This window comes from Typopeltis vanoorti, chromosome 5, assembly GCF_054136105.1.
Source record: "Typopeltis vanoorti isolate ZY-2024b chromosome 5, IOZ_Tvanoo_1.0, whole genome shotgun sequence".
Taxonomy (NCBI): Eukaryota; Metazoa; Arthropoda; class Arachnida; order Uropygi; family Thelyphonidae; genus Typopeltis; species Typopeltis vanoorti.
The window spans coordinates 156,022,519-156,094,607 of record NC_143553.1 but is presented as its reverse complement, the minus strand read 5'-3'; the positions used below and the strand labels follow the sequence as shown (position 1 = coordinate 156,094,607).

The window sequence follows — 72,089 nt, the reverse complement described above, 5'->3', positions numbered from 1 at the left end:
CGGAAGCAGCCTTTTGTCTACACCATCTATTGCACTTCCTCCTTTTAACATAAATCTGCGGTTCTTGATTCCCACGTAACAGACACGTGATCTAGATTGAGGGAAGAGTTTTTCTCTCCTTTCTGTGGTGTTCTTACTCAAGATTGCGACGCACACTATTTTGATACAAAACCTGCGTAATATACACTATCGAGCAAGTTTACCTGTGTATTTCATTCAGTTTCAGATTTCTCAAAGGAAAACGTCACGTCCGTCTACATCTAGCGTTCTAAAATTAGACATTTGATGTAGAAACATAAGACACTTTCACGATTTCTACATGACCTGGTGAAGTGCGATATTTGGTGATATAATCAAGCACAAGGAAGTAAGCTTTTGACTTCAGTAAAAGGAAAAAAAAAACAGGGGGGGGAGGATTTAGGGTAATGGTGGATAAGATATTTATACATAGAAGTAGGCGTGATTAACGATTGAGAATCATGGCGAGGAAGAAAGAAGAAAAGAGAATGTTTTCGTTTGGTTTAAATAGAAATTGTTGTAATTAGAATTGTAGTCTACGTGATCCAAACTACGAAGCAAATATATTACGAATATTAATTTAACGTGTTCTCCTACTGATATACAGTTATTCCGAGACAGCTAAAAAAAGTCATGTTGTAGGTTTGTATGTCTATCAATTTCTTGTATGCTGTGGCCGATCTGTTTGTTTGATGAAAAAATCCAGTTAGGGGGAGAAAAGCTCTTTCCCCTGTGCATGGGTAAGAATAAGTAACACAAATAATAATCAGCGTTGATAAAATCGAAATATGAACTCTTAAATGGAAACTAGATGTACAGGATATTTTTTGGAGACGTCTTGTTGGGAGTTGAATCAAAAAGTCATCTACGGAAGATGTATACAGGAGTTGTGAATAAGACGGAATTATTTGTGGCGGGAAAAAGTGGTAGGCGAGTGGAGACGAGTTGAATACACTAACAACGGATGAATTTCTATTCATGTCTGAGAGTCATTGCAACAGCCACATGATATCCTGAGAAGTTCAACATTAAGATAAGAAAGTAATACTAATTAACGCACTACCATAGCGTAATTCCGATTATAGGTCTTGAAGTTCTCTTGCTAATTTATTTATTTCAATAGCTATGACAGTGTCTCGTAATTAATCAAGCTGAAAGCATGGCGATTCCCTTTATAGGAAACATAAAATATTAAACTTTTTAAACATCCACTTATCCTGTATGAGAATGAGTCGGGGATTCGTAGCATTTTAATCTTTAGACTAATAAAGTTGATAAATCCGTTAGCAACATTTTTAAAAAAATATAGTAATTTTTTTTAATATTTTAGTAAAATTCTTTTATTTTTAGTAATTTTTTTTACTATTTTTAGGAAATTAGTCTGCATCGATTTCAAAAGCTAGAGTGATTCCTTTTTTACAGGTTCAGTAGAAATCTAACTTTCGCGTTTTGCACTTCATAATTACTGAAATATCTTTCGATGTGTTTAAAATCATAAGTATTCATGCACAATTATTATTTATTTTTGCTTGAGAAATGTAATAAATGGTAATTTGCTCACAAAGCTTTCGATACTATATCAACTGAAATTTTACTAAAAAAAAATTAGAAGTCATAGGATTATAAGGTACTGTCCTCAACTAGTTCAAAATTGCTTAAATGCTAGATCACAAATTGTAAAAAAAAATAAGCAACAGCTGTAGCAGTTCCAAAACAGCAGACTGTGATGTACCACAAGAATCTGTCTTAGGAATAATTTTATTTAGTATTAATATCAATGACTTCTGCAATATTAAAATAAACAGCAAAATGACATACACAATCAATAACATACACAAAACATATCTATACACAAATGCTAGGAGCATTAGAAATAAAAGGGTTGATTTTGTTGCTTTATTGAATACGATGTGGCCTAAGACTGTTGGCATTAGTGAATCCTGGCTGTCAGAATCAGATATGGTAAGTGGGATCGATCGAGTGTAACGGATATACTATTTTTAGAAATGACAGAAGAGATAGGAGAGGAGGAGGAGTGCTATTAATGATATCAGATGGCTTAAGTTCAGTTAGAGTAGAAATACAAGAAAACAATGATGGTAACAATGTCCCATGTAGCGATGAGTTTGAGTCTATTTGGTGTGAAGTGAAAGTTAACAGAATGAAATATATGGTGGGGTGTTGCTACAGACCTCGCAGCTCAATGGGTATCAAGCAAATGATCATTATGGGTGACTTTAATTTACCAAACATGGGTAGAAGAGAAATCTCATGATCAGAAAGAACAGGAATTTATTGAATTGTTGCGAGATAACTTTCTCAAGCAGCATGTGAAAGAAGGAACTCGAGGTCAAAGAGTGTTAGATTTGCTCATAGCGTCAGAAGGGATCTCTGTCAAGAATAAAACTATTTTACCACCAATTGGTGACAGTGATCAAGCTGTTCTTTCTTGGGAAGTATCTACTTGTATTGAAGCTCCAATTAAATCAAGATACAGGCTAAATTACAAAGCTGGAAATTATGATCAACTTAGAATACTATCTTTGGTCCGATGATATCAGTTGCTGAATGGAAAAAATGTCATCAATGCATGGAAATCTTTGAAAAAGTGCTTGAATAAGCCTGTTTCTGATCCCTAGTGTTTGAAGAGTAAATAGGTTGGGAGTGAAATGGATGTGCAGCCTTATTAAGCTAGAGATCAACAAGAAGAAGTTGATGTGGAAAGAATATCGTGAGAAAAAGAGTGCGAGGAGTTATGAAATATATAAAGCTCAGGCCAGAAAAGTAACGAGTATTGTGAGAAAAGCTAAAACGGAGTATGAAAAGATATTGGCCATGCAAGCTAAAGGCAATCGAAAAGAATTTTATCGTTATGCCAAGCAAAGGAAAGAATGAATGTGGAAGAATAACTTTATTTACTGCAGATGGTACACGAGTGTCGGAAGCTAAGGAGATTGTTCAGTTAATGAGTGCTCACTTTGCTAAGATATATCAACAAGGTGTATGGTGCTACTGCTACCTTAAATGAAGAGTTATAGGTTCATAAAAATGAGGTTGAAGAGCTCTTGCATAACCTGGATAAGAATTTGTCAATAGGGACAGATGGAATATCTGCCCGTTTGTTAAAGAAATGTTCAGCTAAATTGGCTAGGCCTTTCACACATTTGTATAACTTGAATCTCAGCTCAGGAATTGAGGAATGTATGATAGTTCCATTGCACAAGGGTGGTGCAAAAACTGATGTGTCTAACTACCGACCTATTAGTATCTCTGGTGTGGTAGTGAAGATTTTAGAGAAGTTGGTAAGAACTCGCATACAGAAATGGGTAGACAAGCAATCTATACTATGTAGGGAACAGCATGGGTTTACTAAAGGAAGGTCATGTTTTAGCAATTTGCTCATATTTTATAACAATGTTACGACCGAGTTAGAGATACACTATGACAATGTTGGATTTTTCTAAGGCATTTGATAGGATACCACACGAAAGGCTGTTGCGTAAACTGGAGAATATGGGACTAAAACATAATCTATTGACTTGGATTAGAGGATGGGTGAGAGACAGATGTCAAGAAGTGGTATACAGTGGGTGTAAATTTGCCAGATTTAAGGTAACTAGTGGTGAACATCAGCGTTCAGTCCTTGGGCCTGCTCAATCTATATATTATCAGATTTGTAATTGTTTGCTGATGATGCGAAGATGGGCAGGGCAATCAGGGATACTATTGATATTCAGCAATTACAAAATGATTTGAATAGACTGGAAATCTGAGCAAACGAAAATGGCTGCCAGTTTAATGTTAGTAAGTGTAAAGTTATGCATTTTGGCATGATTAGATTTCCGGGGGCATGTTATATTAGCGGGGTTATGCTACAAGAAACTGAAGAGGCAAGAGATCTTGGTGTATTGATGGGTAAGAATTTAAAGTTCAAAGGTCACATAGCAAAGGTTGCAAATACAACTCGGAGGATAATTGGTATGTTGAAGCGAACCTTGATATGTAAGGATAAAGAAGTAATTTTGCCTCTTTATAAGGCTATGATAACACAAGACTTGAATTACTGTGCACAGATTTGGTCTCCCGGGTTCCAAGGGGATAAAGAAGCTGTGGAAAGGGTGCAAAGAAGAGTTACAAAGATTATATTCGGATTATTGGATTTAGATTGTGAGGATAGATTGTGTGTGGATTACAGACTCTGGTTAACAGGAGAAAGAGGGATGATATGATAGAGGTCTAAAAACTTTTGAATGGGTGTTATAGCATTTCAACTGATGAAAAGTTTCGTTATATGGAAGGCGGGGAGAGAACAGAGGGTCAGCCATGGAAGTTAAGGTTGTTCTCAGTCAAGAAAGGGTTAAGAGCTAGGTTTTTCTCCCAGAGAGCAGTGAGTAAGTGAAATAATTTGCCCTTAGGGGTAGTGAGTGCATCTAGTGTGAATGAACTCAAGGGTAGGTACGACAGCTGAGTTGGGTAAATTACAGCCTCCCACGATCAGTCCTCGACTCCCTGGAGGGCTCAGATAATAATAATCGCTTTTGCAGTGATACCTTCCCAGTTTTCTTTACGGACACAGCCGAACTAATGCAAACCATAATGAATGCTGATCTTTTAAAAGTAACAAATTGATTCCAGTCAAATAAACTCAGTCTCAATGAATGGACAGTAGATGGCGTTGATGTAGGTGATTGGTAGTATAGTTTCGGGATAAGTCCAGAAATGTTCCGATGACGATAACACGATCGAAACGGCTCGCACCCCGTCAACTCTCTCCACAGCCCTGTTTCCCATAAATTCCTTCCTTTTCCCAAAGAAGCCCCCTTAAATATAGTAATATATATATATATTATTTTAAAAAAACCCGGGTTTTCTAATTTAATCTTCCCACCTTGCCTCAAACACCCCCCCCCACGTTTCCTACCCCCTTTTAACGACCTAACAGCAGAAGTATGGATAACGAAGACATCCAAACAAGGTATGTGAAACATTTCCTCCTCTATTAGTCTGCATATATTTACCTCTAAAATACACTTATGTGCTAAGAATTCTTGAGTACAAAGCCAATGTATTTAAAATAAGGGACACTCCTAAACGCAAACATGCTAAAATGGCCGTATAAATAATGGTAGAAACGTTTGAGAACTTATATAAATTCTGTTCTACAGAAAAAGCATGGAACTTTTTCAAATCACTTCAGGCCTCTAGCAAGTGGGAGGGTGGTCTCACTCAGAGCGATGAAATTCCTCTCAGGCCTAAAGGACAATCACAAACATCAACGCCCAAGGCGAGATTATAACAAGCAGCCTGTTGCTTGAAAAGCGGATATACTAAGCACTCGGCGAATTACATCGGCTAAATCCCTTTTCTTCAGTCTGTTACTCAAAGTTTGAGGTCATATTCCCTCGTCTAACCTAATATGCATAACTCCATAGACCAAATACCATTCCAGTTGGCATGCTAAATAATTTCGACTCTTCTCAATTCAATAAATCCGCTTTTCAAGCAATATTGAATTGAATAAAACGGATTCGCCTGCTTCCTATAGGGAAGCAGGCGAATCCGTTTTAGTCCTGTGTGACTTCTGGAGAGTAATGGTGGGGGAGGGGGGTCTTCTCCACCAGTAGCCAAAATGAAATAGCTGGCCAAAAAGAATGCACGGTTTTCGACGAACAGAGGAGGCTAACAAGTGCCGCCATCTCGTGGTCACTTATCCTAACATTATGTTTACTGAAAATCGTGTCGGTTCTACGGTCGATTTTCTTTAGTTTACGGAACGAAAAACCCAAGATCTTTCAAATTTTTCTGAACCCAATTTCTCCACCTATCATATCTAAGGATAACATTCAATATGTGGATTATCAAAGCCATGGACAAAAGAAGAATAATAACCTCCACATCCTGAAATATCTAACATCATCCCGATGTGTTTATATTCACTGCCCACTTGCAGCGAATTATCATTAATAAAATAAATTTCGTGCCGTGACTTCAATCCAAAACGTATAATCGTGCATTTAGCTACATGTCACTATACCACAACTCTGTAGCTACCCTCTTTGGTCACCCTCCTCTTAGAGTCGGAACCACCATACATTATTACGAGTATGTGATACCTGTCCGTCAGCTTATATAGCTCAGTCGGTTTCGACAATGTCCTTTGGCTAGAAAAACTCATCTTTGGATTCTGTCTACTACGCGAAGAACCTTTATCTTCACTTTTAAGGGCAGTATGCTTAAAGCTATTGGGTGATGCGCTAATGGTTAATAGGTTAAAAAAAATTAGTTTAATGCTGCAGGTCAGGGTCATTATCTCATATGGATGTAAGTCGAACTATCATTACAGGTGATTGCAGTAATCACAAGTAGATTGGAGAGACAGCACACTAAACAAGAAAAATATAATTACTGAGGATAACTACTTTAAAGAGCACGATGAACTCGTGTAGGAAAAATATCGACTCGTATAACAGCATCTGAGATGCAAACAGATGCCTCATAAATGAGGTAACAGTTTGCATCCAGTTGAGTTAGTGATCATTCAGTTTTAACTTGAGAAGCTGCAAATCATGCGAAAGCTTTGAATGAAAAATCATTATGTATGAGGAACTATACGGAAGTATGATTAACTTGTTTCTGCATGAAACAATTGCAACTCAGAGGAATAAGCAATCCTTAGGAAGCTGATTGCTTCCCTAGAGTTAGCAGCACTTAAATCTCATGAGAGTTAAATGGATGAAGAAGACATTGAAGCAAGTGCTGCATAAGATTAAAATACAGTTGATCCAATAGTGAGAGAAAGATAATGATTAGACTCAGCAGGATAAAAAGCAGAACAGGCGATATCCAAGGCGAAGATTGAGAAACCGAATTATGAAAAGCAGTTAGATTTTAGGGAAATTCGAGAGAATTGTTTTGCTATACGGCAGGTGAAATGAAGGAAGTCTAATAATGAAAGAATAACTTTAATGCGAAAGATGGGTTATCTGCAAGGATTCTGAAAGAATGTGCAAGAGAATTAGCAATAACATGGACATTGTTGGTTGTTTAACGATATCGAATCTTACCACGAGCACAATTCCTAATGTGTGGAAGAAAACTATGAAACTGCATTACCAACATTCAGGTCACTATTTTAATTCCTCTGCAATCATTACCAATAGTTTCCCCATTCTTTTTATCCCGAATGTCCTCCCTGAATACACTGTACCCATGACGTTTTCTTAAAGATATCCTTCTCCGTTGGTCTCACTAGTGCTAATAATCCTGGTTCCATTTCATTTACTAGTGCAAAAAATTAACATTAATTCCTTTTATTTTTGATGCTTCTGGGTTACTGGGTTAGCGATGGTACATGGTAACCAACCACAAAGCAGATCATGTTAAAGAATCGAATGAAACTTCACGTTCAAATAAATAGCCTGAGCTGATTCATGAAACAAATTTTTTTGTCTTAATAAGCACGGGCGGCTCGTGCATAGGCACTGCGAAACTGCAGGAATCCCAATTTTTCTCTTCATATAAATATATTTATATTTGCTAGTAATATTTAATTTTATCATCAACAATCTTATATAATTCTCTTATTTTGTATAAAAAATAAGAAAAACCCATCTTGTAGCATTTAGGAAGGCGAAGAACGCAAAGCAGCACTGTGTTTACTATAATGTCATATTGCTACTCGGGCAAGTATATGCACGTCATAGTGCATATACTTGCGCGCGAGATGCGAGCTATTAGCGTAAACCAGCACTGTCCGTAGCGCAGTTCCACTGTCGTTTAGGTGCAGTATTCCTAATGTGTGGTGCAGTATTCCTAATATGCGCCAGTAGTAGTGTTCGTAGTGCTTATCGTTTCTACTTCGTCTCTTTAAATATTTGGATATTACAATTAAAAGGATTTAATTGTAAATTCATTCCTTTAATTACAATTAACTGTATAATTTCATGGATAATAAACAATATTTTTTCATGTTTAATTTTTTTTTTTATTTCGACTATAATTTTGATATTTTATCCAAACACGTATACACTGTACTTACTTCTGTATGTATATTTCGAAAGTTGCAGCACCCCCACGATTTCAGGCCAGGATACTCCACTGTTAATGACGTAAGCATTGCTTTTCCTTTCTGAAAAAAAAATAGTCATACCATTCTCGAGGTCATTCTTAACATACTTCCCCACTTTCTTTCACTTCTTTCGTCACACCAATCAAGATCTCTCACCAAACGCATGTGTCCAAGTTCAATGCGACCATCCTCTTTCCCCGACTTCTTGTATTCACCTTTTCACTTAACAATTTCTCAATGACCCTAATATTAAATCAACTCAAGTGTAAGCTAATCTGCTTTCTATTTGCACACTGAATCATTCACATCACTACTCTCCGTCTCATGTCACTCATGTCATCCTTTGGCCACAGGCTCAATCTTTTCTTTCTTCCTCTTCATATTTTCCCCATATGAACATATCTCCTTTCAAGTTATTTCAGATTGATATAATTTCATCCACTACGTGCTTGCAGATAATATCAGTCGTCACATCACAAATATTCCTCCCGTAAAATGCTCGTTCTGCATTCGCTTGTCTAGTACAGCTTTAATTATAGGTCAGCGTGCACCACCTTCACACCTTCTTTTACCGGTTTCTGTTATTTCGCACCTTACTTTGTTTACTCAGATTTCGTCTTTTCTTTTTTTCTTACCTTTCCTAATACGGTTTCCGAATCTGTCCAAATCTCAGTGTTCCTCAAAGCGAGAAATTGCTGTTATTGAGCAGCATTCTTCTGTTTTTGATTCTACTACTTCCATATGACGTAGAACAACTCCGACCTTTCACCTCAACATTCACCACTCTTCACTGTCGTCACGCATATTTTGGTCATTTCTATTGTCTCTCATTAGTTGAAACTTCTTTCAAGATATAAGATAAAATGTAGGATCGGAATTTTCGTTCTATTAAATGCATCGTTTTTCTTGGGTTTTACACTTCATTTCAGCTCATATTCAAAAAAGGACAGTCGAAAGTCAGAGAAATTCATCTATGCTATAGGACAAGATGAAATCCGCTTCAAAACATACGTGTTTAATAGTGCAAGTTTTGCATATGCCTAACAGTTAAAAGCATCAGAAAAAAGGATAAATTTCTCTCCTGATTTTTTAACATACGAAACAGGAAAAGGCCCCATATGATCAAAACGTGGAGACGGTGAACACAAACTAAGAACTTCAGGGGAAAGGAAATAGAGAGCAAATACAATCTGCTCCTGAGTTTGCAAAGCAAATGATGCAATACGCATAAGGGAGTTATATCTGATAAGTATTAACAGTTGAAGGTTATTCAAAATTGATTTATTTTAAAGGGCTGTTTACTTTCTATACAGTTCTGTGATTTTATCTAAAAAATACACCAGTAAGGTGCATGCATTTTACTGGAGTCTTTCTTTTAGACTACCCGTCGTTAGTGTTTCACTTTAAGAACGCCATTCTCTGAAAGAAAGTGAGCCAAGTGTACATTAAAATATAATATTTAAAGAACGAAGCTGCATTTTTTTCTGCACTCTTTTCTGTAGTTTAACAAAAGAGAAATTCAACAATAATAACAAATTACTGGTCAGCTTATTTTAAATAGTAGAAATTATTTCAATTAAGACAGACCAATCAGTTTGCTACCACAATTGTACAAACTTTTATATTCACCATATTAAACGTTATCAGGATTTTTGGATGATGAACAACATATCATCAACCAGGTTTCAGAGCAAGATTACGTCATGTTCGCAGTATTAACCAAGTCACAGAAAAGTGAATGAATATCATCTTTCTGCATATTTAGTTTTCGTACATTTTGAGAAACTCCGATTCTTTCTATCAGACAATAATGAACAGCGTAAAACAACAGGCTCTCCCAGCAAAGTATATCAGATTATTAAAAACTATATATCAGAACTCAACATTCAGTATGAATGTCAAAACGCATAATGAAAGGAAGTAAGCATGAGAGAGGAGTGAAGGAAATCCAATATCACCAAATTAATTTCGCTACATTAGAAGACGTCTTCTGAAATATCTCATGATGAAACTGAAATTTGCCATCAATTTAAGAAATGCAAATCATTTATGTTTGGCAGGGAAATGCTAAATGATTTTGACAAAGAAATTTAGAAAATAAAGGTTAAACATTAACATAAATTTTACTTTAGTTATGAGAAACTCATATCAAAATGAACTTCAGCTAATGTTTATAAAAACGAAAAAAAAAACAAAAACGAATTAGACTGAGCAAGAGAAGAATTTGCGATGGCACATTGTCAGCAATTTTCAGAGAGATAGACAGACGTTAAAGTAGCTAAGATGCCTAACATTTTAAGATGGAATTACTACAACAGACCTCAAGGGATTTAGGGACTCCTGGAGGGAGGCCAGATATAATTTCTATTGAATTTACTCACACTATCTGCACTATTATCTTTCCAAAGGCAAGCGGTTCCTGTCACATACCACTCTGATACAAAAATATAGCTATAATCGCTTTTATTAATTCATTCTTCCTATATAATTTATTGAACGACGAGGTCGTCTGTAAAGAATGGCGATAGCAAGAAATTATGTTCATTTTATCCCCATTTCTTTATTTTATATATATATATATATATATATATATATATATATATATATATATATAACGTGAGTACCAGGAACTAAGAATAACTCTAGACTTCGTCCCTCAATGGTTCTTTATTAGCCGTTTTTTGTTCAAACTGCTTCCCTGCGCTTGGTTGTTAAGTCGTCCAATTAGAATAATATTTTAGATCATCTCTGCTTACATATTGTTTAAATATCATTGACGAGTTCGTTTTCTGATATCTTCGTTTTATTGTAATCTTGCTATTGTTCGTTACCCTAATTTCCCTGGAAGACAAATGCCTTTTATATCCAGTCTTCATTTAATTTAACAACAGAAGTTCATACTGAACTCACATTTACCTAATTTCCATGTTTAATGTACTTTCTTGACTAAATACTATTATACCGGTGTCGCCATGGAATCGGAAGACTCATCGTAGGAGATCCAACATTGACACACTAATCAATATTCACAAAATACCTATCATACTTCTCCCTAAATTTATTAACAGACGAAGCATTCACCACCACTGGTAACACACATTCACCACCCTCCAAGCAAAATATCTAACCCAAAGAGCCTTGATAACTACACTCTTACAAATTCTCCAGAAAAAGTCATCAGTATTAATTCTATAACACCCGTTTAATAATTTATATGCCACTATCAGAGAAAATAAGCTAGTTTTTGGAGCCCATAAACTTCCAATCATTCCTCGTATGAAACATTCCACAGACCTGCAACAATCTTTGTAACTCGCCTCTGGATCCTCTCCATCATTCATCACCAAGAAATCCAGGTGATCAGATCTGTGCACAATAGTCCATCCGGTCTTATTAATGCCTTACTAAGCGGAATAATCACTTCCGTATCCCTTCTCCTCAGTGTGCTCTTCAACAACCATGTAATTTGATGCGATGTTTTGGCAATCTTTGCAATATGCCCTCTAAGTTCTCTGTCCAAAATAACCCCAAAGTCCTTGCCTCATCAACTTCTTGTTGCAGTTCAATTCCATTAATATAGTACACAGCATACGATCTTATCCTCATGAAGTGCATCACCTTATACTTAGCCACGTTAAATTGACAGCAATTTACCTCAGCCCATACCGTCAGTCTATTTAAGTCATCCTGCAAGATATCTGCATCACTTGAATTGACTATCGCTCTTCCTAATTTTGCATCATCAGCAAACAAATGGATATTTCCTTTCAAATTATTACCAATATCATTAATGTACAAATTAAACAACAGAGAAACAAGCACCGATCCCTGAGGCACACTAGTCACCTACCTTCTCCTGGACTCAGCTCCTCCATAAACTACTCTTTGATATCTGTCCATCAACCACCCATTGATAGCCATATGTGAATTTTCCCAGTAAGAAGTCTTAATAAAAATCGCTATGGAGAACAACATTTCCATCATGTAGAACAATTGTTTATATTTATCAAATATCAAATATTTGAGAAATAATTTTGTTTGTACGCTTGGCTTTATAGCCCGATATTTATAGCAGATAAAGTATGGTGAGAAGTCTGCCAATACCATATTTGTTTTATAAACTCGGTGTTCACTGAATAAGTCTGAAACATTTTCATGCTGTCATTTCTAGTGTATTTCTTAGTTAACGAAGAAAGATTTATTTCACAAATAAATACAGCACTAAATGTAAGTAAACGTGGGAACACAATCCTCACACTGGGTAAAAATGCAGACGAATTTTGTTTTTGAAGTTGACTGACAACATTAGATATTCGTAAACATATTATACCAATATATCTTTATTATCATTTCAATTTACAAAATATACAGTTATGTTCGATGAAAAAATAACGTCCTTAGTAGTACAGTCAATCCACAAACATAAAAATTACACAAAACACTTATCTGAAATTAAATGGATATACAGCATGGACTTGTGAAAAATGGCTGCATTGTTATTCATAACATGGGAAAAAAGTCCTGCATTCCTTAAGCAGTGCAAAACGTTGCTTACCTTTCCCTCCAACTAACGATGACAGTCGGGCCAAATCAGCTCCACGGATAATAAATTCATATGGGTATACATAAATGACTATTTCGAAACGTATAATGCAAAGTTAGGACAAATATCGCGACTGATCTTTTTATTCTTCCTGGCTCCTAAACACCATAACACAGACAAAAACTCATATTTTCTTATAATTATTTTAATTCAACTTTACTGCCATAGGCACAAGCTTTCTTTGCATGCATGACTACATCGAAGGTGATATGATCGAATATACTGTGATGTGCATCACGCCTTCCGATATAGTACCCCGTTATTAAAATTGATTCAAAAGAAACTGATTCAAAAACAATTTAAGTTAAAATCTGTAACGGCAAGTAAACATCACATAACATTAGCTACCAATGGAGCTCAAGTAGGACGGATTGAAAATTGGCATTAAAAATTTAAAGGCACCGTTCACACTTCCACCGTTGGGTTTAGTTCCTTGTTCACAACGTAGAATAAGTACTTATTTCCCAACCATCCCCAAATCACAGCAACATTTTCCAACACCAGAGTGAAAGGAATTGTGAGCAAAACCCCTACTGCTGCGAAGAAACAAGCGAAACATCCCCTCCTGCTCAGTGAAAACGATTTAATAGCGCCGAACATGAGTAGATAAACGTTCACGGCTCCAATAAAGCACGACAGGAAATTGAGGACGGATCCTGGCTGCAAAGGGAAATGTGGTGCAATAAAAATATTCGCACTACTCAGAGGCAGTGTAGCAGACGCACTCCACGAACACGCGAGGAAAATCTTGTTCTTGATAGGGATGGAGGAGCTACTCAGGACTAAGAAAATTCCTTGCATCCATCGCTTCCTCTGTTGAATGAAATCCCACATCGTGAAGGGACTTTTCTCCCACATCTCTCCCTCGATGAAGTCAAACCGATATCCCTCTCTGAAAGCGATCATGCTGAAGAAACAGTCTTCCGCGACGGATCCTTTGGGGCCATGATCATAAGACACCTTCTTCTCGGCTCCCACTTGAGACACGACGTAAGAACCTTTCCAGCCAAAGAGTGGACGATGGAGAAATTTTAATTGAAATCGCAACTTTCCCATGTCGTCAGCAACTCTACTGCAGTCTGCCATTGTAGTTATCCAGTTCACAATTCCATCGTTGACATAAGTGATCAGTCCCTGGCCGAATTGGCAGTCGCCTTTCGATACAAAGTTCAGAATTCCCTTCACTGAGTTCTTAGTGAGAATGGTCTCTTCATCAAGATGAACAATCCAGTCAGCGTCAGAAAGCACATTCACGTCGTCTTCCAAGCAGTACTGAAGAGCTCGTGCTTTGTACATAGCCCCCTTTTGAGTTTGATATGTGAAAGGAACCACAATTTCGCGCACCTTAGCTTGCTTTGGTATCTGGACTGGAGTATCGGTCACAACTTCGATCACAAAATTTTCTAGACCTACAGCAGTGCACACCTTCATGTTACGCTGAACGTTCATTCGCACCAACTTCGGAAATTTTCCTTTAGTTACCACGCGAAAACAAATAAATGGCGCTTGCGATGGAGAACTCGCGAGCTGCACCTTGTCCTTGAATGCGTTGAATCCAATAAGACCTGAGAGACCGCAGATAATCTGGGGGATAGACAGAAGCACCAGCACACGTAAAAAGTACAGTAAGACGGCCCCTACATAACCGTATTCGGATATAGCCTCAATTTCTTCTTGCTCGCTTGCATCCAAAGTTATTCCTCCTGATGTTGCGAGAATGAAAAGAATGACTGAGAGACACAGGACACAGTGTAGCACGTGCTTAATGTTACTTGCCGCTATCATTCTGCCGTTGACACCAACCTGAAATGAAACAGAGATGAGAGTAACTAATAATTCAAACGCAGCTATTTCTTTAGTAACTGTTCATTAATGTATAGGAAACTGCCTAAGACACCAAATTATAAAAATCATATCCTAAGTTTCCGTTTAGATTATTTCACTAAAAATTCTTAGTTAAACTTTTAATCACTTAATTATTAGTGCGTTATAATAAATTGCATCTAAAATTAAATAATTAATTTTGAACGGTATTTTTGTGAGATCCCTCAAAACGTGAACCCTATGATCATAAAATAGGTCATGCTCATACTGTAATATTCACTCTATAGCAGGGTTGGGCAACCTTTTGAAGTGTGCTTGCCAAAATCGCCAAATGTTTGATGTAAAATTTTCTCACGTGCCAAGCGAAATTTTTAGGAACATAGTACTTGGTGTCTTAATTATTGGGAGAATCTTTTCAAATAACCAAAAATGACACTACAGCAGTAAAATCAAAGAATATTGTAGGAGTGATTATTGTGAATCCTGTAAGATTGATTGAATGTAAAAATTAGTAACGGAATTTTTACTTAAAATTCCTTCTCTGTTGATAGCCTGGATATTTTTATTTGCCTTGAAATGTAATTCTAGCTGCCAACATACGGCCACACAATTTAATGATGCAATTTTTAACAGCAGCCAAAGAGTAAACAATAATTATGATTTTATTTATTTTTTTATAAAGATCAGACAAATTTTTTCAAGCTTTTCCATAATATTACAGTGCACAATCTCGTAATTGGTTTATTTGACTAAATCACAATAAAAGAAAGTAAAATTAAAGATATTCTTTTATTAATTCTTAATACCTTACGAGTAGTACATTAAAATTACAGATAAAATATTATTTTACCTACATAATATATATTTAACAGAAGTTAGTCTTTACCATTTTCTGGCAGAAAACATCAAATCGAAACTAGAGAAAGAAAAATAGTGAAAGTTTTCTTTATTTAGCATCAATGAGACTTCTGCTGCTGCATCATTGATGACAGAATTTGTCTTCTTCTCTTCCGTCTAAGACGGGTTGAATCTTCTCGTGAGCAAGATCCTCCAGTCTTCTCTATTCCTTGCTGTTTGAAAAAGTTCCTTATATGTTCTGCATCCCGAGATGTTCTTTATTAATTTCAGCCAGGTAATTCTTGGTCCTCCGGGTCTTCTTTTTTCATTTGGAAAAGTATTGATTAGGAAGTCTGTCAGGGTCCATGCGTACAGTGTGGCCAAACCATCTCAGTTGTTTTTCCAATTTTTTCTATTGTCGTCTTTTTATACAATAATTCGGATTTTATACAATTTTATACAATAAGTCGGACTGTGCTGTTTGTTTTCTTTTCTATTCAACTTGTTCTATTTATTTTTCTTAAGCATTTCATTTCAAATGACAGTAGTTTTTTCTCCTCTGTTTTCTTAACTGTCCACGCTTCTGCTCCATCGATGATTGTTGGTATAATTATTGATTCATCTAATTTGATTTTGCTTGCTTAGATATCTTGTTTTCCAGATTTCCTGTAATTTTTCCATGGTGGTCCATTCTATCGCTATTCTGTGTTTGATTGTTTCTGTTAGTTTTGATCCAAGATATATGAAGTTGTCTACTTGTTCTGTTTGTTCTCCATTTAGGGTGGCTGAGATGGTAGTTCTGTTCCTCCCTATTTTCATCACTTTTGTCTTTTCTATATTTATTGTCATGTCTTACAGGTTTCGTTGAGCTTGTTTATCAACCTTTGTAGTTCAATTGGGGTTCTTGCAAGAAGGACGAGATCAGCGGCATATCACCGACATTGATTCCAGGCTCATTCTCTATTGCCTTCATTACAACTTCGTCTAGATATATGTTGAATATGCATGGGAATAATGGGCATCCTTACATTACTCCTTTTTGGATCTCTTTGGGTTCTGTTGTGCGTCCTTTATAATTATTGCATATGTCTTAGAGTAATATTTTATCAGAAACTGTATTATATATTTGTCTATTGCTTTTTCTAGTAGAACTTTAAAAGGATTTCTCTGTTGATGCTATCAAAAGATTGTTTCAAGTCCACAAAACAGTAATATAGTTCTTTATGGTCTTCCCTGCTGAGCTCTGCTAGTTGGTGCAATGTGAAATCTGGTCTATTGTTGAATAGAGTCCTCAGAAACCAGCTTGTTCTATGCCTATCAGTTCTTCATAGGCGCTTTTTTAATTCTTACGAATATTTCATAGGTGTGGGAGAGTAAATTGATTGGTCTGGAATTTCTGCAATCTCTTTTAGCTCCTTTCTTGTATATTGGGATGATCTTTCCAGTTCTCCAGTCATCTGGGATCTCTCCTATTTGTAGTATTTTATTGAATATGGTTAAATATTTTATTGATGTGCTACCTCCATATGACCAGAGTTCAGTATGGATGGTATCAATGCATGGTGCTTTATTTTTCATCTGTTTTATTGCTATCTAACTTCTTGTAAAAGTTTTGGGTGGTCGTTGTTTTCTTCTATTGTTGGCTTGTAGTTTTGTTTCCTTGGTGAAAGCTAGTCTTAAAATGATTTGACTAGATTTTTATTATATCTTCAATATTCCCGGTTTCAGTCATCATGTTGTTTATCCTTGTTACTGCTTTTGTTCAGAATTCCTTTGTAATTTCTATTATAGTGTCATGGAAGAATTTTAGGTTGTTTTGTTGGCATGCTTCTTGACATTTCTCAGCTTTTTCTTCTAACCATTTTTCTTTGGCTTTTTTTGCATAGGTTATCAACTTTATTTTTAGTGCTCTGTATTTTTCTCTATTCTCTTCATTGTTTTGTTGGTTTACAAGTATCTTGGCCCCTCTTTTCTCTTCTAATGTAGCTACGATTTCTTGGGTTATCCACTGTTTATTTTAGGTTTGTTACCTAGTGTCTTTTGCAATTGATAACACTGTTCCTTTTCATTCTTCCCAGTATTTGGCACAGACTTTACTGCAGCCGTTATTCTGGGTCTGAGATCACCTAGTCAGCGGGTAATGGAGGAACATAAACACAGTCTTTTACGTATCCCCATAAAAAGAAGTCACGAGGTGTGATATCTTGAGATCTTGGAGGCCAAGAGTGTAGTGCCAAGTCGTGTGGTCCCGTGCGTCCAATCCAATGCTGAGGCAATTTCAAAATCATCTATATGTATGATTTTGAATCGTATAGATGATTTTGAAATATAAGGAGGGAAGAGAGCGAAAGGCAAAATGAAAAAAGTAATTACAACTAAATGACCAAAGTTGTATAACCACAAGGTACATACAAAAAATAATTGCTTTCTTCATACAGCTTCCAACTTTAATGAAAATCGGAACATGGGGGTGTAAAAATGTGGACAGACACGTATGGATAATAACAAAAATTATAATTTGGACTCAGAAAATTTCATCATAAATACACCTACCAAGTTTGAGCAAACACCAAAAATTGTAAAATTATAAGCCAACCTACACATGTGTCAATAAAAGAAAAGGGTAGGTATGCTATCTGATCACTTGCAGAAAACACTTCATAATCCTGAATACTGCTAAATACATTTCACATAGCTTTAACAATAACTTCTGTTTATGGCAATAAAAAGAAAATTTGCATTTATATCTAATAAATTAAACAATAATCGACAATGAATACTTCCAATCCATATTTGAATGACTTACGATTTAATTAAATCCAAATCCACATAGACACACTTCAGAAAACCCATAAATTCTTTACGAAACACGAAAAAATTATGATAAAGGAGTCACTCCACGTTTGAATACCTGACGAATGACGCACCAACTGAACGGGACAAAACTTTAAAGTCTAGCGCGGAGAAAGATGATTTGGAAATAGGATGTTTGTTTTATTTTCTGATCACTTATTATTGCTGAAACAGGCAATAATGTTCGCTTCTTTATTGCATTTTTATTGCTCTCTTAATAAAATTGTGTTCTATTAAGTTAAAATATACAACTCAGCGAATATGTTGGATACGCATTTATTTAATTATTATTATTTTAAGGTGAACGCTGGGTTTGCTGCCGGAAAAAAAAGTTGTCAGCGTGCTACATTTGGCATGCGTGCCAAGGGTTCTTCACCCCTGCTCTATTAGGATTTCTTTTCAGTTGCATTACCAAACATGTTTCATGATTCCGATGAAGATAGCATTTGGCACAATCATAATTAAAACTGTTGTAATACAGCAGTTTTAATTATACCAAACAATTAATTATACCAGCTTTTATTACCAAATAAACTGGACTGAAAAACGAAATAATATATTTCAAATTGTAAGAAAGTGCAATTGAAATACTACACGAAAAATCAAGAACTGCAATACGCATTCAGTTAGTATACATATTCTTATTGAGACAATGCATTGTTTGAAGATTTACATCAAAACAATTCATTATGCCTCGTACACGAAACGCTTGACTTTTAATATTTATCACTTTGAAAGTGTAATGACATACCTTGATAACAAAAAGCTCTGATAAAAGGCGAACTAGGGGCTCTTTGTAAACGGAGTTCGTGACTTTGCATGAAGTGTCATACGAAGACAACAAAGGTTGCAATCTCACGAGCTCTCATGTCAATTTCGAAACATTTACGTTTCCAATATTCGGATTTGAAATAAAAGTGGATTATTAATGTCGTATCACTCAGTATCCTTATGTCTCCAAATCGGACTTATATGGTATTTAATAAAATTTATAACGCATTTATATGAATGTTTTATTTTACTCTACTCAGCTTTACTGGAAAGTTTTCCCCAATGAATTCAGTGGGAAAAGTATTATCATATTCCAAGCTGTAAGTTCCTCACTGGTTACCAGTCTTTATTATAAATTTATTCATAAGAAATCATTATCTTCCCCATCGACCAACAGCGTTCCAGTACAATCTATGAGCAGCCAAGTTATTTTATTTTCTGTAAGAGTTTAGACCACTCATGGTGTTTTCAATCCATTTTCGAAGTTCTTTCAAGATGGGGTAAGTAAGAGGTAGAACAATTGCAGTAGAATAATTCTGATGAATGATTATGTATATAGAAATGCTGAATGATCCCTTTCAAAGGGACATTATCCAGGTGGAGCTACAATATTAGACTTGGCAACGGCTGATGTGAACACATTCGTGTTGTATACGATATTACAGAACCTTTATGTGTACACATCTATGGGATTAGATCGAATCATTTTGCGTAGTACGAGAATGTGCTTTGACTAGACTGAGTCTCAGCTCTAATAGTGTCCCAAGGTGACGTGGGGTATACTACCATTGCGTCAAGGAGGCTCCAAGACAGAGTTAGGAAATTATTAACCGATCAAAATTTAAGAGTCGAGGTAATGGAGAAGTTGGCTAAAGAAATATAATTCAGGAATGGGTAGTTAGGAATCGGATACAGCATTGGAGAAGGGCAGGTCATGCCTCAATACTTTATTAACATATCATAAAGAAACAGCTGAACTGGATAAGATGAATAGTTAAACGATGATGCTACTGGATTTTGCGAAAGCATTTGAGAGATTATCGCCTGCAACTGTCATATAAATTGAGCAAATAGGCATGGATATGATTCTGGTGTCGTGAATAAGACTACTACTAATAGATGGACATTAGAGTTCATCTTTGTTTCTGTATAAACTGAATACAGAAACAAAGTGAACTCTAATGTCCAAGAAAAGATGTGCTACTAGCGGATTTCCGCACGGCTAATGTACTCTGGCCATTGTTCTTTAATTAGTATATTAATGATACAGAAATGGCATTAAGGAAAATATTTACTTTCGGTGATGCAAATCTGGGTCAAATAGCTATTAGTAGCAATTATCTAGATATCTTAAAAGATATTTTTATAGAAACACACGGCATGTGTGGATATGCATTTAGGGATAAAGAGATCCAACTGTGTACTCCACTAATGAAACGAGACTGCAGGAATTAATAGGCCTGGAGATGTGGAGGAGTAGATCATGCAGAAAGAGACGGAGACGGTGGAAACTTTGTAGAACGCTACTTATGATAGATTGAAGATTTATTGGTTAAAATTGGTCATAGGCAGAAAAGAGGAAGATATGATAGCCAGGATATAATATGAAATTACTTAAGAGTTTCATAGGATTGGAACAAATGATATACTTTAGTATATGGCTGGTGTGGTCAAACTAGGTGTCCTTTCTGGAAATTAAACAAGGACAAAAGGATTAGATTTTTTCCTTGGATAGTGGTGAAAGCATGGAATAGACTGCCAGAGTCAGTTATGTGTGCTTTGTCGGAGAATCAGTAAAGAGAAATATGAGTTATCGGCAAATGTTGGCGAGTTTCGAGCGATCAGTTTAAGGACTCCATTGAGGCACCGAATAATATTTTCACCGCTGATCTGGAGAGATACATCTCTCTATGGTAGCAAAGGTATTTTAATACTACTTCGAATTACCTCCTTACTCGAAAACAAAACGTACACACACAAACATAAATTGGTTGATAACAGTCGCATGTTAATCACGGGTTTCATTAACTAAGCGGTGAGATGCTTACTACTACTGCTGCTTAACCTTCTGTTATTAGGTTCTACAAACGCCACAAATATTTTTTTCAAATAGAAAGTAGAACAAGGTGGAAATGTTTTAGTGCGTTATGCCCTACAGCCTTGGGTTAGCACATAAAGGACATCAGATTTATCTGCAGGTGTGTCACATACTGACCACCATCGCTATGGGTCCCCAAAACTGATATGCATGGCAAGTTAGTCACCGCCAATACCCATATATTAAATAGTTGGCCGGCCCTTAGCTACTCTCAAAACTACTCCATTTCACTCTAGCTTTTTTAAAATTTTATTATTTCCAAATATACAGCGAAACAGTAACAACAGGTTTAACTAGTAATTATATATGGGTAATTTACTAAATTAATTAGTCACTAGTACGAAACACTTAAATACTGTCATATAATTTACAATTTAGCACAGACTTATTTAAAGTGCTAAAATGGAAGGATTACGAAGACAAAGCCAAGACATTAAGAGTATATTGTACTCCAACAGTTCATAGAACCCGGTCTGGCAGATTGTCAAGAATAGTCAATTCATGCTGAAGGGGAGAAAGAAATAAAGGATGTACGATTTGGTCATCAACACGCGAAATCAATTGCTTTACACATAAAATTTCCCAACTTTTATACAAACAAAATAGTTACCACTTTAAAAAAGTGCATGAGAGAAAAGTTAATTTTCCGACAATAATAAACAACTCATCCCACAAGACGGATTGATTACCCTATTATCCGAATGGATTCTCCTTGACATGCGCACAAGTGTCGAAGGATCTTGCATCTGTGGACGTACAGTATCATAATTCTCATATGTTATTTCGATAGTTTGCTTTTCTGAGAAGTTTCGGAAAAAAGGCGTGCCACGGGTGTATAATTTGAATTAAAAAAATACAGAACAATGAATACTGGCTGCAGAGTAGTAAGATATATTCCATTAAGTAGGAACACCGTTTTGTTAGCATTACTGAGTAAAAGCAGCTTCTGAAGACCGAATGGTCAATTTATTTTGCAGCAAATAATAAATTTGTCTATTTCTAGTAAAACTCTGAAAACTTGGAAAATTTTCCAAGTTTTTTTTTTTATTATGATTATTTTATTTTTAATTTTTAAGGAAATAGCGTGATGTCCACTACTTGTTCTTTGAAAGGAAAACAAAATTTTCAAGACAAAAAAAAAGATGTTTATTTTTATTATTTGGAATTAAGTACTAATGTAGAGAACCAATTTATTATGCTGCATGTTCTGGTCGATCGGTCTGTTTTGAGAGTATGAAACATCCCATCTGGAATGTTTTCTCGATGAAATATGTTTGATGAAAATGCAAGCTATTTAAAAAGAAATAACTGCTAAATATTTAATTATTATATTAATTAATTTAATTATATTAATAAAAATGTAAGCATGGAAGAGGTATGTACAAAAATGGTTTCAAAATATATAATTAGACAGTGGAAATATTAACAAAAGAAATTATCAATGGCCCGGAATACTGGTATTATAGTTTAGCCCAACATGCTTAAAGATACGATGGCCATCGTGGTATTCCCATCCACATTCAGTTGTTCGAAGGCAGAATTGCCCAGTACTCCGTGCTAACATTTTTACAGCACCTAATAAGAATACCGTGCTTTAATTTGTGTGTGTGTGTGTGTTGGGGGAGGGGGGGATGAGTTCATTTCAGTACCTTAGTCAACTGTAAGACCAAAATACTAACAACCAAGTATTAACATTTTGATTGTGTATAAGATATTAAAAGAAAAGAAAATTCTATGGAAGCTAACCATTGGGTGGAATAACCATTTTGAAACGTCTGAATTGAGTCGTGCTGGCTGAAGTGCAGTAGTTCCTTATCTTCAAAAGACGCGACGTAAACAAAATGTGATCACATAACAGATCATGTGACTGTTGCAGTTAGGTTACAATGGATGCAAGCAGGAGTCTACAAACTGAGATAGTGCTACTGCGTAGCACTATCTCAGATTGTAATTTATCATAAATTTGATAATTTTTCCCATCAGTCGAATGCTTTTTGGTAGCGTATATCATGTGATGTTACATATTTCAAACAGTATTTTTGTTGATATTTCAACAAATCACAGCTTCTCTCTACTTGCATCTTTTTCATTTTTTCGGCTTTTTCATTTGTTAATGTTTTGAGAGAGGCCTTTCACTAGCAGATAATATTTTAGCGAGAATTTCTCTCCCAGGTAACCAGACAGTTGCCTATAGTTCAATGGAACCGACTACCATAAACTCAACTAAAGTGTCATGATTTGATCTAAAAGTGATGGAAATAAGAATTCTCTTCCGAAAACCAAAACGTACTCTGTTTTTCTTTCGTTTTTTTTTCAGATAAAGTTTCCTTCTTTGTAGTTTGTTTCAAGTATAATTATCCTACTGCACGGAAACAGTAGGATAATTATACTACAATTAATCAAAACGAACTGCAGTTTTAAACAGGTGAACTTGTGATGCATTTGAAGCTTTGCATGAGATTCCGTTTATATATGTAAAAGTATTTGATTTTTTGTTAGAGGGATATTTCTTTCAAGCAGTATATGCGTTTCCTGGATTTTATGTGATTTACACAATCTGGAAAGATGACGTAAAATATCTTTTCTCGAGTGAGTGATTTATTTTTCAAAAACTCACTTACTTGAAACCTCATTAAGCAGGATGGATGTCTCCCACAGGAAAATACAAAATTGCTCCCTTATATACAGTAATCGAATGTTTATCAGACCTACTTCGAAAAGCGAATTTTTTGTTCGGCGATTTGAAGTGGAGATATTGGTTGGAGGAATGATAAAATGCGAACTAATGAGGAAGATACAGCAGAGATATCAAAGGAACAATTCAAAAAATGTACACATACCGCCATTGAATTGGTCATGCACGTCACCACGTGTTCTAAGCAACTATTTACGAATGCTACTGGTCAGTAATCGTCAACGGCGTTAATCACAATGGGAAAAATAAAGAATCTACGGGAGTTCGATGAAGGGCTTATTGCGGGTGCCCATCTGGCTGGAGCCAAGATTTTGAAAAACTGCAGAGCTGACTAGTTTCTCAAAAAGGTGAAATATCGCGGGTGTTTAGGAAGTAGAAAAAACGAACGCTGTCTAAAAGAATAACACTGGTCTTATGACAATCTGTCAGGAACGAGATCGCCCGTCGTTTGAGAAGGCTCCTACGGACAAACAGAACTTCCTGTATGCAGCAATTGCCCGAAGCATTTAATGAAGGCTATTCCCTACCCGTCCGCGAGATTAGCATCGTGGCTGTGCGTTTCGCAACCATATGCCTGGGGAAGGAGTGTCCTAGGTTCGATTCCCGTTGGAGCGTAAGGATCTTTCTCAGACATAGCCAAGTTAGCCGGTGTTGGGCGTGGACATCAGGGTATTTTCTCCAGTTCATATGGAGTTTTTCATCCCGCAAACCGGGCCCTTCAACCTACAGGATACAGCCATAGGACATATAGACGAAGAAAGAAGAGGAGATGGGCACCATCTGTCTTAATCCATCACCCATTAGACATTCATGGCTCAGCCATGAGTGACCCAACGGTCCTTTAAGGACTATGGGAGAGGATAGGATTCCCTACCCATATCTCACTGAACTATGGACAGGGAATGGAAGAGGAATGGTATTGAGTTGTGTGCTAAAGTCTGTAGCCGGTTTGTGAATTTCATCTTCGTGAAAGTAACATTACGCAGAACTTGAGAGCAGTGGGTAGGAAGAAGGAGCCACTGATGGATGGTCAGTAAACAAGAAGTATATACGGGGAATTGAGTAAACTCCAAGTCAATAAGGATGTAGTACTTGTATATAACCGCGTGTCTTTTGGGACTGTTCCAGATTTAACAACAGCTTTAATTTACCTCTAAATATGTGTCTTAGATTTTCCCAAGTTAAAAAAAGGGTGAAAAGAGAACAAAACTGTTCCACTTCATAAATGGAGTAATAAGACTAAGGCTTCGATTCGAATTATAGGCCAATCTATTTGGAGTTGTGTTAAAGATGTTAGCGAGGCTAGTTAGAACCAGCATTCAAAATTGAGTTGAAAACATTCTTTTTGATGCACAGCATGAGTTGCTAAAGGAAGATCATATTTTATCGATCTACTTACTCTAACAAGGTGACCTTGGAGAACAGGGATGCATACACGGTGGTATATTTAGATTTTGATAAATCATTTGATAGATTTCCACATGACAAACTGGCAATTAAACTTTAATAGATGTGGTTAGACAGTAGATTATTGCACTAGATTGGTGATTAAGTATTTGATAGGTATCAGCAAGATTCGTATGACATAATATCCCAGAAGTGAAAAGTCGTCACTAGTAATGTTCCCCCAAGGGTCTGTTTTAGGGCCACTGCTGTTTAGTTGGAAGGTGAATGATATCGGGAAGAGCTTGAAAAGTGATGTACTGTTGTTTGCAGATGATGCAAAGTCTTGCTAATAAACTTGAATACTTTCTGCATATGCAAATTAATAGGACTACCTGTTCAACGTAGTGATGTGTAAGGTTTTGAAGTTTGGAAAGCAGAGAAGGGTTGCGGAGTATAAGATTGTTGGGAGATATCCTAGAGCAGTTGGAGGAGATGAGGGACCTTGGATGTTAGTGGATTAGGGCATGATATTTCGGAATAATGTTGTTAAAGTTTTGAGGACAGCACATCGCATTATGGTAATAATGCGAAGAACACTGACACGTAGGGGTAAGGATGATATGATTCCTTTGTATAAGACTTTGATCAGACCTCATGTGGATTACTGTGCACAGATTTGGTCATCAGGTTTTCGAAATGCAATTGCAGAATGCCAAACGCCGATAATCAAATAATAAATAAATGAAATAGGTAAGAAGATAACGGTGTCCACTCTGCTATGAAAATTTCCCTAAACTCTTCTGTCAGATTCCAGAGCTAGAAGAAAAAATAAATAATTTAAAGGCAATTCAATTACGGAGAAAAATCATCAGTCATGTTTTTTTTTCTTGTTTTGTTTAAGCATTCCACTTTTACAAAAGCATCATGGTACTCCAAATCGAAAAACCAGACTTATCCAAACTAGTTATTCATTTCGTCGCAATGTACTCGTATTCATCATGTGGACTTAAGCAGTGCTCTTGGCTGATTTCTTTTTACAAACGAAATGCTAATTTTAACAATAATAATGTTATTAATATATAGTGCACGTGTTCAGCCAAGTAACTGCACACGAAAGTTACTAGGCAAACAAATCAATGTTCATCCTTACCTTACTGACTTATTTCGCTAAGGTGCGCTATATCACACGCAATATCACGAGAAACTTCGAGTGTTATAACAGAAGCATTTTCCACATCAAGACTAAGAGATGTCGTTACGCAGAGGTAAGAATACTATGGTGGGACTGGAGTCAGAAGGGCACATGATATGATATTTTATGGATATCGTGACACTAAAAGAAGGCACCTAGCCACGAATTGCCAATGGCGCAGTAATCAGGTATCATAAGTATATTTCCGAAGTATCTGAAGTTGTATAATCGCATTATATATCGCAACTGACGAAAAAAAAATCACTTCAAAATTTGCTGACTAAGATACGCTGCTTATAAGCATGGCAATGATGCACTAATATATCAGAAAAACCCAGCAAGTTACTTACAGTGCACAGATATATCCCCCATTACGTCTACGGTATGAAATATATACTATAGGTTTACAAATAGCCTTTCGTCGGTGAGGGCAACATGAAAAAGTAAACTACTATTCACACTCATCTCTTCTTGATACTTTTCTACAGTTTTACCACCACCAATACTACTTCTCCCCGTGATTCTTCGGTTCTCCTTTCCCCTATTTTTCTCGATTACCCATTTCGTAACCACATCTTCTGCTGTCAGCCAAGTTTCACTAATGCCTATATCTTTTATTGAGATTGCACCGGCTAATGCCAAAACTCACCCCTCTTATTTCGAATGCTCCTTGCCTTTAGTATACTGTAAAAAAAATATATTCTTTTGTTCGTTTCATCTTATATATCTTCCAGCAATTTCAGTATTTTCAATAGCCAAAGCCGATTTCTATCCACTCCAAATTATTATCCAAATTATTCCAAGATAGACGATCACCTGAAACACATTCTTTAGATAACCTTCTCCCTTTTATCCTCAACCTTATCAGTTCTAGATTCCCTGGCCAAATACTTCGACTTGCTCAGAAAACAGCAACCTCTTCAGACACTTATGATCTTCCACGTTCAGTGCAACTCATCTCTTGCAGGCTGCTCTCCTTTGCCATTAAAATTTAAAAAACATTCTTACAATCCTATCTTTTATTATTACTGCTCTTCTAGTTAACTCAGTCATCAAAACGAGGCAGCATGTTCATTATCTTCCCTTTGCCACTTTTCTGGTTCATGATATCTAATATTGTTCTTAAATCCTCAGATTATATGTGCCCACCAACACAGTCATCTAGGAACGTTTTTCTTGCTTTTTACATGATGAATGGCTTTTCGCATTCCCCGTATATCGACTAAATAGTTTTAGCCAGCAGACTACTACCTGGCCTCCTATTCTTGTCATCCATTAATCACAGTACACAACACCACTGAGATTACTACTCCAAATGAATCATTCCTATGATTGGGAGATTATATGATCTGAGTGTGGAATATACACAGCAATGAAGGCTAGGCTTTTAGCGTTCTTGGCAAATTCGTAACAAAATCCGTTTATAATGTGACAGTTTCGATGCAATCTTGCCACTGACGAGATTCGCCCTTGGCAATGTCCCAATGTCAAAGCGATCCTATGTCTCTGGGAAATAGCTTCACAAAGCTCAACAATTTGTGTAAACAAATGATATTGCCCAAAATTTAAACATCTCTTACTGTAAAATATTTGATTTTTTTTTTTTATTTAATTCAATACACTGGTACAAAATATCAGTTTTGATCACAAAATCTCATTGAGGGGTAAACAATGAAGAAACAAGAAAAATGTTTTTTTTTTCTTTTGTTATTTTTACATTTATTAATATTTTACACAGTGACGGCTCGTGGCTTGAAATCGTGGGGATGCTGCAACTTTCGAAATATAAATACAGTGTGTATTACTTAAATTAAGGGGATATTAAATCCCACATAGTTTTAAAACCGAATAAGAAACTGAAAGATTGGAATCAGAGAGTTTCTTGCCGAATATAGTAAACTATAAAGTATCGGCGAACACTAGCGTTAGCCAATGCAAGTGATCCTAGTACGTACTACAATACTGGGCAACTCGTTGCAAAGGTGGAGGAAGAAGTTCAGATCGCTATTCTTAGGTATTTTCCATGATGTAAAAACACATTTCCTAGGAAATGTATGCTGTTATTACATTATGGAGGGAGGTCACTACCCAGACCGGTTTCAGCCTTATGAGTAAGTAAAGCCGTCTCTAAAATTTCGGACGATCCCTAGGCCACTCAATCGTGGGCGAAAGACCGTCCATCTCAGTGTTGGCTCCACTCAGTGATGGCCTTCCACCCACACGCCACCACCGAGCAGAACCGCTCAAATTCCGAAGAAAATCAATTCACCGACAAAGCCCCTCAGCGGGCCGTGCCGGAGAACACTTTCCCCGGAGACTCAAATTGCTCCCTTAATGCAAAAACCCCAAGGGAGCGAACTCATAATAGCCCCCACCGGTTTCAGCCTTTTTTGAGGCTTCATCAGTGAGCAGCAGAGCTAATACCAAAGTGTATAGCGAAAAGAACTTATGTACTTTGCGAACGAGTTTTCCCAAACAGGTGCAACCATTAAGTTACTTAAGTATAAAGAGCTAATAAGCTTCATTTCGGCAATGAAAACATTACTTAAATTAAGGGGATATTAAATGCCACATAGTTTTAAAAACGAATAAGAAACTGAAAGATTGGAATCAGAGAGTTTCTTGCCGAATATAGTAAACTATAAAGTATCGGCGAACACTAGCGTTAGCCAATGCAAGTGATCCTAGTACGTACTACAATACTGGGCAACTCGTTGGAAAGGTGGAGGAAGACTTTGCTATTAGGTCTAGCTACTCACTGATGAAGCCTCAAAAAAGGCTGAAACCGGTGGGGGCTATTATGAGTTCGTTCCCTTGGGGTTTTTGCCTTAAGGGAGCAATAAGAGTTCGCTCCCTTGGGGTTTTTGCCTTAAGGGAGCAATTTGAGTCTCTGGAGAAAGTGTTCTCCGGCACGGCCCGCTGAGGGGCTTTGTCGGTGAATGATTTTCTTCGGAATTTGAGCGGTTCTGCTCGGTGGTGGCGTGTGGGTGGAAGGCCATCACTGAGTGGAGCCAACGCTGAGATGGACGGTCTTTCGCCCACGATTGAGTGGCCTAGGGATCGTCCGAATTTTTAGAGACGGCTTTACTTACTCATAAGGCTGAAACCGGTCTGGGTAGTGACCTCCCTCCATAATGTAATAACAGCATACATTTCCTAGGAAATGTGTTTTTACATTATAGAAAATACCTAAGAATTGCGATCTGAACTTCTTCCTCCACCTTTGCAACGAGTTGCCCAGTATTGTACTACGTACTAGGATCACTTGCATTGGCTAACGCTAGTGTTCGCCGATACTTTATAGTTTACTATATTCGGCAAGAAACTCTCTGATTCCAATCTTTGAGTTTCTTATTCGGTTTTAAAACTATGTGGAATTTAATATCCCCTTAATTTAAGTAATGTTTTCATTGCCGAAATGAAGCTTATTTATACTTAAGTACAGTGTGTATATTTCAAACACGTATTATCTAAAAACGTATACAGTATATACGTGTTTCGATAAAATATCAAAATTATGGTAAAAAAAATTTAAACATGAAAAATATTGTTCATTATCGATAAAATTATACAGTTTGATATAATTCAAATTTACTTAAAAATAAAATTCATTAAGATAACCTCAATAATGTTCTAAAATAAAAACTATAACAAATGTTATGTCTTTAATTGTAATGTCCAAATATTTAAAGAGACGGAGTAAACACGATGAGCACTACGAACACTCTACTACTGGCGCAAACTGCATATAAACAACAGCGGAAACTGCCCGACGAACAGTGCCGCATTACGCTAATAGTTCGCATCTCACTGACGTGCATATGCTTGCGAGCGTAGCAATATGTCACTGTTGTAAAGACAGTGCTGCTAGCGTCTTTCGCCCTCCTAAGTGCGTACTACAAGATGGATTTTTATTAATTTTTATACAAAATAAGAGAACTGGAAACACACACTATTTAAGCAGTCTATCAGCAAGCTACTCTGAACCTCCATTAGTGTTATTTAGATAAAAGCAAGCCATGGGTCGTGTAGGATTGTTGACGATAAAATTAAATATTACAAGCAAATATAAATAAATATTTATGTATCGAGAACAATTGGGGGTGCTGCAGTTCCGCAGTGCCTATGCACGATCCGTCCCTGATTTTACATACAATTACATTCATTTTATATTCCCGTATATTTATTTATATGTGCTTTTCACTACAAAATTCTATGTTGAACGATTACATATTGGTGTAATAAACACACACTATTTAAACAGTATCAGCAAGCCACTCTGAACTCCATTAGTGTTATTTAGATAAAAGCAGGCCATGTTTCAGTGTCATTTATGGATCCAAGAAAGTCTTAATCTTCTCAATTTCTCAAATCCTGAGCTCTCTGTTAAAAAAGTGAAAGATTCCTGGTGCCGGGAATGTGAATTGCGCTGCAAGACATTTTCGTTCTGAGTTATCTGGTAAAGCAGACCATCTAGCCTTGGGATACAGTGCTGATCAATTGAGGCTTAATGCAATGTTTATTTCTATGTAAGAAAATACGTATACTGTAAAAAGGTATATATCAATATCGAGGCTTAAATTAGGTTGTTGACTGCAGTCTGATATACTATATTGTGTTGATTTTGTAATTTGCCAAGGATCTTTTTTTACGCTCCCCTCAACAACAAATTCTGTACCGAATTCTTTAGTACACCAGCGCATAACAGTCACTAAAAATTTATGATATACTAAGTGTTTATTGCATTGCATTCTAGACAATGCATTGCAATATGGTCAATGCAGTCACTTCTGGAGGAAGTGACTGTAGTTGCGAAGGAATATCATACCACTTCCTGCAAAGGACGTGGTATGATATTTAATTGGTGGGATTGCTTCTCTACCTTTCAGTTCAAATAAGATAATTTTAATTATCTGAATGTTCATTTTGATTTTATTTTCACTGCACCATGAATGAAAAAATAATAAAATTGTGAAAGAATGGCATCCTATGTATTACCCAAGAGAATGAGCTCATCCAGGTTACAATAAGTATAATAATTACACAGGATAATAGTATACCAAAAATATTAGCAAATTAATTAGAGAATAATATACACACACACACTCTCTACTACTCATATGCACACGTGGAATAAGAACTATGCAGTTCAATAATCACTTGAATATTTTTGTATTGGTTAATTTCTCTTGTTATAAAGTGGTTAATTACTTTTTAACCAATTATTCAATAAGAATATTGAAAACAAATTTTCAATATTCTTCTAAAAATCTAGATAATGTCTAATGAGATTTCTGTATGTGTTCATGTTGATTTCCTTTCGTATTAAGAGTGGTAAGCCGTTCAAGATTTTTTGGAGTCAAACAGATAGTGTTTGTGTATTATTTCTTTTTGCGCTTTAGTGATAAATTATTTTAAGCCAGCTTTTCTGAGAAGTATCTTTTCTAATAATTACGTACTGGTAATCAGTCTTTAGGAAAAGTGGCACCCTATAAATATACAGTTGTCTAAGCGGAAGTATATTTAATGTTGGTTAAAATGGGAATCCATTTATTTTGTAAAGTGATTAATGGCGTGACATGTTCCTCCCCAGCTTAGTATGCCGTACTCTATAACAGTTGGTATTCAGATCAATCATGTTCTTAGCATTGTCAGAGTTAAGAAGCTCTTGAAGACGACGACTCGAGATAGCAAAAATCTTTCTCTGTTTCATACTTCTGTAATAGGTGGTTTCCAGCTTAAGTTGCTGTCTAATTTTAATCCTAAGTAGGTTCGAGTATTCATGTTTTCTATCTCCATATGATTACTTTTACAGTTCCAGTTGTGTAGGAATATATGGATGAAAAAATTGGTGGATTGACTGTTAGGTGTATTTTTGAGTTTAAAAATTATAATTTTTTTTCAGCATTGAGAGTAAGCTTATTCACATGAAACCAGTTTGTCACTATTTTCAGATCCGTGTTTACAATTTCTTGTATTTCACTTGTAGAATTTGCGGTGAATATCAAGACGTGCCATCTGCAAAGGTGTTTACTTGATAACTATAGGTCACAGAATTCGTTGATGTAAATTATAAATAGTACTGGCTCAAGCTGAGAATCTTGGTGAACACCACATTTTACCTGCACATGACTGGAACTTTATTTTTACTGCTTGTCATCTAGACGTTAAATAATTCTTAAACCAGCCATGTGCACAGCCTCTACTTCCTATATTCTGCAGTTTATGGGACGATGTGTCAAAAGCTTTCTGGAGGTCTAGAAAGACTGCTAAAATTAGTTTATGTTGATCTTGTAATGAATAAATCAAGTCTGAAGTTGATCAGCGCGTGCTGTGTTTAGTTTAAGTTTAAACCCATACCGGTTCTTGGAGAAAAAGTAATTTTTTCTAAAAAAAAAAAATTACTAATTATTTAATTATTTATTTATTTATTAATTTCTCTCTTTTGGAGAAAACCGGGAGTAGGCAGATCAGCTTGCAGTTTTTAAAATCATTTTTGCATCCTGTTTTATATATTGGTATTACCACAGCTTTCTTAAATTCTGTTGGAAACACACCAGTCATCGATAGATTGGAGATAATCATCAAAGGAGCTATCAGATATTCCTGGCACTTCCGCACAATTCTAACATTAATACTGTCGTGGCCCGGAGAAGAGAGTTTTAAGTTTCAGTATAAACTTTTTGATTCCATTCTCACAAGTAGGCAGAAGTACATTCAACTCATTTCTTTTAAGTCTGCAATTTACGGATGGAGTCCTAGGACTAAGTTTTTCATTGGCGCTTACGAAGTAATTATTAAATCTGTCTACTACCATTCTCTCACTGTTTAAATCTATTCATTGCTGTCCTCATTACTACGTCTTGGAAGTGTTGGTTCTCGGATATTTTTGCCCAGTATATTGTTTACGAATTTCCATTATTTTTGGCACTAGCTTCACATTTCAAAATTTCATTACGGTAATACTCGTTTTTTCCTTCTTTCAGTTTTTGGCTCACTTGGTTCCTGTAATATCCGAAGCTATTCTCATAGTATTCATTGCGAGGGTATTTTACATTGGTATTATATATAACAATGTAACAGGGTATTATACACTGTGTTATGTCTTGCGTTATCCATGGCTTCGCTAGTCTGCGCCAGTTTCCTTGGAGCATGACAGTGACATGTTGTATTTCAGTATCTAACATGTTAATGAATTTGCAGTAAGCATCGTCAGCATTGGTTTCAGATTTGATCTGCTCAGGATATCGTACTTAATGTTTCAGCATACTGTAATTTATTGTAGGATATTGGACACTGACGTCATTTGTGTCTGTAGATGGATTCTTAGGGCTATTGAAATGCTTAATAAATCAGATTCCATGTTATTCTTTGAGGTTGGCATGCTGCTTGATGACTGTTCTGCATCATCATATCTGATTCGGTTACCTTTCCAGTTGAAAGGAGGCCGTTTATATAGATAAAAAAAAAAAAAAACAGTCCTAGAATTGATCCTTGAGGAGCATCCGTTTCGATGCGTTGGTATTTGCTGAAGGTGACATTTGAACTGTTATTTGTTTCTAAATATGATTGAAATCATTGTTGATGGAAATTCTCAAAAAAAAAATTTCTAAAACTAATTTGACTTAAAAGTAACCTAATTAGGAATTTAAAACAAATATTTTTTCAAGAAAGAAAAAACTGCGATTCAGTTTAGGAAACCGGGGGTATTTAATAAAACTTTCAAGTTGATCAAAGCAGCACGTGTAGCACTCTGACCTTACAAGAAAGTAGTATAAACACCACAGTATACACACTGTGCTACCGGCATGGGAATATACATTTCATCCCTTGCTTGACGGTCTCTAAAAGCAATGAGTAGCGCACGTTGTTTTTCTTTCAACGACAGTTGTAGTTGACCACTGAATTATAAGTACGGTGTTTACAAGATGTCGACATTGTTTCTACGAGGAGAAACACTGGAGGTAGAGTAAATTCAGGGCGACAAACGAAACTCTTTTGTCGTCGGCGCTTGACGGAGCGCCTTTTGGATCATATGTGAGAAACCGATGTTCCAAAACATGCAAGGAGTAAAACAGTTCCAATACTAACCTTTTAAAATATCACTGTTTGATGGAACTTTCTTCTAGAAGTCTGTCTTTTAGGGTTACACGGAGATCAGCACTCATTTGTAGATTTAGGGACTCAAAAACACACGTGTTGAACAGATTATTTTATTAATTACAAATAAAATTTTATTTGTAATTAATAAAATAATCTGTTCAACACGTGTGTTTTTGAGTCCCTAAATCTACAAATATGAATTCTAGAAGTCTGAATTTGACATCGCAAAGGAACGAATATTAGCACAGCTTACAGGAAAATTGCATCAGTTACCACCGATCCAAATGTACCGGCCGGAACTGAAGGGTTGTATTTCGCACTAATCGCGTTTGTCGTAATTCACGGTGATGTGCTTGTATTTAAACAAATGCATTCTTTTTCTTCCTCATTGTACCTACAGAACTGTCATTTTACTCTTCCTTTACTGTTTCACGATTTCTCATTACCTGATATATAGTTCGCCCACAGAACTGAGGTCCCTCGAAACTACTGCACATGTCAGAAAAAGGAGAATCCATTCCGATAATAGGGTAATCAGTCTGTCTTCTGGGAGGTAATAATAAACAAACTGAGTTTGTTTATTATTACAGGTCGGAAAATTTAGCTTTTCTTTTACGAACATTGCTGTTTTTAAAGTGTAACTATTTTGCTTGTATAACAGTTGGAAAAATGTACGTAGAGTGTTAATACGTGCAAATACTGCGTTCTACATAAAACAATGTCACTTCGCTCCATGATAAGTTTCCTTTTATTCTGGGACTTTTTAAAACAAAATCCGATTTCATGAAGTATTTTCCGTAAAGTTTCTCTTTTCCAAGGAAAATTAATTTTTTCTTTAAGCACAGGAATCAATTTCGGAACAGTTGGCACTCTTTTCTCGAATACGTAAAATTCGTGAATAGTTCTTCTTATAACGTCTACATCAAAATCATTCAAAGCTACGGTTTCGATGGTTTTCTTTACTCTGTGGTTTTTTTTTTTTTTTTTTTTTTTTTTTTTTTTTTAGGAGATTTAAATTTTGGCTTACCTTCACCTTTTGATTCCCTAACAATTCTTTTAACAGTCGACCCCGATACGCCCGCAATTGCACTTGCACGTTTTATGACTTGAGAAAGGGGAACAAGAAGACGGCCTTCTGACGATTCTTTTTCGCAGAATGTCAGCAGATTATTCAATATTCTTTTGCAAGAACTACTGAAACGTGTAACAATAGAACTTGTTGACTGTACTGGATCCATCATACAAATTAATAATAAAAAAATAATGCAAAAAGAGAACAAAAATCAAGCTAGTACTAGTGCAGCACAGACAAGAAAGCACGTGATTTCGCATGTTGGCGACCAATTCGTACATCCTTCATTTCTTTCTCCCCTTCAGCATGAATCGACTATTCTTGACACAAAGCCAAGAAGGGATCTAGAAATGGTGGGCGAACTATATCAGTCTTTTATATTTTTTCAAAGTTAAAATAAAATACGGCAATCAAATATATAAAACAAATAAAATAATCTTAATCGGAAACGCAACCGCAGGGCATCGTATGAATAGAAAATTCAGTGGATAATATCGTCTATTTTTGAAGGAATTATAAAAAATATTCCCTTTTTTTGGGGGGAGGGGATTTTTTTTTTTCTTAAATCAAGGTATCAATGAATATGACGATTTGCAGAGGAATACTTTGTTTATCGGTGATTAAGCGAACCAACCTGATAATAGACAAGAATATCTTAGAACAGGTGAATTCATTTAACTACCTAGGTTGTATGATCACATATGAAAATGAAAAATACATAAACGTAAAAATTGCAAATATTTAAAAATAACAGGAGTAATTAACTCTATATTTAAACCAAACCTAGTTCAAAACAAACCAGGCCAAAGTATAAAATACATTAGCCCTACCAGTCTTAATGTATGGAAGCGAAATCTGGACAATAAAACAAAAAGACAAACAAAGATTAACAACAGCAGAAATGAAGTTTATGAGAAAAACTGCAAAGTATACTCTATTTAATGGCATAAGAAACGAAGAAATTATGAAAGAATTAAACCAAGAACCAGTAATAGAAAAAAATTAAAAAATATAAACATAAATGGATGGAACACGTTAAAAGAATGAAAACAGAAAGATTACCAAAACAAGCCTTAAAGTACAAGCCATTAGGAAAAAGAAAACCATTCTGTCTTAAACGATGACTTCTAAGACCAGAACAGGCCATGCTAGACCTAAATCTTGATACGCATGATGATGATAAACACATAATCAAGAATGGGGTGGGGGAAAGGAGAGATATGATGAGAAAACAGCTATTTAAAAATGAAAACAAATCTACTTTGAACCGTAAAAGCGACAAGACGCACATACAAAGTACAGATGTTAACCTTAGATTACTTTACCATAGGAAACTAATATGAAAAATTATTTATAGTAAAAAACAGCATTTTTGTGTTGTAGTACCTTGCAAGTGTATACAAAACATCGTGTTCATGAAATTCACAAGGAATTTTCATCCGGGTATGTTTATCAATTTTATTTTTACTCGTCATCACATCAGAATATCAGCATTTTACAAATTGCAGAGGAACAGAATTCGGGTAATCACCAGTGACCAGATCAAGATAAGATAAGAAATCGTGACGTGGTGAATTATGTGGGACGTCATTAGTTTGGAATTTCCCTGGAGGATATGTGTGAATGGGTTCGGTTGTTGTGTTTTGGTTCGCGTATGGAATTATGGGTGATGGTAGAGATAAGAATTCGTGTTGTACTTCTGACCAGATCAAGATAAGGAATCGTGTCGTGGGTGTATCTTGTTTTCAGATGTAGATAAGTGATGTAATTTGTTAGTTGTAAATAAGTGACGTAATTGTTTTGAATGGAAAAGGAAGATATTATTAGTGGATAACGATTCGTGTTCGTGATTGGCGGGATACTATGAACAAAATAGGGGTAGGGTGAAGGGGGAAGCGACATCAGATTTTTGGATGTGTATTGTCATGCGTTGTAGATAAGTAAATAGTTTGCGTATGGCATTATGGGTGATGGATAGTGATAAGATAATGTTTGTTTGGAATTTTGCTGGGGCCCCCTTCTGTCAGGGTCATCACGTGGCATGTTGGGTTCGCGTAAAGCATTGTGGATGTAATTTAGAGATAACCAATCGTGACGTTATGTGTTTGGAAATTTCTGTAGAACATATGTCTCTCTGTAATATCCCATGGTGTTTTGGTTTGCTTATGGAATTGTGGGCGGTGTTTTTGAGATATGATGTCTTGGAATTTTCCACTGCGCGGTTAGCCTAGTGGCTTTGCGCTTCGCAACCATAAGCCTGGGGAAGGAGTGTCCCAGGTTCGATTCCCGTTGTAGACGTGAGGAATTTGAGGATCTTCCTCAGGCATAGCCAAGTTAGCCGGTCTTGGGCGCGGTCAGTAGAGTTTTTTCCGCCAGTTTATCTGGCCTTTTTCATCCCGCAAAACAGGCAAACCGGCCCCATGAACATATGCCTCTACAGTCAAAAATATATCCCCCCCCCAGCAGCAGACCAGGCGACAGGTCGGTTGGGAGTAGCACTAACAAGAAGTCGCATCTAATGTAACACGCGGACCCTGCATGTGAAGCGGGAATAACGCGTAGTAGAAGATGTCTTGGAATTTTCCCAGGGTGACACACATCCGTCATTGTCATGTTTTGTCTTTGGTTGTCTATAGATGGCTGTACTAATTTTCCAATACATTTTGTGGTATTTCTTTCCTGTTAAAGGGTGGTGATTCTTAGAGTAGAGTCCTGATGACGGCAGTGATTAGGCTTTTCTGAATAATTTAATTATATGCTGGTTTCCATCAAACACGCACTCTTTTTTTTCCCCATAGCTCACACATATTTTATTCTATATTTATATTCTAATTCATATTTTATTCATAATTCATCCGAATAATTTTATTTGTCTAAAATTAGATCTTAAAGTTCAATAAATAATTAAAGAAACAAATCGTGTGTGAATTCACTGTGATTTCAAAAGTGATCTTACTTAAATATGCATAACACATCAATGACACTGTTTGTTCTTTTAAGTTTACACATTTATTTCTCAGATATTACTTACATTTCTTTCCAGAATGGGACATCTTGGAACTATCGAGGTTTTCTGAATATTCCAAATTACTGATTTTAATCATATATTCACAGCACAAAACACACAAACACAAGATCTGAAGTGCAGTTGACTCCTTTTTCATTATAGGTTACTGGGGCATTTCGTTTTTCCTTCACTCATAGCTGTTTTTTTTTTTTTTCCCATATACTTCTGGAGTTTCTTTACTTACCGAGAACTTTTGTATGTAGTCTAGAAATCCTAATAATAATTAAAATTTACTTAGTCTTTCCAGAATGACTCTTCTTAATGCAAATAGATATTCCAAAATTAGTTGAATTAAAGCATATATTCACACCACAGCACACCACACAAGCTTAAAAGAACGAAATTTCTGTAAATATCCTGAAAAGCTATTTGACTTTTGTTCCCTTGGATTTTCTGTCCGTTTGGTAGTTCGTTAATTCCTTTACATTGAGGTAATACTATGTTTGTATTATCACGGTACTGAGTGCAAGATCAAACTGTCTTATCCTGACTAATATATCCGTCAGCGATCGGTAATTTCCCATCTCTCAATGCGGTTTTTTTTTTTGTTGATATGGTTCTTTTTTTCCCCCCTCAAATGACTGCTTGTTTTTCAATTTACTTTTAAAATTCAGTTAACTTTGTCACATAAACGAATAGTTTGAAGGTTTAAATTAAAAATAAATTTCATGGCAACTAAAAACACCATACAACAAATGATACGAAACGTAATTATAAAAACAATATAAATTTACAAAGCAGAGAATGAACACGAAACAATAACCGGAACCACATACGCAGGATCTAATAATAGCGATAATACGACACGCATTTATAGAAGGAAAACATGAAAAGTAACGCAGAAATCACTCGAGATATTTGTTTTGCCACAATACACATAAAATGTCAAGTTGTTTCCAGGGAGGAAACATCAAAACAATCACAAGTGAAAAGATACCAGCACCCCCACCCCCCCGAAATCACGAGGTATTCTCATCGCAGATATTAACAGAAAGAATGCAAAAATGAGGAGGCCGAGAATGAACGATAGTAATGTAGAATGAAACAATGGATTATGTAGGTATCAAGAAGGATATATTTTTGATATGTTATTTGCACATAGTTAATTACAGAAATTTGCAACAAAAATGGACTTGCCAACATAAATTTAAAATGATATAAATCACTAACATATCAATATAACACAAAAATACATCTAATAGGAAAATAGCAATCACATCCACTGTAATAACCAAATCACACAACGCCGCATTCTTAACCCGACCTTTCAAATCAATGAAATCAACACATCGATCTTCCGACAAGAAAATACTAACTCTACAAAAAAAAAAAAAAAAATGGAAACAAAAACTTGCTCAAAATTTACAAAGGACCATTTCTAATAGAAAAACACAAGCACCTTATTAAACACTATGTTAAGAACCAATTGTACCTCCTAGACCGATTTAAATCACGTGATACAAGATGTATTTCACATGCAGTTCTGTTCGCATGTCGGCCATTAGAGATAACTTTCAGAAACAAATACTTTTAATCTACTCTAAACTTGCCCATTCCATCTACCTATAACTTACATAAATATGAAGGTAACAGTGGGATTAATTAATGCAGTTTTTACATTGTCGAATGTCTTTGTTATTTTAACCATGTTTAGTTAAGCGAGTAAATTCTGTATTTAGCAGGAGCTGGTAACAATCACAAGCAAAAGCCATCGCAAAACTTTTGTCAGCGAAATGTGAATAGGCGCGGATGCATGAGAAATAATTCAAAACTCACCCGTCAATATTATTCCATAAAACTGTACACGTATATACTTCACAAAACAAAGCAGTCGGATTGCTAAATAATTAAACTGCCATCCCTTGTAAAATCACTTGAAAAGCCAATTCCCGTTTTTACATTGACACGCAGCATAAATAAATACAAATAAGCTTACCGTAATATCCAGAACGAGTACTGTATTAAAAATATGTAGCTAATCAAAGACAACTACGATTTCCCCTGATTTCAAGGGGAGTACATAGACAGTTACACCTAAACAACTGAAATTTTGAAATAAACAAAACAGTCAAAAGCTTATGCAAGCGGAAACGCAGACGTAAAATCATCTCCTGTCAAAAGATTTGTTAGCGCCACCTACAAAAGAGAGATTAGTTGTCATTGCAATTTGCTACTTCAAAGAATGTAATATTTTAACAATTTTGAAGGGATTTTGAATTTGGAGATGGGGAAACTATCGTGTTGGAGATTTTTTTTTTCTTTTCTTTTCAAAGATAAAGAGTAAATATTATTTTTTTCAATTAACCACAATTAACTGAGGATAATATTCAGGAATGCAAGCTGATTGTATGGAAAAGGACAAATAAAGGATTTCAAAGGTACAAAATAAATTTAAGATTACCGACGACTTGCATCGTAGCGTAGTGAATTAAATCATGTTGGATCCAATGATTTGACGCATACAAAGTAGATGTTCCGATTAATGGGAGAGCCTAAATGAAAGTCCATGATTCTCCCGATCCCAGAATCATTTGGTTTAAATATATCGACGAAATGATTGCATGGTCGCAGCAATAATATCATTTGCTGTAATGAAAACGAATGCTGCGTGCGTATAAGTATTGCATAGGAATAACAGTGGAATGTTCATAAGAAGCCAGCGGTATTTTGAATACAATGTGTCTACTACATGATAAAGTGCCAAAATGTTAATCTAGTTTCTGATTGCTTACTTATTAGTTTGGAAATTATCATTTACTAATTAATTTATTTAATACTGTTTATTGAGGGATATATATATATATATATATATATATATATATATATAGACGAACATTGATTAGAACCGGGGAAGATAAGAGGTACTTTCTCGTGATACCAAGGGGTAATCTGAACAGAACAACACACGGCAGCAATAACATTCCATGCATAGAGTGCTGGAAACAAGGCCGAAGACATCTCAAACACTTATGGAAAATGTTTGTGCAAAGATTGGCATTTCTCTATGATTTTTATTTAAAACGGATAATGTTCTGAGTTAACAAAGAGGTTAACTGAGAATATTAGCTAGATAGGAAAAGAAGATGGTGTATAGCTTTATTATACGTGTATGTAAACCAAATAGATAAATTAGAAGGGAAATATTTCGAATAACAGTCGATTTTTAGGTTTATTCTCACTTCAGGAGGAATTAATGGGGACTGATGAAAGCAGCAAAAGTGGCTTTGGAAGCTTGCGGATATGAATAATGCTATGCATTAAGGGAAGGGACACTACCCAGACCGGTTTCGACCTTTATTGAGGTCTCATCAGTAGGAGCCAGACCCAGGTGGTGGTGATACTAAGGTAGAAGCAATGGAGAAGTCATATTTAGGAGTGATGAGAGCATGGTCCACCTTTGCTACGAGTTGCCTCAGTCCTGAAGTAACTTCAGGTGCAAACGTTTTTTGCTTACACTTGGATAAAGGATTAAATTAAATTTATTATAGTCTAACCAAGTGGAAAACAACTTCCAACGTCTTTTAGTATTTAGAAATATCAGTCATACGCCTGGAATCGCTCAGAATGATTAAAACAGAATAGTTTCGCGAAAAAATTCAGTTAATAGAAAAGCTGGGATCTTAATGGAGGAAATTAATTATGTTCATATGGAAATAGACGGTAGGCCTAAAGATGTGCACAGATAGATGAAAGAATTACAACTGTAACCCTTTTAAAATACCAAGCTTCATTAACTCAAGGAGCTATACAAGTTTGTGCAGAACAGGCTTTTATAAACCTCGGTGCCTTATGCGGGTTTTGAGCTCACGTCTGTGGGTTGTACGATAAGTCCGTGCAAAAATGAAGAAAACAATTTTTTTTTGGGAAACAGACATTTTTAAAATTTTTCAACATAGTTTCCTTTGAGGTTTGTACACTTAGTTCGACGCTGTTCGACTTTTTTTGATCCCGTCCATATAGTATGATTTGTCCAACTCTTCAAAATAGGTAGTTGGTTCGTCAATCACCTCATCGTTTAATGAAAATATCTTTCCTGCCAGCCATTTGTTTTATGTTTGGAAACAGATAGTAGTCCAAGGGAGCCAAATCTGGAGAGTAGGGGGATGCGATAGGACTTCGTAGCGTAAATCGAACAATTTTGCGGTCACAGTTGTAGAAGAGTTTTGATCCAGCGTGAGCAAACGCGGCACTCATCTTGCGGATAGTTTTTTCATATGGGACAGGTCATGTAAAATATTATATACGCAGTCATTTGAGATGCCCCCAGGCTTATCAATTTCACGCACCTTCACTCTTCTATCATCGATCACCATATCATAGATTTTTTTTCAATAATTTCTAAAATAGTGACGTCAACAGGGGGTTCAGAACGTTCAGCGTCACTTGTGCTCGTATGACCACTACGAAAGTTACTAAACCACTGATAATCCATTCTAATCGAAGGTGTAGACTCACCATAATATTCTTCAAGCTTAGCTTTGATTTCCTGAGCCGTTTTGCCTTTCAAAAAGTAATGTTTAATCACTACACGAAATTCTTTCTCATCGATTTTTCACAAATCTCGGTACTTGATCGATTCAAATGAACGCCAAACACAGCGTAATAGATCTATCGGACTGAAACTTAGTGTGTGATCCTCCAACAGTTGCCAGCAACTAAAAATAACCTCGATACGTACTGGTGGCGCAATCTCTTAGATTTTGCATGGACTTATCGAACAGCCCTCGTAAAGCAGATATTCGCAATCACACTACTTGGTGGTCGAATTAGATCCAAATGTACATTTCGATATCTTCTTATGAAATACTTCATAAGAATGCACAAAATTTACGAAACAAACGTAAATCTAATAGTGGTGATCATAAATTCTTATGATTTATTATTATTTTGAAAAAATTATTAACTCATTATTACGTTCAGCTACTTATATCAGTTTACGCATTGGAAAAGCTTAACGGGTTTGAGAAATGTAAATATACACTGCTTTTCTTGAGGATAAATTAATTCAACCAGGTAATGAAGATCATAACAAACAAGAATATCAGATTTGGTCACAGTGTCTGGGACTGTGTGATAATGAACCACACATACATTTTATGTACGGTTAAAGATAGCGATTTTTCATATCTAGGCAATAAACGTCTCAGGAAGCTGTTTTCATTTTCTGATAATTCTGATATCTAAAGCCATATACTATAGTGAAAGGGTGTAAGGCAAAAAGTGTAAAACACAGGGAATATAGTGGGTTAGTAGATAGGAATATGATGTTTAAAACAAAACATAAATGTTAATAGTGGTACTAGGAATGATGAACGATCAAAAGAAGTTTCCAAGGGAATAAAAGGTCTTATTTGTTGTTTATTCCTAGTAGAAGACCTAAACGGTTTTGAGAGATAGACAAAGAAACAGTGCTTAGAGTAAGACTTCTACGAGTGTTGTATTAAGGAATGGAATTAGTGATTAGTGATTTTAGTAAACTTATCTCTCTCGTTATGTCTTTGGCAATCTTCTGAAGAAGAAGATGGATAATGAACTTTGCAGATATTTTATTCTTTTTTTTTTCTTTAGGATGTAAGCCACTAGAAGAATCGACACAGAAATGGAACTTAAAACGTTTTGGGAAGAAATTTGAGTATCTGTGATAAGCAGATATTTCTGTACATGACATTGCTACCGTCTCATTATACCGAAAACTACGGTTACTTGTGTTATTCGTAAATGGACAGCTGATGGTGCTACAACGGAAAAACACCCTTGGAGGCCAACGACACTCACTGCCCGAAATAAGCAAACTCTATCTCGAAATTTTCGAGCATCTCGTGGTCAACCCGGAAAATGTTGCATGGATATCTGTCAGCACTAGAACTATCCCCAGAGAGTTGCATGCCTTAGGTTACCACGAAGAGCTTCTGTGAACAAGCCCCCCCCCCCCCACCTCGACGCTAAACGACATTTGAACTCATGTCTTTAACACTATTCATGGACCCTATATGATTGGAAAAGGGTTCTCTGGAGCGACGAACCTAAATGTTCCATAATTAGGTCTTGTTTGATCTACCTGGGGAACAGTTCAATCAGGACTGAATCATTCCAAATATCAAGTTTGTTGGAGGCTCACTAATGGTATGGAGATGTTTCGGTCGAATGGAGCATCCTGGTCACTGCCGAAGTACTTCCACAACTTGATGCATATTTGCATGTTTTAGTACGCCAATGATCCATACCATACTGTACTGCATGTCTGACACTTGTTTCCACAAAACAATGTCGAAGTGTTGAACTGGCCGGCTCAGATTCCAGTTGAACATCTTTTTCACGAATTAGAACACCGAATTCGCTCCAGATCACATGGGCTTTCATCAGCAATGGGGTAGCTTTGTGCGAGAAATAGAAGAACCTACTGTTGCGACGTATCAGAAATTGTTTGAAAGCATGCCTCCAAAGGGTACTTGTTATTCAGGCCCGCTCCCTACTAGAAATGATAGCAAGTACGACAGTTTGGTCGTACTTGCTGTCATCTCTAATACTGAGTGGGACCACCTTTGGCCTAGGCCTCAGTTTAATCTTGCCGACTTAGCTAGAAGGCTTACAATTTGGTAAACAAAAATGAGTTTTAATGCATTTTTTTACCAAAACTAGATGTTCAAATACTTTTTCAACATATTGTATTTCATAATATATAATCCCAACATAATGGGTATTTTATGTTACATTACAACGATTGGAAGTTGATCCTATTGGCAAAATTAAATAATCTGGCTAATACATTTGGATAATTCTCTGTTTTGACACTGGCAACTTGTCTCCCAGAGTGATGAAGTGTTGCATTGGGGGGGGGGGCATCCGAATGGAGTCCTGTAACTGACATTCAAAGAGTAAGTGATCGACAGCCTGTTGTAGGCGTGGACAACAAATGCAAAATGCGACTCCAAAATATGAAATCTATTTAGATAATGTCGTAATTTTCCATATGCCGTTAGCCGCGTGTTAAACGAGATATCTTCAGACGAAGTCTGCTCCTGATACTCGATGCGATTTATTTTGTTGTTGGTCCAGTTTTTGATGTTTTTCATTCTTCTTCGCATTAGCTTGGGATTATTTATTCTGCAAGGGTTTAATAGCTGATTTTGTGTACTTACTGTCATCGTATAGATGACAACCTCAGACAAGTTGATGTTGTTTTGAGGATATTATCCATTTTGTGATAATGTGTTGGCTGTTGTTGTGAGATGTTGAAATGTAGGGCCAGAAAGTTTATATCAGAAGAGGAGGATACATAGACTGAACTCTCACTAATAACCAACACATTATCACAAAATGGACATCCTCAAAACATCATCAAAAAATATCTATAGTGACAACCTCAGAAAAAAAGAATCACGTTTCCAGCACATTTCTACTGTAGTGATCCTTTTGATCCAATCAATTTCTTATCAAACAGCCAGAATACTAAGAGCCTACAACATCAGAGCGGTCTTCAAACCAACCACCATCATTAGACAAGTTTTAGGATCCCCCAAAGAGAAGGTGCCTTTCTACAAATATCCAGGAGTATATTACATTCCTTGCTCCTGTGGTCTTGCCTACATCGGACAAACTTCACGGAGTTTAGAAATCAGACAAAAAGAACATGTTCGTGATGTAAACCACAACAGAAGTATCTCTTCCGGCTTAGCACATCATTTCTGTACATGTAACCACACGATAGAGTGGCAAAACAGTTCCAGGCCATATCTGGATGACGACTACAGGAATCGTTTCAAGGAAGCCACAATAGTGTTAATAACCGGTGGAAATCTTAACAGAAATCAGGGTGCAATCCTAGACAGTTCGTGGAAAAACCTGATCCTCTCTCTAAATCAATCTGAACTACAGCTAGCTAATCACATTACACGTTTACAACAAACACGCATGCGTGATAATGAATAAGAACAATAAGTGCTCTCTGTCACGCGAACGTGTAACCTTAGCTGCTAGTTGGTTTAAAACGTTTCTTATGTTCCTTTCAATTTGCATTTACTAGTTTTTATGTCTCCGTAAATGCCTTGAAAAAGCCAGACAGTTTGCTGGCGAAACTGGTAGGCTCTAATGTAGTTTGTTTTTTGTAATGGTTAGTAATAAATAAGTTTGTATTTTAATTATATAAACGACCAAATATGTTTAGTTTATACTTTGGATATTTCTTATCTCAAAACAAATTTTACAGCCAAGTAGAAGGAATGGCCATGGGAAGTCCTCTTTCTCCTGCTTTAGCCAAATTGTATTTAGAACATCTAGAAAAAGTCCTCTTCTCATCTATTTTCCCTCAACCATCCTTTTGGGTAAGATATATAGATGACATCTTTACTGTATGGCCGCACAAAGACTCCTTACCTTCTTTTTTAAACAGTATCAATTCCTTACATCATCGTATAAAGTTTACTATGGAAATAGAAGAAAACGACCAGTTATCTTTTTTAGACGTTCTCCTCATCCGGTCACCTTCAAATATTCTTACAACTACAGTATACAGGAAACCAACGTTCACAGGTCGTTATATTCTTAAAGAATCAGCCCATCATCCATGTCAAAAAACAGGAATTATAAAATGCCTCATCAGAAGAGACAAAACTAATTGTTCTACTTTTGATTTCTACAGAAAGAACTTTCTAATATCCAACAATACATGAAACTCAATGGCTTTTCCGAAAAGAGTACACAACATCTTCTCGATTCTTATAATCCACCACAAAACAAGAAAGATTCAATATACGTCGAGTTCCAGTTCCATACATCTCCGGGATTTCAGAACCTATCGCAAGATTTCTGAAGAAATATGAGTTAACAGCTATATTCACCTATTAACAAATTATCTTCCCATTTTCCTTCTCCCAAAGACAAACGCTCAACTATGTCTCTTGCTGGAGTTTCAAATTCCCTGAAACTGCGATCTCTCATATTTTGGACAAAACTGGACGTTCTCTTGAAAAAAGAATCCAAGAACATCAATCCTCCATTCATAACCTGAAAAATCTGGATTGACCACGGGATTGAAATTAAACACAATATCGTTTGGTCCAAAACTCGCCTCTTACATAGATCCCGTTATAAATTTGAACGCTTATTCAAAGAAAGCGTAGAGGCCTTACTCCATCGTCCTAACCTGAATCGGAATGGCTGTATATCTGTATCAAAAATCTGGGAAAGTCTAATCAGGATAACTCGTTAATTCATATTAATTTTATATTATTAATTAATATCTTTATTTCAATCATGTCTCTGCTTAAAATATTCCCTTTAATACTTAGTGATATAAAATCACGTGTTCTATTTTTAACGATCTATTGTTAGTATTCTAGCTTGTATTTTTTAAAACTGTTCTTGTAATACCTCTGAGGATGGTCTGCTATTTCCAGACTGAAATATTTGGTTGATTAAATATCTTTCTTGTGTTTACGTGCTTATATTATTCAATCTTTATGTCACAAGAATCCTTGAAACATCAAGCTTAATTACTTTTTCAATACGAAGAGAGACAACAGTCATCATGGAGTGTGATCGACACACTGATTTGGCAAGCCGATTCTCTTTCTGGGCTAGGGTAAGGACCGAAGTTCGTCATCAGACTTTGAACGAACTTCCCTACTGCATGCCACTTAATGAAATTGGAAACTAACGGGAACCCGCAAACGACCCGTTCCATATTGGAAACAGTGTACCATAATTTGAAGATATAAAATATCTTTTTTTTTAATAAAAAAATTTTTAAGATCGTGGATTTGTTTATTACAACAGATCTTTATATCGCCTCTTTTAATGTAGTAGCCAATTTGATAAATAATAGAAATGTCCTAATAAATATGTAAATGAAAATTGACCTATGATCGTATGTCGCTTACGTAGAATCACCATACCTACTACTTGATCTTTCTTCCGCAGTGTTATTTCTTACCATCAAGCAGAAAACACATTATTGACTAACCTATCCATTATATTTAAGTGAAAGTACCACCTAACATTAGTTTTGCTCAAGCATTCCTGAATGCGAACAATGTCAATTTCATTCCTTATATCTTAATTTTAACACGAATCTGCCATTAATGCCATGTGTTCACTCCCCCAATCTTTATCGGAACTTTCATATCAGAGGTCTCCAGTCTTTGATCAAGTGTTTTATTTCTAACCTAGCTCTCAGATTTATAAGTTAAACCGAGTTTTCACACTGTCTTTTATACAGCTAATTTAGTGTTTTCAACTAATTTCTTACGTATTCCATATAAACTTATTCAGCTGACTTCCTACCATAGCAGCTTTGCTAATTCTGTTGCTAATTTTAACTCTTTGCTAATTCTGTTGTCTATTTCCATATTAAATTTACCATCTTCACTAGAAACTATGCCTAAATAGCTGAAATGTTTTACTTGTCCTATAGGATCTCCATTCAGGATCTAGTTGATGTTTTCAATGTTCCTGCCTATTTTCATTGTCTTTGTCTTTTTATTGCCAATTTTCATAACAAATTTATTACACCAGTTATTCAATTTAGTCAGGGAATCTGCCGGATTTATTGAGAAGTATAACATCATTTGAATAAAGTAAAGAGCTAAAATTAACATCCCAATTTTCAAATCAGGCTTAAGGCTATTTTTGTGACCTTTGTAGATGTTGAATAATAGTGGAGATAACGTGCACCTTTATTTCACTCCTGAATTAACTTCAAACCTCTTTCATTTACCTCCTTGAAGTTTAATTTGAGTTATAACTCAAATACGAGCTAAGTATTGCTCAATATAATGTTCCATTAACACCACATAACTGGAGAGATTTCAACTGATTTTCTCCTGCATCATTTATATGTCGTGTTTCTGAACTCTCAACCATTTTCCTCCCAAATATATTCAAAAACATCCATCGCAACTGTAGGATTATAATCTAAAGCCTACTGGCTGAAGCGCGATTACGCTAATCACTCCGATGCATATTTTTAAAATAACTCAGAAGTTAGATACAATCAGCAAAGACAATTTTCGAAAACGCCCTAGTCTGTTGAAAATTTCTAAATTTTTTTCTTAAAAAACTTTCTCTTCACTAATTTAACCATCATAACATCGATATAACACTTTTGTTAGCAGAGAATTTAAACGTGATAACGTGTGCATTTTATATCCGAAATCACAAAATTATTCTTCCCATTAAGAGCCGAGTTCATTTAGTTAGTTTTCAATTTTCTTTGAAATGATTTTTTTTTTTTTTTTGAAAACGGCGTTTCTTCGAAAAACTGACTTCAACTAATCACCTGAATAAAACAAATAATTAACATTTCACGAAGCTGAAACCCTGAAACTTATGTCTAAAAATGTCGAATTCTATTAAGGAATAACAAAACGTGTGCATACCTCACTTCGGTGCCATAATTCACTTCTCCCTCGCCAACCACACTTCCTCCTTTTTTAGACAGCTGCTAACGGCAAGCCTCACTAGCCACAGTTTACGACATCTGAAACCCTCGGACTCTCTCGCCAGAATCCCAAAGCCAAAAGGGACACGTGAGTTCAGGTGTGTCGGTGCACAGCCTTTTGTTTGTGGTTGCCAGGGAAACTTCGATGATGATGCTAGACACATACAGGACTTTAATGGTTGGTAGCATTAAGCGAAACTTTTCATACCTTAATTAATACAATGTTAACGACTTTGTAGCATATAAACGAAAATTTATAAAAATCAATTGTCGTATGTAAAAAGTCTTTCCATGACTATGGATACTGCTGAGTACTTTAAAAACTTTGAGCCACTAGGAAACTTAAGTAACAAAGTACCATTTCTCTGATGCACTGTTCCTAAGAATTGTTAGGAACATAGATATAATTCTTCTTTATTGGCATTTGTTGAACAGATCATAGTATTTTCCCAAGGAGCTGTCAAAGGAAGACAGTAGCGCTCCCAGTTTACTAATTAATTAGCAGGTGTAGTGCTGATTAACCCTGGTCTTTAAATAATTAATTTATAATACCATTCGCGGGGTCTGGCTTGGCCGGAGTAAATTGTCGTTGTTCTCTTTGGCAATACGCCAGCTAAGACATAATCTTTGTTGGCTTAAAGCCAAGCAAAGAGGTTGCCTTAAACAGAATTTCCCACCAAGTGCCCTCCAACTAATATCATTAATATAAGTTAGCAATATAGTTTATTATACGGGGGGAGAGGGGTGGCGTGACTGCAGTTGTTAAGAGCGTTTAGACAGACGTATCGCTCAAATTTGTAATTAATATAATGTGAATGGGAGTCACAATTGAATGTAAGAAATTATTCACTAATCAATAAAATAAAAACTACTCTAGAAGGTACTTGTTTGGTTTATATGATGCGATCAAGAAGTTCATCGCTGGTATTTTACTTTTAGTAGGCTGTCAATAGCAAAAAATTGAGGTTGTTTCTATAATTGGGTGCTCGTATTATCTCAACCTTGACTCGCCCAATTTACTGTACGTGCAAAACTTATTTTTCGATGCGAATATTAAATTTTGTGTGCTAAATTTGGTGAATCGTGAACAGATTAACAGACAAAGGAATAGGGATATCTCACAGCTGCGGAGCTGCTTGCGGAGTGGTTTAGTATAAATCAACAAGGAAAGTTTTTTTTTTCTGTTGAAAAGATGAAGTTGGAGTTGGATTGGTTTATACATTTTGAAAAGCCGATAAGAAGTTTACTGAATTTTATTGAATGTTACTTTATCTCTCTAAATGTAAGTTTGCAAGGAAGAAAATCACATGATGAAAACTGCACTGCTGATCAAAAAAAAAAAGAAAAGAAAAAAGGAAATGTGACATGTTATTTAACTGTGTTAGAAAAGAAGAAGCGAAAAAAATAAGTGCTTAAATAAAGGCTTCGTAGCTACTGTGCTACGAAGGCTTTATTTAAGACCATCTTGGAAAGACCTTGATTCGATTCCCGTCTGGGACCCTTAAATACCTTTATTAGGATTTTCGTTTGAAGGTGAGAAATCGGCCCTTATCGGAAAGTCAGGTTTTCTGTCGAGCAAACGGCCAGAAGAACACACGCAATTTATACATAAATGATACACCAGGAATAAGGATTCCTCAGGATTAAAAATTAACCATCCTATTCCATCGAAATTTTACACAGCAATGTAAAACAGGAAGAAAGGGAGTCCTTAAATCAGCATTTAGAGGTAGCCGTACGAGACCCCATTTTTTTTTTTTTTTAATTTTCTGTTAAATTTTTCTCGAAGTATTTTCTCTCGTGATATGGCCGAAATTGCGTGCTATACGATAAAAACTCATCCACTACAAATTAGAACGAAAGTATAATTTCCCATCTACTGAGACAACGATATCTTTAGATTTCTATTTTAAGTTCTTTAGAAAATTAGTCCACATATATCTTAAATTTTATTTTAAACCATTAGAATAAACTCAATATTTTTGGACATCATATTTTTACGTATGTAAGCGATGATTTAAATAAAATCTGAATATCGCTATTCGCAAAGCACGTTCATATTTATTGCGCCACAATAAAACCTAACAATGAAGCAATGCGAGTGTTTAGAATACCCCTGCATGGCTTATTTTGAAAGAGGTGTTTATCAACATCCTATTGCTTAATTTCTGCGAACAAAAACGTAGAGTTCGTTGACATTGTAGACTTCGCGCGTAGCAAAATTGCTTTCCTTTATATCCAGAGTATTTTCCCGTAAAACATACAGCTAAAAATCTATATGATCTAAGTTAATAGGCATACATAATTCAATTTTCATTAATTAATCGACAGATTTATTCGAAGGACTATAAACATTACACTTCTGACATAATCGTTTGCAATATAGATCGTCATCGCTTTCTTACGACGTAAGTAATATAATCTCCAATTTTATACATGCGGACTAAAATGGGAGGGGATCTTGTGATTCTAGTGATTGATGTGAATGTATCTGCATGAATGAATCCTGTTTATAAAAATTCACGCTCAGCTGTGGACTAATTTCAAAACGCAGTTTAATGGAGGAAATGACCAGGTATTTTTCAAGCAAGATTATTTTAACCCTTGTTAAAACTGAGTATTGAGTTATACGGAGTGGCGGCTGGTGACTTAAAATAGTGGGGGTGATGCAACTTTCGAAATATACATACACACTGTAAGTACAGTGTACACGTGTTTGGACAAAATATCAAAATTATGGGAAAAATTAAAACAAAATTTGCATGAAAAAACGTTGTTTATTATGGATAAAATTTTGCATTTTGGTATAATTCAAAATTATTTCAAAATCAAATTCATTCCTTTAATTGTAATTAAAGCAATGGATTAACAATTTTTGGACATTATAATTAAATCCTTTAATTGTAATGTCAAATATTTAAAGAGACGAAGAAAACACGATAAGCACAACAAACACTCTACTACTGGCGCAAACTGCATATAAACAACAGTGGAACTGCGGCTGAACAGTGCCGCATTACGCTAATAGCGCGCATCTCACTATGACGTTCATATGCTTGCGCCGTAGCAATATGACACAGTGCTTAAGGGACAAATAAAAAACAATCAGTTAGTCACATCTTTTGATTTCTATATTCCAACCTTTCTCACATCCTGATGGAACAGGGGACAACATCGCGTAAACACAAGATATACTTTTTGACATCAGTTTCTCCAATTCTCTTTTAAACGAAAAGGCAAATTTTCTTCCACCATATCGCGAACTATTCACAGAGCACCTTATCTGACCTTTTGCCGAAGGTATATCAGAAAAATCCTCATGAGTCTCAATACTAATCAAGTCTCCGGGTTTAGATGTTTATTCATCCATCTATACGAACAGCTTGTGTTCTAGAATTAGCATCCATCATGTATCGCCTTTGGAAACTGTCATGGTTATCTGGCATCTATCCAACAGCATGGAGGCAAATTGGTGTTCAGCCTGTTGAAAAAGAGGATAAAGTTTAACCATCAAACTGTTGTTCAATACTCTAACAAATAATGGAAGAAGTTATGAACGACCAGCTTTTTGTTTACATGGGGACCCATCAATTAACTAAGGATTATCAATATGGATTTTCTTACTCTCGTTTCACGGCAGGTCTTCTAGAAGTCCACCTTGGGACACAAACCATGTTAAAGTCTGAATAAACGTAATTTGTCACTCTTGATTTTCCCTAGATATCTGATCGATCCATCATGGTCGTCTTCTGAAGTTACCATCTTATTCTCTCCTTTGTGAAAGGGGATAAGATCGCCTGTTATATCCCTAACAAAGGATCCGATGGCCAGTTTCGAGTCATTGGGTGTATTTTTCTCTTCGAATGGTTCTATCAGGTTAACGCACAGAGTCCCAGTATTACCCCAGATATTATCGCTACTTTCCCTCACTAACCTCGAATCCTGTTCATAGTTACGTATCACTACATTAAAGAAACCTTTGTAGTGCACTCGAATTTCAAATAACTAGTGCCTTTAACACTGATTTAAAATTCATTCTCAAATGGTGTGAAAATCGTTATGTGAATTTTCAATGCTACCAAACTGCTTCTGGGGAGAAATCTTTTGCATCACTCTTCCTTATTTTTGATTATATTTCAACATCAGCAAGTAACAACAGAAGGTTTCTCTTGAGTTCAATTTTCGCATCGAGCACATTTTGGCCCAAATACATCGCATCCTTTGCCTATCCTATCCTAGTTATCTCACATCTATAGCCACTTCGTTCTATAAAGACCATGGTATTCCTTTTTCGTTCTAAACTTTGTTTCTCTTTTTCTCAACTAATACTCTATAAATATCAAATTCATCAGAATTTAGAATATTGTTGCAACATCTGGGAATGTGCATCCTAAACCTCTCACGCAATGCTTGGCTCTATCCAGAAAGTATAACAAATGACCTCATTTTCAATGACTTCATTCAGTAGCCCTCTCATAGGCGGTGTGTTCACGTCTTTTCTTTTTTATAGGTGTTTGCACGCTGAACAGGGTCGCTTTCTACTGAACAGGTGACTAATTTTCTCTCGCTGTTCTCTGACCATACACGAATACTCGCAGAGACTTAACATTCATATGCGGTTCAGATCTGAACTCACCCAACCTGTTTTTCATAATTTTGTACTTCATTCCGTCACGTCAGTTCAACATAAGAGTTAGTCTTTCCCATGGTTTTTTCCCCAACATTAACATTAATATTAACAGATTTTTTTCTTTCTTCAACGTGGCTAACTTCCTTAAAAATATAAGGATGTTATGTTGTGATCATTTTACTCTTCCTCAGTAATTAATTATTCAAGGTTTCGGAACAAGAAATACTGCTACAGCGTAAGTGGTTTGCTAGCTGAACTTCGATTGAATGACTTAGCAATGGTTTGGGGAGGTGATCTGAACTCAGTTCATTCAACCAAACCCTTAAAATATTATAATACAATTCGAGATTGCGCAATTTTTCTCATGGGTGTTGCATAACATCAGCACTACAGTATCGAATGACCATATTTTTCTTCAAAGACTAAATATGTAGCATTTCAAGAAACATGTGAACAGGCTCAATGGATTCTTCTTAACCAAATGGCCACAAAAGTCATTTACGCGTTATTAGTTTCTCAGATCCCTTGATTTTCATTTCGACTATAAGATGGTTTATTGTTGTTTGATTATTTTACAGATAGAAAAAAGATAAACAGTTATGCCTGCTATACACGCGCGCGCACGCACACACACACACACACACACACACACACACACACACACACACACACACACACACACACACACACACACACACACACACACACACACACACACACACACACACACACACACACAGAGTGACTGTTATTGTCACGATAATAACAGTTTCTATTACGAATGAGTAACATTCCAAACAAACCACATTCGTTTTGACATAAACAGAGACTTACTCTATCTTCTCTTTTAGATATACACTGCTCGGAAAGAAATCGCGGGCACAACAATGGGAAAAAACTGGAGAAAAAATAGCCAAGGCGTCCACCTTAATAAGATTCAGGGCCTCTTTCCGCTGCGATGATTCTAGCAATCACACGGGGCATACTTTCCACAAGCTTACAATAGCGATCAATTGGAATTTTGGAATATACTTCCTGTAGGCATGTAATGAGATCCTGGACTGTGATGGGGCGGACATCCCTTGACCTCTCCTGACGCTCTAGTTCACCACAGAGATGTTCAGTAGGGTTAACATCGAGGCTCTTTTGAAGCCAGTCAAGTGTGGGGACGTTCATATCCACAAACGACGCCACAAAGTAGGAAGTATCGCATTATCCAGAATGTTCAGATACCTCTCGAAGTTCAATGTTCCTGGCATCACAAAAAGCGGTCCGAGACCAAACAGGACCATACCATCACATCGCCACCTCCGACTTTAGCAGTTGGGGTTACGCACTCTGATAAGAGACGTTCAGCGGACATCCAGCACATCCACATCCGTCCATAAATTTTGATGATATTCCAACATTAGCAAGTAACAACAGAAGGTTTCCCTTGAGTGTATTATCGCATTGGAGAGGGTGTAGTATGATGCGACGCTGAACAGCTTTCCAAGCTTCTACGTCCCATTGTACACGCTCTTTGCACCATTGAAGACGACGCTGCACGTTGATTCAGGTAATGTAGGGCTTCAAATATATTGCAGTCGTACCATGGAAACCCTATGTTATGAGTCTCGGTTCCGAATGTTTTTCTGCAAATTTGTGTTCCAGTCGATGACTGAAACAAGCTTTGGTCGACGAATGGCATTTTTTTTTATTTTTACATATTATCCTTTCTAAAACCCTACGGTCACGTTTGATGAGTGTGTGTGTGTGTGTGTGTGTGTGTGTGTGTGTGTGTGTGTGTGTGTGTGTGTGTGTGTGTGTGTGTGTGAGGGGGGGGGAGGGTTGTCCAACTATGGGTAGCACTTGAAGTTGACTCCCCTATGCTTCCATCTCATTATAGTATCACTGATTGTTGACCTGGATTGGCTCACTTTGTCAACAGTTTGGCGATCAGAGAGGCCTGCATCGTTGCATCCTATCACAACCACCCTTTCAAACTTTGTCAGTTCCCTTTTCGTAGCCATTTCACACGGACACGGTTGCGATGACTTGGGAGCATCATACTCCTCCAATTTGTTTCGACCACAAACACGTGACTCGTTACATCGTGCAATGCACCTTGCCCATGAGGAAGTCTCTTGACTTCTTTCCTAGCAGTGTACACTCGACTTTTTTTTTAATGTTTAAATAATTTCTTATGAAATCAAATATTTCCAAAATGATTTTAAACTGAACTGAACCGTGTAATGGAAGACGGAGATGCAGACCCATTTCTCCGAAAGTTTAATTGCTGCAAAAGAAAAGAAATAGCATGCTGTAAAATACTCGCAATTGACAGAGGTATAGTCTCAATTAATTTATATAATAACAAGAAACGACTACAAGTCAGCCATTACTTCCAATGGTAGAGCCATTCGTCTTCTTTAGTTATACTTTGTAAATGCAGTTCCGGATTAGAAGATAAAGATAACAGAAATAATGTGAATATAAATAACAGACAAACTAGGCTGTTATATAATGCCTGAAGATCAAGCGTGGAAAGAAAGAATGAACAACATCGTCCCTAACAAGAATATCGCAACCGACACAGACCTCCACATAACTGTCAAAAATTAGACTCTCGCTGTGTACTTCTGATAATTGTTCATAGAACACCTGGATTGATATTAATCAATCATGTTATTATTGATATCATCAATCAATATGATGTTAGGAAACTAACATCATATTGATTATATTGATTTCGTAACTATGATGTTATGATGTAACATCATAGTTACGAAAAGTTCGCTTAAAAATTTAAATGAGTCATCTAGAAAGAGAATGTACTTACCCAAGCAGACGTATTCACCGCACCTGATTCCGATATATAATTACGGTGGATCAAGCAAAATCACTTTCATTAAAATAACTGCTCCTCACCCTCGTAAAATGCCATTCCACAAGCTTATAAAATCCGTCTTAGTTCACATAATTTCTTTTTCTGCGTTTGTTGGTTCTTGCTAATCAAATTCCTTCTAATGTACCTTTGCGGTAGCCTCCTCTGTAGCCGGGTTGCCACAGAAGCATGTCTTAGTAACAGGTTGTCGATTTGCTTTAATGATCTGCAGACAAGGAGTTAAAGCATGATCGCAAATGCACTTTAGGCTAACAGTGTCATTCGATCCGGTCAAATATTTCGTTGAAAGTAGCCTCGTTCTCCACGTTTTCGATTCGAACGCAGAAATTTTATCCTAGAAATTACCCAACACGAATGAAGGTTGTGCGTCGAAAGGCATATACTCTATCAGGAACTACATGTAATTTGAAACCCCCAGTGAACTGTGTTGCAAGTTCATTATGCAGCACCGGTATTAGTGGGTACGACAGAATTCGCTGTATGGCAGCAAAGTCAAAAGAAAAATGTGATCAGTCATCTCTAGATGGATATCTTAATGCTGTTTATTAACTGCCGGAAGAAACTTTAAGACATATTAATCAGGAGGTAATTATTATTGTTCATTTAAGAAGAAGGCCTTCACTATAGATAAGAGATGCTCTCTGGAAAAGAGAATCTATTTTTACATGCATTTGCGCTCGAGATCTTGAAGGAACTTCAACTAATACGGGAATACGATTTTGTGTGTAAAATGGCATTCTGTATTATCCAAAGTTCCTCTCTGCTAAATAAGAAGTCGATTTGAAATCTTTGGATAACTCTTATTTGAAAACCAGAACAAACGAAGTGGTTCTGAATAATGTCAACAACCAGAACATCCTCTTCATCATTTTGCGAAGGGTGAAGAGACCATATAATCCCTCCTGCCATCTGAGATTTTAAAGTAAGAATGATACCGATTTGATAGATTGATTATATTAGTAATTTATTATTCTTCTTTTAAATATTTGAAGAAACTTTAATGAAATTTTGCAAAACGAAAGATGGATATTTTCTGCTTCGTTTCAAGCCACTTTTTTTTTTTTTTTTTTTGAAGGGGGATTAACGTCATTTGTAATCGGTGTACATTTTATTATAGTTAACTTTGATTGCTGATGAGCATTTTCTTTGAAAAGTCTCTTAAAACTAAATTTTCACTTTTTTTATACACTCAATGGGCATAACAAAAAATTATGCGAGGAACTGTTTATTCTAAATAAAAAGGGGGCATTTTTCAGTTGAAGATGAGTTAGAAAGTCTCATGTGAAAACTCAAAGAAATGACGCAATTCATTAACAAGTACATATATTAAGTACATGTGATGTTTTATTTACTTATCTAATATCGAACACTGATTTAAGAATAAAAATTAATTTATGAAATACGAGATATAAATTTAAACAGGTCGGTTCTGTAGAATTCAAGCCGCTCATCTGATCAGTCGCAACAACAATAGAATTTTTCTAACAAATCGAAAACAACCTTGTACTTATGACGTTTTTGTCACATGACTACTCGAACAAAAAAAAAAAAAAAAAAACTCGTGCCACTTTCAGAGAAGTGGTGCAATATTTAACTGAAAAACATTGTAGGCGTTTATCATTTTCTAGGTGGGTTTGGTCGTGTTTCGAATGCCGCAGTATGAACTATTAAGTATTTTTCTTATTTCCAGGAATAAAATGCAATTTTATCTCGTCCTAATTGCCCGAAGGGCCATTTAAGTCAAGGTCACGTTACAGTTATAGCAGAATCGATTTTTAAACCGAAACCAGTTTCTTGATTTATGTCTCGAGTACTTTTGCGATAATGAACAAGAAACTGATGTTCGTTATTTCAGGAAAAGCGCTTTTAATTTATTATAAGCGATTACTATTCTTTCAGAGGAGTTTCATTAATTATATTTAGATTATTTAAACTTTCATGCACATTCCCCCCCCCCCCCCCCCCACACACACACACTGGAAGGAGTTAGAAAGCAACCGCATTTCCACTGCAACGCGAATTATATTAATACTGAAGTGCTGTAAAGGTTTTGCGGGAATTATTCACGGCGCCTGCTTCTATCTTTTATCAATATATTCCAATGCCATTAACAAAAATTAAATGATTTAAAAGAAAAGTCTTTTACAATTATTTAAACAAAAAGAAAGAAAAAGAAAAAAGAAAACGATTTCTGTAATTTTAAATTTACCGAAATTTTAATTATTTCATTTATCAAATTCCTGATATGTGCTTTTAAGAGGGTTCAGGATATCATGTCGTACCACATAGAAAGTTATATTACTAAATTATTATCGTCAATTGTACACCAAACATAGTCCGTTATCTGTAGATAGTTTCTTGAATTGCGACCGCATTTAATATAACAATTTTAACAAAATATAACCCTGCAAATTATAAACAAAATGTTCCCCAACCTCAAACTTGGCAAAGTATTCGTCGAGCATGGTAGCTTCACACATAGGAAAGACAGAATTATAAGTGAAGAATAGCTACATTTTATTGAAAGGGCCTTAAATATGAGCTTTCTAACATTCTAGGAAGTTTGGATATAGTCGATCGTTTCAATGTATCCAGTGGATCTGCTTGTAAACGTTTTTCCCATCGCACACAGTAAGACTATTAAAAACTGTATGGAAAACACTTTTTTTTCAGATTTTCACAGGATTTTCCATGGGTCCTCCCATTTCCAGCATTGGCCAACTACTTCATGGAAAATTTCAAAAGGAATCTATTAAAACCATTACAAGAAACCAAAATCTTGGTTACGTTACATTGATGATATTTTCGTTATTTGGTCAGGAACAATGGGCAAGTGAATTCATTTCAACTATCTGAACAACTTCTATCAGCATATCAGGAATGGTTGTCAAGGTCTTGGAGAAAATAGTCAAGAGGAAAATAACGAGATTGGATAGATGAAAAAGGGATACTGTGTGGGGGACAGCATGGTTTGGTGAAGAGTAGATCATGTCTCAGTAACTTGCTCACGTTCTATAACACATTGACGGCTGAACTGGATAAGGGTAACAGGTTTACAGTGATTCTACTGGACCTTGCTAAAGCCTTTGATAGGATACCACATGGAATTCTAATCAGTAAACTGCAGCATATGAGAATTGATATAGGGTTGGTGAGATGGATAGGAGGGTGGTTGATGGAGAGATATCAGAGAGTGGTTTATTCAGGAGTTGAGTCCAAATGACGGCCTGTGACTACCGGTGTGCCAGAGGGTTCTGTTCTTGGACCATTGCTGTTTAATCTGTTCATTAACGATATAGGGAAGGATCTAAGTGGAACAGTTCATTTGTTCGCTGATGATGCAAAGTTGGGTAGGGCGATAGTGAATGTAGAAGATGTCAAAATCTTGCAGGATGACTTGGATAGATTAGAGTTCTGGGCTAAGGAGAATGGATGTCAATTTAATGTGACAAAATGTAAGGTTATGCATTTTGGGATGAAAAAAGTAGCAGCAGTATGCCACATTGGTGGAAAGTGTACTCCAGGAGATTGACGAGGCCAGGGATTTGGGAATGTTGGTGGATAGGGAATTGAAGTTTAGGGGACACATCGCAAAAGTGGCAAAATCAGCTCATCAAATCACTTGGTTGCTGAAAAACACTTTAACGAGCAGAGACAAACTCTTGTTGTCTCTGCTCGTTAAAGTGCTTAACGAGCAGAGACAACAGTGTTTAATCTATCCAGTGTTTAATCTATCTGAAAAACTTATTGTTCCTCTGTATCGAGCCTTGAAAAGATCCCATCTAGGATACTGTGCCCAGATATGGGCGCCAGGGTTTCTTCTTGATGGGGAGGAGGTGGAGAGGATCCTGAGACGAGTGACCAAGATGATAGCATGTGTGTGTGGAATGAACCTTATGAAAACAGGTTCAAGATTTGAGGGCTGCAGAAATTGGTTGATAGGCGGGAAAGGGGTGATATGATTGAGACATTCAAATTACTGAAGAGTTTCTATAAGATTAATCCAGAAGATATTTTTGAGAATAGGACTGGTAGTGGGAGGACTAGGGACCATCCATGGAAGCTTGGTAAGAGTGTAGTTAGCAAGGGTATTAGAGCTAGGTTTTTTACTTGGAGAGTGGTAAATGAGTGGAATAAGCTGCCAGAGTCTGTTGTGGGTGCCATGATTGTAAATGAGTTCAAGGTGAAGTATGACAGATACTGTGTGAATGTTGAATAGTTTTCCTTAACATGATGTTGGGCCTCCCTCGATGAGTGTCTAAGGACTCCTTGGAGCTGCCTGTAATAATAATAATGATAATAAGAACTTACATCCCAATATAAAATTCGCTTTTGAATTGGAAGATCGCACAAAATTACTGTTCCTTAATATTCTTGTCGAAATATACAATGAGGAAAAAGGTTATCCTTTTCCGTATTTAGAAAATCTACCACAGCGGTAAGATTCTTAAATGCCGCTTAACACCACCACCATCCATTACAAAAGATAGACATAATTAAAACTTACGAGACAGGGAATACAATATATCAAGCACATGAATTCAAAGGAATAAAGAACTGCGCTACCTGAAACAGAACCGCTTACTTAATTGTTATGAACCTAAGACGATCAACAAAATTCTTAATACACCTCCTACAACTCCTATACTTAAATAAGATTCTAACGCTAACTTCCATGAAGAATGCTACAAAGTAGTCAGTTGAGCCGTGAGTACAACAACAAAGTGGCTTTTTTTATCGTTGCAAAAAATCTCCAGTTGTGTGGTCTGCCAATCCTGGTTTGGCAGACCACACAACTACCACATGTCATAAAGTAGTTTGGCAACAAACTACTTTATGACATATTGATCATGATTGCTTTGCAAGAAAGTACAAGGAAGTGAAAAGATCCGTGAAATGTCGCGGATCTTCACACAATACAAAAAAATCACCTTACATCAAGTGTGGTCTGCTTGCCTTAAAAATCTAACAGATGCGGACCTAGGATACGACACGCGCCGTGCATGGTTCCAATACGTATACATTAATTAATTTAGCGTTTTTATTCTGGTTATTTATATGCATGAATTGTGAAATTCTGATGACATCTAATCTGCCAATTAATTATTTATAGTCCTTTTCTATACATTTTTTGCTAATACTCCTGACAACCTAAGTCTGCCGACTTAAGAAACTTGTAAGGTTATATTTTATTAAATTCATTATTTATCTTAAAACATGAAGGTCTCAATACGGAAACAATCTACAGAACTTCCAAACCACAGAAACTCACGCATTCATTTAGTCCCATATCTGTCAGGACTTCATTATTACCAGATCTTATATTTCGGTCTTCTGAGGCACTTCTAACAACATAAATCCACATAGATAATGGCTTCCTCTTTTTCTTATTTTGCTTTGTGCTAACCTGTAGTGTTCCTCTTGGGCTGATTCTTGTTTATAAAGAAAACCGTATCATCCATTTGCGTTAAAAGGCTTCGCAGCAGTCAAACCCTATATCAAAAATAAATTACTGCAGTTTTTATGTCCTTTCGACGCAGAGATTCATTATAATTATGGTTCCTTTATGTAATCTGTATATTTTGTTACATATTACACATCATTTCTCTAGATATGTAGATACTTTTTCATAAATTCCTGTGCCTTTGTTTTGTTTGATTTGATGTATTGCAGAGAGAAATTCTGCTTCTTTTGTGGTTGGGAACCATAATGTCCGTTTTGATTGTGGTCCAAGTGGAGGGTCTCGTTTTGCGATTGGGGAATATTTCTGTGCAATTCTTGGATGGAGTCTGCAAAGTATTGGATAAAGTCATTTGCTAATTGCTGGATAGGTTTTGCTTCTTTCATGCAGCTGTGTTTTATGGTTTCGAAGGCGGTGGTGATGGGAACACAATCTAGCATCTCATTGATCAGATGCCAGGTGTGTTTCATGTTGTTTTGTACAGAGGTTAGTTTGTCTCTGAAGTAGCTTCTTTTTGCATTTCTGATTTGTGTTGTAAGGCGATTCCTTGTTATCTTATATTCAGTTTTTAAAGCTGCGTTATTTGGATATCGCTTTAATTCTTTCCATAAAGCGTCCTTTCTGTGTATTTCTAGGATTAAGTTTTGTGTTATCCAAGGATTTTGTATTGGTTTTGAACGAATTCTGACTTTCTTTGTAGCTTTCTTATATATTTCCTCCAGTGTGAGTTTAATGTTGCTGTATAAGATATCTGCTGAATCTGGTGCCAGGTGTTCCCAATCTGTTTTTCTTATTTCGTGGTTGACTATTTCTTCGTCTATTATTGTTTTCTGTCGCTTTTCTTCTGTGGGACATCGCATGGGTATTGTCTTGGTGTGCAGGTTTAGAGCGGTGAAGTAATGGTCTGCTACTTTGCACTTTATGACTGAGTGTAATGTTTGGTGCTCGGATGTTTATATGATCTAGACAGGAGGCAGTGATAGTATTTCCGAATATTTCTTCTCTAGTACATGATGTTATTGTACTAGAGAAGAAATATTATATTATAATAATTATAATATTATAATTGTAATTATGTATTATATAATTATTATACTGTATAATGATAGAATATATTATGATTATAATTATAATATTATAATAATTGTAATATTATTGTAATGTTAATAATAATAACGGTAATACTAATACTAATAAGTCGCATATTACTACTAGTAACAATAATAATAATGAAACCTGCGTAGGCTGGGCTTTTCTTCCCGGAAACAGGCATATCAGTCCCATGAAAACAGACATGAAACAGATATCGCACAAGAAAGACAATAAGAAACCATATTGTTCTATAATTATTCCCTGTTAAACTAGCATTGGTATTTCACTCTGCACGGTTCAGTATTTTGTTCTAAATGGATCACTTTTATCATAACATTTTCGAAAATTTAAAATTTTCGGTGAATTGTTTTTTCTACGAATTTCATTTTCGACGAATTGTAGTGCGATGAATTGTTTCATTCCATGAATTGTCTTTCGATTAACTGTGTTTCGATGAACTCTCCGGACACCGTGGAAACAATATTGTGTAATTCTCTTAACCGAAAGCTCAAAAGTGGTAAATCAAAAATAATTTTGAGAGTATCAAGATTGTATTTTAATCAGGAGTATTTCAGTATCATATAAGTGCCTGTAAAACATCTTACTTTATCTAGACTGCAACTCAACATACATTTATGTTGATTTTTCAATGTATAATACATATTTAAGTCTAATGTATAAATTTTATTTTGTATAATATGTACTGTAAGAAAGTTTTTATTTAATTTAATATTCTCATTTGTATTTACTGCTAGCTTTTTTATTTAATTTAAATATTTAAATTTGAAGAAAAAAAAAATATATATATAATAGTTATAATTCAGATCACTAGATGGCGCAGTCATATGCTGATGTTTTGTAAATCACGTCATCAGTGAATCTGGCAATGACCTACTACAGGCTCTGATTAATAATAAAAGTTTTTCAAAAAAATAAGGACTAAAAGCTCTTCGGGATATAATATTGCCTCAAAAGAAGCAAATGACTTTTTCGTTCTTCCCATTCCATGAAATCAATTCTCCTGTTGTAAAGCAGACGATCTCGCTGATAACTGCCTATTTGTCTGTCAGCTTTTGACTACAACGAGCACACGTGATAATCGGCCCCAGTAGCTTAGTTGCAGTCAGCAAACGTCTGATACGAAACAAGCTTTATTGTTTATCTCTCAATTGACCTCAGAACCTGTCATTCTCGCATTTTATGAAAGTTTAGTTTCAACATATTTTTGCCATGTAAAGCATCAGGTAAGAAATAGTTTCATTAATTAGTCTTTTTTGATAATTTTCTCTCGGTGTGCTTTCGAAATGATCAGCCAGAATTTAGTACAGAATTTCTGTTGGTCCATTCGTTGAACCAGGAATGGTGAAATCACAGTAAAGGTCATACTGCGCGATATCAAAGGCAACAGCAGTACACTAGGTAAGACAATCAAAACCACCATCCATAACCGCAGCCGGTACCGAACTAGCGATCTGTTGGTTGGAGTGGGTACGCTAACCACTCGGTCAACCAGACTGGTAGTGAAGCAAAACCTGCTAGTATCTAGAGCAGTTATTATCGAGTAAAAATCACAGTTAGGTAGACTCTGTATAATAGTAATTGTCAATTATTTAAATAAAACGTAATGTCCACTTTAAAATTAAATCAAGGATAGTAAACAACTGTTTTCTCTTGTGTGGTTTATTTTATGATTAAAGACATTTCGTGGAACAGAACTCGCTCTGATTGATAGTAAACAAATGCGAAAAAATTAATCCGAAAAATGGATTGTTCGCATTAATTCGCGGTTTAGTGTGGTATTCATGAATATCAGAGGGACAAACTGAACTTTAAAAATAATTGAAATCACAAAATTGAATTTGTGTTTTCAATTAAATAAATGAAAGCACAGTTATTTCAATATTACTGGCAACTACTCAATTTAGATGGTTACTTAGAAGACAGTAAATCTAAAAGAGATAAACAGTTCATTGTAAAAAAATTGTTAAAATTATAAAAGTTGCGAAGCTTAGTAAAAATAAGCTTAGCAACTTAAAGAGACTTTTATAGAATGGTTAGGGATAGTGAGAAAGAAGAGGTCGTCACTGGAAGATGTATGAGAGTGTGAGAAGCACGTCTTTTGCATGGGGAGTGGTCGTTGATTGGAGTGCAGTGCTTTAGCGTGTGATGAAAGCAGCGAATGTATTTAAGGCACCGTATGAGGAGCTGGTTGCAAGAAAGTAGGACCCTCTTGCGAGTGGACCTTTGGCTCTATAGAGGTCTATTATTATTATTATTATTATTATTATTATTATTATTATTATTATTATTATTATTATTATTATTATTATTAATATAATTAACATTAAAATGACATTACATGTCATTGAAATTTTCTTATAATTTTAATGCCATTAACGTTATTAATGTATTTTTATTTTTAAATCTGAGTTGTGGGTAATCTACAGAATTTGTTATTATTTCTGTAGGTTCGTTACAATGTCGATCGAGTGTTCTCCCAGTCCTTTAGTATCGAATGAGACTTTCCGAAAGTACGATGACAACAAGCTTATCTTATCCGATAGAGAAAAAGCTGCCGAAGAACTTAACGAAGATCCTAAAACGAGCACATGGAAGAGCACATTAATAAGTTTAAGGAGATGCTGTAAGGTCAACTGTTTTTTAAGACATTCTTAGAGCTACTGGTGCAGTGAGAAATTTTTAATCGTAATTTTTATTTACTTTTCACGTTAGCATGTTCTAATTAGACTTCTGTATTGCTGATACTCCTTTTTATTTTATTTTTATTTTTTTTTCATAAATTCCTATGAAACCCAGTATAGTAATATTTTTGATTTCTTTCTTTCCAAAATGGAGAAATCTGGGTTATTTTAAAGTGCGATAAAATTTTCTTGAACAACATTCAGACGACTGTTAACACAAATCTCGACTGCTAGATTCAGGTACTATTGAATTTTTAAAGGTCATTTTCTGTGTTGTTCAGAATTATACTTTCTGTTATTCTTTCTTCAGGCCCTTGTCGATTTCTCTTCCATAAAGAAACTGAATTTCCAAGAACAGCGAGTGTGTTCAAGTTTTGCCTAAAACTGAAGGGAAAAAATAAATAAATCAACTGTCATCTCAAACTCCAAGATTGTCAAATGCCCTTTCGTAGAATCGACAGAAATTAAATATCTGATGAGATTTCTAAGTTCGAACATTACAGGTTCATTGGCATTTCGTTTAGAGATATTCTCAATCAATTAATGTAACTTTCATTGGCTTATCAATCCCATATCTCAAAAAATAGACCGAAGAACTCACTGACAGAAAATAATACGAATATTAGGTTTAGGAGAACGACATGATAGTCGTAGTATGTCGTGCTGCCTTTATCTTGAAATTTGGTTCATTGATATTCTTGACGTCGCTCTCAGTAAAGGATTGTAGGGTGGAGACCAACTTGCACTTCTTTCTTCAAAAACTTAATTAAAGTTAAATGAACTTCGCCTCTTCTATTTGGAAAATAAAAGTAGTTAGCAAATTGTTTGTTTTCACTTTATTCTCTAGGAAATGTGAAGTGAAATAAATTCAAATTGGTCTTATGCAGTGTTTAATTTTTCCACTAACCAATGGGCCAAATCATTCAACATTTCTGAGACATTTATGGCAACAGGTCCTTTCGGTTAGCCTAGTGGCTATGCACTTCGCAACCATATGCCTAGAAAAGGAGTGTCCTAGGTTCGATTCCCGTCGCCGACATGAAGAGCTTAAGGATCTTTATCAGACATAGTCATGTTAACCGGTCTTGGGCATGGACAGCAGGGTTTTTCTCCCCAGTTTATCTGAGGTTTTCCCTCACACAAGCAGACAAATCGGCCTCTTGAACACACGCAGCTACAGCCATAGAATATATCAGGGGGCATAAGGTTAGTCACTTATCCTCGGGACGGGTATGACTTATAAAGGCTAAAGATAGCTCAGTAACAGGCCAGTAGGCCTAACACGTAGAAGGGAGAAGAAGATTTATGGCAAACAGTATTAATTTTCACTATCCCGCTGTCTGCATTGGTATATTTCGTTTTCTTTATTTCAAAGAACTTGCATTAGTTGAAAGGAAATAAGAGTTTAATGTAAATCCAACAAGGGAAAAGTAGTTGTAGAATTATTGTATTCTTTAGTCAGGTGGGAGAAACAAAGGTGGGTGGAAGTAATAGAAAAAATAACGGAATCAATTGCCGATCGCACAACACGCAATCTTTTCTGACATGATTAACTGTTCAGGTTTGTACAAAAGGGTAAATTCTATCGCCTTCATGATTACACATTTTTGAAAATGATGTAATAAAGCTACAGTTGCATTTTTCCGTACCCAGAGCCTTACAAAATTTAAACAGAGCCTTTATCGATTTCATCACTTTTAATCTGTACAGTGATCTTCTAAACATGGAGAAATGCTTTTTTCATAAACATTTCATCCTATTTAGAAACGTTGTGAGATTACCTCCAATCTCCCACATTATCATTGAAGTGAATATATCGCTTAAAGTATACAAAAATTTGTCCTTACCAATATTCAAGGGACTAATGGATATAAAATATTAAACGAGTAATTTGAACACAATATATGAATAAATACACTTAATGGCATACAAAAAAAACTATGGATATTACTCTGTAAAATGCACTGGCTACAAGGGTATTCCTATTGTTATGCCGGTCAAGATTGTTCGGTTGGAAATAACAGTTAACTGAATCCCTAGTTAAGTCCATATGATGTCGTGTATCTTATCAAGCCTCTGCAACACAATATTTAATGTAAAATAATAATAATTAAATTCATTACAAAACGTATATTGCAACCTAATCATCGACTCCTTACTGCATGAGACATTCCTATAAGCCAAACTCTGGCATCGAAAGATTCATAAAGTGAACACTGACCACACCGACAATACTGTTGCTGTTGGCTTATTATGATTATTCTTCCACACACCCTTTTATAGGAGTACATATATATGTAATGAGCATGCAATATTATTATTATTATTATGAGAGACACCTCCAGGAAGTCAGGGACTCATCGAGGGAGGCCATATACTACACTAACCAGCTATCATACTTATTCTTGAATTTATTTACACTGCACTCACAACATCCAATGGAAATCCATTCCAATCATGCACCACCCTAAGAGAGAAAAATGTAGCCTTCACTCCCTTCAGCTTCCAAGTGTCTGCTTGTTCTTTTCACACTCTCTATAAAGTGAAAAATTCCATGACCCTTTCAGAATTTCGTAAGTCTCAATCATATCACCACTCTTTCTCCTGTTTACTACTGTTGGCAGTCTACAAATTCTCAATCTCTCTTTATAATAAATATTCCACAATCCTGATTGCATCATTTTTAACCCTCTCATTCGCCCTCTATCCATTGTGTGAGAATCACAACGGTAACCAGGAGACCAGACCTGCGCACAATAGTCCAAGTGAGGTCTTATCAAGCCTTGTAAAGAGGCAAAATAACATCTTTATCTTTACATGTCAAAGTTCGTTTCAGCATTGCAATTATCTTTTGAGTTGTATTTGCAATCTTTGCCACATGATCCCTGACCTTCAACTTCCTATCTATTAACACCCCAAGATCCCTAGTCTCATCAGTCTCTTCTAGCCTAATCCCACCAATATAATACGATATTGGATATCTAATCACGCCGAAGTGAATGACTTTACATTTGCTGACATTGAACTGATACCCATTTTCCCATGCCCACAATTACAGCCTATTCAAATCATTTTGCAATTACTGCATATCAACAGCATTCCTGATTATTGGCATCATCAGCAAATAGCTGTATATCACTTATCAATTCCGGCGCAATATCATTGATGTACAGATTGAATAACAGTGGACGAAGCACTGGTTCTTGTGATACACCACTAGTTGCCATTAATCTTGCAGACATACATCTCCCATATACCAAACTTTGATATCTGCCAGTCAGCCATCCTCTTATTCATGCTAATATTGTATAACCCAAACCGATTTTCTTCAATTTATGCAATAGTCTACCATACTGCATTCCGTCAAAAGCCTTAGCAAATGAAAAAGTATCATGGTGTATCCTTTCAAGACTAACTATTGAACTAGTAACATTGTTACAGAATGTGAGCAAGTTGCTAAACGTGGCTTTCCGTTAGTGAACCTTTGTTGCACATTGCAAAGTAGAGATTCACTATCAACCCATTTGAGAATGCGAGACCTAACCAATTTTCCCAACATCTTCACCATCACTCCTGAGATACTATTTGGTCGATAGTTGGATACATTATTTCCATTCCTACAGAAGCTTCCCTGTTCTGAGACTCATATTAAACAGCCTGGTCAAAGGGAAAACCAATTCAGCTGAACACGCTTTTAGTACACGTGCTGATATTCCATCAGACCCCGTTCCTCAATTCTTATTCAGTTTGTTCAATTTCTCTAATACCTCGCCCGCATACACCTGAGTTTCTTCATCCAGTGAAGGGGTAGCAGTGAGCTTAATGTTGCGTTCACCAGGTTGATAGCCTTTAACGAAATGGGCACTTAGTTGAACAACCTATTTTGCATCTGTTACCATCACGCCATCTGCAGTTAGAAGTTATTCGTTCTTATTCACATTTCATATTCATATTTCTTTCTTTTACTTGTAGCATATCGATATAATTCTTGTGGGTTGTTTTTAGCATGAAGAGCCAGTTTCCTTTCATACTCAGACTTTGCTTACAGTACAACAGTTGTGACTATTCTAGCCTGCCGCCTATAAACATTACCTTAAGCAGAGGGTATTCCTTCTACATCATCTTTTTCTTACGAATGTCTTGTTTAATAAGATTACACGTCCATTCTCCTACCCTATTTATTCTTCGAACTCTCGGCACTAAATGCTTCTCATGAACTGTCCATATTCTTCCCATCCATCAACCGATCCTATTCCACTGAACTTAGTATACTCCGCAGTTGGTCATGATTTCCTCCTTTGTAGTTCAACACGTAACCATTTCTGAATGAAACATTCATAAACGTAGTCACTTTCCAAATGAGTACCGCTTGATCACTGTTATCAACCGGAGGCAGAATAGCTACTTCTTTAACTGAAACATCTGACAACAGAATCAAATCTAACACTCTTTGACCTCGAGTTCCTTCTCTCATATGCTGCTTAAGGAAGTTTTCCCGCAACAGCTGAATAAATTCATTTTCATTCTTCTCTTGAGATTCTACTGCTACCTAATCACTATTTGGATAATTAAATTCTCCAATTATGATAACCCTTTTTGAGCTGATCTTTTCTATTTGGTGATGCATTTCTTCATCACTAGCAACCGATCTGCCAAGTTTGTAACAACAACACTCCACTATATCTTGTTAGATTCCACCTCACAGCAGATGGATTCAAACACATTGCCACAGGTCTCAACTGCAACTGGATTCAAGTCATCCGATATCATTAGCAGCACGTTCCCCTCCTCTCCTGTCCTCTCTATCCTTGCTAAATATAGTGCACCCTTGATACTCAATAAGGGTTAGTTTGTCTGATTCTGATAGCCAGGTCTCACTAATGCTTACAATCTGAGGTCTCAACACATTGACTAAGGCAACAAACTCTTCCCCTTTGTTTCTGATACTCCTCGCACTCGTGTACAGATATAATAATCTACCTGCATGTTTTTTGTATACTCTTGTCTGCAGTCTGAATGACACAGGCAGCTTTTAGGTCTCTATTCTTCTCTCAATCTGAAGTGCAATGATGTATTAATTTCATATACAATAATATGCATAATGATTATAATTATTCAAATTAAGTGGATATTGAATCCAACATTATTTCAAAGCCGAATAGAGAAACTACAAGTGTTTCGTGCCGAATATAGAAAATTGAAAGTTTCGGCATATCCAAGCGTCAGCATACCTTTCATGACAAGGGCAACTCGCAGTAAAGGTGGGGTAAAACTGATCACTCTCCTTAGTATT

The 72,089-nt window shown here is 36.0% G+C and overlaps 1 pseudogene across 2 annotated transcripts; it reads right to left on the bottom strand.

Annotated features, from left to right (window-relative positions):
- Positions 1 to 12,512: 12,512 nt before the first annotated feature.
- On the bottom strand, positions 12,513 to 50,059 carry LOC150106973 (glycolipid beta-1,4-mannosyltransferase egh pseudogene; annotated as a pseudogene). Of its 2 annotated transcripts, none has more exons than XR_016548336.1 (2): positions 49,963 to 50,059; positions 12,513 to 14,492 (listed from the first exon to the last, which is right to left on the bottom strand). The product of XR_016548336.1 is annotated as a glycolipid beta-1,4-mannosyltransferase egh pseudogene, transcript variant X1 (transcript). The 2 variants fall into 2 exon arrangements; XR_016548337.1 differs by lacking the exon at positions 49,963 to 50,059 and adding an exon at positions 40,524 to 40,607.
- Positions 50,060 to 72,089: the final 22,030 nt, after the last annotated feature.